The sequence below is a fragment of the Apium graveolens genome, chromosome 1 (assembly GCF_009905375.1).
Source record: "Apium graveolens cultivar Ventura chromosome 1, ASM990537v1, whole genome shotgun sequence".
NCBI classification, from domain to species: Eukaryota; Viridiplantae; Streptophyta; class Magnoliopsida; order Apiales; family Apiaceae; genus Apium; species Apium graveolens.
In genome coordinates, this window is record NC_133647.1 from 187,621,169 (window position 1) to 187,682,116 (window position 60,948).

Below are 60,948 nucleotides of genomic sequence, written 5' to 3' on the forward strand. Positions count from 1 at the left end.
TTTTCTTTTATTCCTTAATTCGAACCACATACTACAATCAAGCAAACAAATTCATAGATATTCACTTATACACCTTCATTCATCCTTTTGATCATCAAAACCAAGTTTTTGACTTTTAATCCCTATGGCCTATTCGGCCTTATCACACAAAATCAACCAAATACTTACTTTAGTTCACTTAAACACATAACTCATTCAAAAACCATTAAAGAATCATTCTCCTTTCTTTTAATCATAAAAATTCGAACCATAATCATATATATACAATCAAATTTCTCAAAATTACACCATGCATCTTTAATCTTAGTATAATCCAACATTTAGACTAACACCCTTTTCTTATCAACAACCATTCGAACCAAAACATACATACATGCTCACATGCAATTCAAATTCATCTCTTCGTTATATCAAACACACATTTTCATCGATTAAACCAACTAAATTTTTTAACACAAATCCAAGATTTCGAGTTTCACCTAAATCACAACATGCATGCATCATCTCAAGTTTATAAATCACAAATCAATTGTAATTATTCTATAGTTCCTATCAACAACTATCCACCAACAATTTCATTGTCAAAAATCAACTTGATCTCTTTTAAAAACAAAAATCCATTTGGCTTTATAGAAAACACCACATGCAAACACTAAAATTCGATTGTATATAGTCTAGAGTTCAGTTTACACATCATAACTCACCACCGGTTCACCGAAGTTCATCACCGGTGGCGGTGGCTTCACGGTGGTGCCCTCATTCGAGGGTGTCCAATCCCGAAACCCCTGATTTCCATCAATTACGCCAAATAACTAACATGCACATCTTATCTATCATTCATTTACAAAGAATCATGCTTAAACAAGATGATATCAACAACAACAACAACAACAAGAACCAAGTGGTTCTCGGGTGAACACACACACACCGAGCACACACAACACACTAACATCTACATGCACACTCTTCTTCCTACATATAAGTGTTTATCAAGAAGATTTAGGGATGATTGGTGAGATTAATCAAAGAAAAGAGAGGTATACCGAGTGAGATTGAAGAAAGCCGAGAGAGAGAGAGAGAGGGTTCGGGAGAGAAAGAGAGAAAAGAGAGAAGAGAGAAAGTGATTGCACGGGAGGAAGAAGAAAAAAAGAAAGGAAGTGGGTTTATATACCACTTAGAAACAAGGGCACATTGGTAATTTACTAACTCTCTTTTCATTCTTATTTGTCCCTTCTTTTTACTAAAATAAAAAAAGGATTGAATATAAAATGTATCTCTCTCGGGAAGTCGAGAATTATTGAAATTAACATTTTTAATTCACAGGCCTCGAAATTAGCTTTCCAACCATTACTCATAATGAATTTTTGAGCGAACGGTTGATTTTATATGAATTTCGCAAACTTGCTTTAATAATAACATTTTCCCCATAAAATCAATTTAAAAAATGCAAAGACCATCAAATAAATTCACTTATCATTTTTAAAAAGTCTCTAGGACCACTACGAAGATAACAGAACAAATCCCATGTTTTTATCTTACTCGGATGATTTTATAAAAATGCGCGAAGGTTAATTAAACCTTTATTTAAATCACATAATTCCTTTAAAATTCACAAAAATTGTCACATAACACATAGCCATGCACACAGACAATAATCTCACATATATAATCACATAACGACTCAGGTCTGATCATAGAATTCTTCCCTCTTTAATCTTTATCCTCTTTTACGTGTACCGGGTCACGTTCAGCCTGACGGCCCGACGCTCAGCGTTTCGATTACGCTTCTCATTCTCATTATCAATTGACACGTCACTTAGGAAGAAATAATTTATTTACACATTCAATCACACATAATTCACATTTTATATTCTTTAATTTCTTATTAGGACGGATTCCGTTCTACCTGACGGCCCGACACCACAGCTGAATTTCTAAGCTGACTCTTTAAATTGGAACGTTTATATCCACGCTCCTAAACCCTAATATACAGAAAAGACAATCACCACGTAGTCACATAATTATAATCACATAACATACCACATACTTTATTGACTTAATTACGTCGCAAAATTCTCAGTCGTCACTGTGTGGCATGCCACATGGGTAGCCACTTGTCAAGTGAGGGCCATTTGAGATACAATCACTAATTTCTACCAAGGAGCAATTCCGACCTGGGTATTTCCACCAAACTCATTGGTAGGAATTGACCCTTTTTTTATCGGATTTGGGCCATTTCTTACCAAAACACTGGTAGAAAATGACCATTTTTCTTGTAGTGAACCTTTTTATAATTTTATTTTTGCCTGTGGCCTTGCTTAATATGTATAGACTTAATAGTCATGTATCTACTTAATAGTTGCATGCTGGACTTAAAAACTTCGGTTGTAAAACAATGGTTTCATATGGTTAGATGAGAAGTGTAATGGAGAGAAAATAAATAAAGAAATTAACTAGCTGAAATTAATTTACACTAAATATTCAATATATTGAAATAGTTGTAGGGTGGGAATAAAAGTTAAATAAATTAAACACGTGAAAATGAGTCGACTGATATAAATAAACTATAAATTATAGAGTAAAAAAGAAAGAAAGAGATCTCAAAAGTATTATTACTTCTTCTGTGATTGTTCAAGTACAAATGACTAGGCAAAACTTCTATTTAAAGTAGAGCTTTATCAACTATACTAAGAAAATTTAATAGGTAAGTTTTCTTAGTCAGGTTAACAAAATCTTGATTTTCGTGACAAGCTTCCAAAATTAAATTAAGTCTTTCTTGATAAGTATTGCGAGTCTTCCTTAGTAAATAACCGACCCGCGGAATAGCTTTTGGGTTGGCATAATCTAAAGGCCATCGGTGCCACTGTAGCTGACAAAGACTGCTTTCTATCTAAGAGAACTTTATTCTTTGCACTGGATAATTTCAACTCTGTAAAGAATACAATAATATGTTAGTGAATGCGGGAGACAAGCGTTGGTCTTCCTTAGTAAGATTTGACAATCATTATTATAACATTCCCCCTTGATTGTCAAATGTGAGTATCTCAAAGATTGACTGCCTCGTTAAAACCTTGCAAGGAAAAACCCAGTGGGATAAAAACCTTGACGAAGGAAAAAGAGTACAGTCTCCCCCTGAATAAAATATCTCACATATTGACATCTTGATGTAATATGTTCTTTAATCTTCGCATTCCGATATTATTCCGTAGCTTTTCAAATGTTGATGTCGGTAGTGACTTTGTAAGTATATCCGCCAGATTATCACATGATCGAACTTGTTGTACCTCGATATCTCCATTCTCTTGTAATTCGTGAGTGTAGAAGAATTTTGGTAAGATGTGTTTTGTTCGATCTCCCTTGATATATCCTTCCTTTAATTGTTTAATGCAAGCTGAATTATCTTCAAACAAAATAGTAAGGTCGTCTGTGACATTTGATAATCCACATGAATACCGAATATATTGGATTATGGATCGTAGCCAGACACATTCCCTACTTGCTTCATGGATTGCTAGTAATTCTGCGTGATTTGATGAAGTTGCAGTCATGGTCTTTTTTGTAGATTTCCAAGAGATAGCAGTACCGTAATATGTGAATAAGTAACCTGTCTGTGATCGTCCAATATGAGGATCTGACAAGTATCCAGCATCTGCATATCCAACCAGCTGTGATTTCGAATTGTTTGGAAAGAATAATCCAAGATCAATTGTTCCGCAAAGATATCTCAATATATGCTTGATTTCATCCCAATGTCTTTTAGTTGGATTTGAATTGAATCTTGCTAATAGATTCACGGCAAAAGCAATAGCAGGTTGTGTATTGTTTGCGAGGTACATAAGAGTGCCAATTGCACTGAGATATGGAACTTCTGGTCCAAGCGGATCTTCATTTTCTTTTCTGGGATGAAATGGATCATTTTCAACTTCAAGTGACCAAACCACTATGGGTGTAGTCAGAGGATGAGATTTGTCTATGTAAAATCGATCAAGAACTTTTTCTGTGTAGGTTGATTGATGAACAAATATTCCCGAAGATAAGTGTTCCACCTGTAAACCTAAACAGAACTTTGTCTTTCCAAGATCTTTCATCTCCAACTCATTTTTCAAATAATTAGCAGCATTAGTAATATCTTCAGAAGTACCTACAATATTCAAATCAACCACATATATATCAGTATTAACGAAACCAGTTTGAGATCTTTTAATAAACATACATGGATATACTTTATCATTAACATACCCATCATTCAATAGGTATTTACTAAGCCTGTTATAACGACTCGTATATTTTTATATTGTTTAAATGCGTAATTATTAAATAATTTCATAAATAAAATAGGTCTGTGGGTTCTGTCAGCTGGATATTATTTTTGTTAATATTTTAATTAATTATGTGTGATCGTTGGTGTTCGTGTAATAATTGTGTAATTCATTGTGAAGCTGTGTTGTGTCACTTTTGTATTTAAAGGTGATTTTATTCAGGATTTATTTCCATAAATACTTGGGTTATCCCTAAAATCATTTTTATGGCTTCATAATTTTATTAATTATTTTTAGGAGTTTTTAATTTTGAGAAATCATTATTTCATCAATTATTTAGCCATATATGATTTTCTGATTGTAATTATTTGTTAAATCCGTATTTAAATTCCAAAATTCTTTAAAAATTATGAAAATTCATATTTTATTTAGTTTAGAATATTTCGAGAATTTTGTTATTCTATTAACTCCTAATTACTTCGGGATTTTTAAAATTATTTTCATGAGTTTTCGAATAGTTTTACCCGCTAAATGCTCGATTAATTCTTTAAATTACGGTGTCAGAAATTAGAGATATAGCGATAAAATCGGATAATTGCAATTGTTCTTATCTCCTGCACAAAAAGAGAATTAATTATTTTGTTCCCAAATCTCAGCCCTGCTATTTTTCTTTCTCTCAACTTCATCTCTTGGAAATCTCTCGGGTCAATCTCTCTCTCAGTCTTGCATCTCTCCGTCTCTCTCTCAATTCTCTTACACTCTCCCTCTCTGTAACTCTCTCTCTCTCTCTCTCTCTCTCTCTCTATTCCTCTTTCCTCTCTCTCTTTGTTCTTTCCCTCCTCGCCTTCTATTTCCGCGATTCCGGCCGCCGCCCCCTCCCTTTTTCCGCCAATACATATATGTATATGTATATTTCTGTGTATGTGTGTCTATGCATATGTGTGATTATGTGTGTATGACTATGTGTGTAGTGTACTGCGTATGTGCGTGTGTGCGGGTGGAGTGTGTGTTGGTGGCGCGTTTAGCGCATGTGGTCTTGGTGACTGTCTTGTTGTTGGTTCGATTATTGTTGCAATTCATTTCATTATTTTAATATTTTTGGCAGGTTGTGATTGATTAATATCTGTGATATAAAAAGAAATGGATTTTATGCGGAAAATATTTCGATTAATTGGCGAAGTTCGCGTTGGAAACCCGGGAAATTATTCGGGTACCCACGGAATTTTGTCGCCGTCCGCGATGAAGTTTTACGAGCGGACGGCGGACGGTGGACGGTGATGACGTTGTTCTCAGTCCTACGATTTTAAAAATACAAAATACGATATAAAACATAAAAACAAGACTAATAATTAATAATTGTATTTAATTGATAATTGAGAATTTTGGGACTGATATTGATGGCTGAAATCGGTGGTTGGGTTTAGGATTGCGATTGATTGTAGTTGTGTTTGTTTGGACGTCGGGATGTTCGACGGGTTAGCCGATAATCAAAGGAGGTGTTGCGCGATTTTCGGAAAATTTAATTACGGAAATACGAGGCTGTACCCAATGGCTATCGGAATGTCGATCGATTATATGTAACTATTTTGTACGAAATCTGATTATGTGTTGTGATGAAATACTTTACGAAAATCGATAACTTTAATTTCATAAAAGGATAAATATACCTATTTTCTGAAAACGAACACCGAACCGACTTTCAAAGACGTGAACCCTAATTGATACGTGTATTATTATATGAAGTATTACGAGTCGGGTTTTGTTAACGTTCAGGTAGATTGTTAGCGAAGATATGTCAAGCATAATCGATCTAAATTAGGGTATTTCGACTTTGTAGGTGCTAGTCGGAAAGCCCAAGAGTTGGCGTTGGATAGCCTAGTAGACAGTCGACGAGCTCAGTAAAGTTCCAATCGAAGGACCTGAGTGTTGAAGTCGAATCCAGGGTAATCTAGTGGTTAGACGTTAAAGCCTGAGCATCCGTGTCGGTTCAAGGTCAATAGATGATATTTGTAAAGCTCTGCAAGGCAAGTACCCCTGAACAAATCTTTTACGGTTCAGTATATATGAATAATTGTTGATTTAAATTTACGTACTAAAACAGAACGATTTAAGTTACATATCCCTTGGGTTTCAAATTATTTTGTTAACTTGTGTTTTAGGGGAAAAGTAACTTCGAAAAATGCCTATCTCTATATTTTAAATAAAATGGAAATGTTTTGGAAAGTGTGTTGTGATAAAATTGTTTTGACAAGAGATATGTAAGTGATTTGGAAAACTGGATAAAAATGATCAGATAATGGGATGAGTGTGCGCAGGAGGCCCGTAACGGCCTGGAAGTTAGCGTAAGAGGCGAAGTGGTTGTGCACCCTATTATAACCACCAGCCCAGCGTGACAGGGACCTAGCTAGTCTCTGAGTTCCGGAACAAGTTTTCATAGGATAGCCAAGATAGTGTTATCCTATGGAGATAGCCTGATCAGCTGTCTCACCAAGGATCATCCAATACTTTTATATCTGAGCAAGTGATTTTGAGGTTCCCGGAGAGGAACAAGTTTTATAGGTCCTGTGATGGGATAAGTTTTATGGTTCCCATAACGGAACAAATGATTTTGGGTCCCCGTAACGGGACAAATGGTTTTATGGGTCCTGCGATGGGACGGAAGATTTGAAAATGAAAGTAGCATGCTAAAATTGAACTTTGGTATTTATGCACAACACACAATGGTTGATTTGGTTTTACAGAGCATGCTAGTTTTGATATCCAGTTCACACATGTTTTACTTATTTTCTAGCAAGTTATGATTTCTGTTCCTATAACTGTTTATCATAAACTGTTTTTGATTATTATTCATATAGTGGTACTACTGAGCAATTGATTGCTCACCCTTGCAAAATATTTTATATATGTATTGCAGATGCCTAGGGGATTCTCCCGTGGTAGTCAGGGCAGAGTTCCAGTTCCTTCCGTGTCAGGCTCCTCTGAGGTAGTTGTGTTGGACCCAAGCGGGTCTGTTGAGTTGCTGAACAAATATAGTATTGTTTGGATTGTCTTTAGTAAGTTGGTTTTGTGATGGTTGTAACCTAAGTCATACTTAAACCTGGAAAAGATCTTGGAAAAAGGGGTTGTGTTTATATAATAATGTTGAGTTGGATTATATTAAGTTGTTATTATTGTTAGTGATGACGTCAACTCCCGACCCCGAGGTTGAGGCCGTCATAGTTGGTATCAGAGCTACAGGTTGGGTCCCTGATTTAGGTTAAGAAGAGAGTCAAAAGAGTGCAGGAAGGTTTATATATAGATGTGAGTCACCAACTCAGTCAGAGGAGCGAGTCTATGAGTTCAGTCAAGGTTTTCGGAGGCGTAACCCTGATGTATATTGATGATTGAATGGAACTGCCCTAGCTTGTAGTAAGTCTCCCTTGTAGATATGTATTACTGGCAATTTCCGGTAGAGGTTTCTAGTTTTCTTTCTCGAGCAAGCGAATCTGACCGTGAAAGTTCAGGTGGAAGGGTAATAGTCAACGGCTGCCATGACAGCCGAGTCTCATAGTGAATGTGGATCAGTACTGAGGTTTATACCTTGAACCCTTATAATTCTTTCCTCGGAGGTTCTATCGGTTGATTGGGGAAAACAATACATATGATGTGACTATTTGTTTGTGTGACAAAGGGTCTGGTGGGACGCCACCGAATTATGTGTTGTAAACTGTATGGTACTAAGACTGGCCATCTTACGTACTTGTATGGTTGCTCCCAGTCATATCCGCAATTTATTCACATTTCTTTTAGAATGAATTATCTTGACTTCAAAATTTTATTTGGTATTTTATGGCAATGAATTTCCTTCGGTAACCACTGTGGTCAGATCGTCCTAGCTATGGAAAGTAAACGAAGAATTGACCGTCAGGAGAAGTAAAAGTTCTATATCCAGTTGTTATTTTGGAATAACGAAAACAGAAGGGATTAGCGATCCATTGGAGAAGGTTTTTGTCTTAGAAAGGTTAATTCAGTGGTACGCGAGTTTATGGCAAATGATAGGAAACCACCTTTAGAAGAGTGGTGGGTTGAAAATTGGAATAGTAAGCCTAGTAAAGTTTGGAGTTCCTGAAGTTGACCTGGTCTGCGAGGTTGCTTGTTGGTAGTTATGGCTGAAATAGCCAACCCCATTTTATTATGTTGGTTAGTGATACATATGGTTACTAACATGTTATGTGTCACAGTATTGTGAACCATGGAGTTGAGTGGTGAAAGATGGTTAGAATACTTGTTCGTGGTTTGGTTGATGTTGATGGGTTGATATGGTTGTTGGTTGATTGTTGGTGTCGGCTTGAGTCCGACTGGTAGTTAATAACATAGAGGGAATGCTGCCCAAATTTTTGGAAAATACCCTACCTTTATGGATACAACTTATACTTTTGTGTGTTACTGATGTTTCTGTTGATACTCCAATTGATCAATTAAAAGAGAGAGTTGGTTAATTGTACCAACTAATGGTTAGTTAGATAGAAGTCGGTTCCAATTAGAGTAAGTTAATTTCTGACGTGATTTTCAGACCTGGAAACAAAAAATGTTCGATGTGTCACATGTGATCATAAGGGTCATTATGCGTCAGAGTGCAATCCAGAAAATCCAAGAGTTACTTGTTACAAATGTGGGAAGGTTGGGCGTATTGTAAGGAGTTGTGGAACGGTTACTCAAGGTACTACATCCTAAAGGTCAACATCCAGCATAGTTAGAGGCAGAACTACCAGAGTGACCAAAAGATCGAGTGTTTAGAATTCGGACGTAGTGCGGCTGATTTGACACCCTTTGAGCTAGAGGCGTTTGACATGATTTTAGTAACGAATTGGTTGTCCTTTCATAAGGCAAAGATTAATTCAGGAGAAGCGAATAGTAAAGTGTATGGAAGCCAGTAGTAGGGTGAGTTGCTAAAGGAAGGAGCAAGATAAGAAGCCCTTCCAATCGTGCAAAAAAAGAAGTTAATAAGCTAAGGAGATAAAGTAGATCCACTTTGTGTAAAGATACAAAGAAGAAAGTACTTAAGCTGAAGGAAGTTGAGTAATATATAATTGCCCTAGAGTTTCTTTGAAGGCCAGTGGGAAGAAATAATTAGTTCGATAATTGTAAAAGATATTAGTAAGGAAAGTGAGCATACCAGATATAGTCCTTTGGTTTACACCAGAAATATTGCTGAAAAGAAGGATGAAATTATGAGTGTATGTAATGATTATCAGGGGTTTAACAAAACAATGAATAGGAATAAGTAACCCTATTAAGAATTGATTATTTAGGTGACTTAATTCAAGGAGTGTGTTATTTCTCGGGGAATAACTTAAGATCCAGCCTGAGAACGTATCGAAAACTGCAGTTAAAACGAAATATGGGCATCACAATTTTTGGTAATGTTAATTGGATTAACAAGTGTATTAGTCAGTGAACATAGTGTATAAGTAGCACTCGTATAAGTGTAATTGTATTTATTGATAACCTCCTCAGCTATTCAAGGTTTAGAAAGTCTATATCGAATTTCCAAGGATTTCCCCTCTGAAGATTAGAAGGGAAGCAATGGCATATTAAGTTTTCAAGTATGAATTGTAGGTTGAGATTAACAAAAGATTATGATTATTCCATTAATAATCACCTAAGCAAAGTCAGTGTAGTAACAGATGCCCTGTATAGAAGGAAAGGATTGAATGTGATTAAAATCGCTAAGGAGTTAATAAAGGAATAGGGAAAAGGTGGAATGTGAAGTGCAAATATCTGAAGGTGAGAAGAGGTGAAGATATGAGATTACTTTCCAGTCTTAACTGATGGTGAGAAGCAAGAGGTGTTCGAATGTTTGTAAACTAAATTGAAAGTGAGCACCGCCTATCATTCGTAAATGAAGGGTCAAAGTGAAAGGACGATTCAGGCAATATCAGAGATGTTGAGAGTATATAGTTTGAATCTAAAAGGAAACTGTGGTAATCACCTACCATTGATTGAGTCCTCTATGTTAATGATTATCATGTTAGTAGGGAATGCTACTTTGCGAAGCCTGTGTGAGCATAAGTGTGAGTCCCCCTCTATTGAGAGAAAGTGGGAGTAGAAATGTTGTTAGATCCTGAGTAAATTCAGCGCACCAAAGACGTAGTGGTGTTGATTCAAAAAAGAGTTGACGCAGCTTGGGATGGACAAAGAAAGAAGACGGATTTGCATCGAAAGAGTATGGATATAAAAGTAGGATCGTGAGTATTGACAAAATTTCACCTTGAAAGAAATTGGTTAGGTTTAGTTAGAAGGGGCGAGTTGAGCCCTAAATATATGTAGCCGTTGGAGGTATCGAGGAAGATAGATTAAGTGATCATGAGTTAGCATTGTCATTACAGTTGCAGTAATTTATAGTGTGTCCTGCATGTCATTGTTAAAGCGATATGTTCTTGATTCGAATTAAATCGCTGCGTAGGAGCCGATGGGCTCTTGTCCAAATTGTTCTGCATGGAATGATCGACTCAGATCCTAGATCGCTATGAGCGAATCCTTAGGAATGAATTTATATCTTTAATGAGTATGCTTTGAATGAATCCTCGAGTAGAAGAATCTACTTGGGAGTTAGAGTCAGATATGCTTGACAAATATCCTCATTTATTTAATTAGATCAGATTCTGAGGACATAATCTTTTTAAGGGGGGAGATTATAACGACTCGTATATTTTTATATTGTTTAAATGTGTAATTATTAAATAATTTCATAAATAAAATAGGTCTGTGGGTTCTGTCAGCTGGATATTATTATTGTTAATATTTTAATTAATTATGTGTGATCGTTGGTGTTCGTGTATTAATTTTGTAATTCATTGTGAAGCTGTGTTGTGTCACTTTTGTATTTAAAGGTGATTTTATTCAGGATTTATTTCCATAAATACTTGGGTTATCCCTAAAATCATTTTTATGGCTTCATATTTTTATTAATTATTTTTAGGAGTTTTTAATTTTGAGAAATCAATATTTCATCAATTATTTAGCCATATATGATTTTCTGATTGTAACTATTTGTTAAATCTGTATTTAAATTCCAAAATTCTTTAAAAATTATGAAAATTCATATTTTATTTAGTTTGGAATATTTCGAGAATTTTAAAATTTGTTCGGAGATTTTTGGGATCTATTTTACTCGCGCGTGGTTTTGTTTAATTGTAAAGTGCGGGTCCGGTGTGCGCAGTGGAAATGATTTGAAAATTTCCAGAAATTTTATTCTATTAACTCCTAATTACTTTGGGATTTTTAAAATTATATTCATGAGTTTTCGAATAGTTTTACCCGCTAAATGCTCGATTAATTCTTTAAATTACGGTGTCAGAAATTAGAGATATAGCGATAAAATCGGATAATTGCAATTGTTCTTATCTCTTGCACAAAAAGAGAATCAATTCTTTTGTTCCCAAATCTCAGCCCTGCCATTTTTCTTTCTCTCAACTTCATCTCTCGGAAATCTCTCGGGTCAATCTCTCTCTCAGTCTTGCATCTCTCCGTCTCTCTCTCAATTCTCTTACACTCTCCATCTCTGTAACTCTCTCTCTATTCCTCTTTCCTCTCTCTCTTTGTTCTTTCCCTCCCCGCCTTATATTTTCGCGATTCCGGCCGCCGCCCCCTCCCTTTGTCCGGTATCTCGGCTTCCCTTTCGGTTTCGTTCCAATACATATATGTATATGTATATTTCCGTGTATGTTGCCTATGCATATGTGTGATTATGTGTGTATGACTTTGTGTAGTGTACTGAGTGTGTGTGTGTGTGTGGAGTGTGTGTTGGTGGCGCGTGTGGTGTTGGTGACTGTCTTGTTGTTGGTTCGATTACTGTTGCAATTCATTTCATTATTTTATTATTTTTGGCAGGTTGTGATTGATTAATATCTGTGATATAAAAAGAAATGGATTTTATGCGGAAAACATTTCGATTAATTGGCGAAGTTCACGTTGGAAACCCGGGAAATTACTCGGGTACCCACAGAATTTTGTCGTCGTCCGCGATGAAGTTTTACGAGCGGACGGTGGACGGTGATGACGTTGTTCTGAGTCCTGCGATTTTAAAAATACAAAATACGATATAAAGCATAAAAACACGACTAATAATTAATAATTATATTTAATTGATAATTGAGAATTTTGGGACTGATATTGATGGCTGAAATCGGTGGTTGGGTTTTGGATTGCGATTGATTGTAGTTGTGTTTGTTTGGACGTCGGGATGTTCGACGGGTTAGCCGATAATCAAAGGAGGTGTTGCCCGATTTCCGGAAAATTTAATTACGGAAATACGAGGCCGTACCCAATGGCTATCGGAACGTCAATCGATTATATATAACTATTTTGTATGAAATCTGATTATGTGTTGTGATGAAATACTTTACAAAAATCGATAACCCTAATTTCATAAAAGGATAAATATACCTATTTTCTGAAAACGAACACTGAACCGACTTTCGAAGACGTGAACCCTAATTGATACGTGTATTATTATACGAAGTATTACGAGTTGGGTTTTGTTAACGTTGGGGTAGATTGTTAGCGAGGATATGTCAAGCATAATCGAAGGTCTAAATTAGGGTATTTCGACTTTGTAGGTGCTAGTCGGAAAGCCCAAGAGTTGGCGTTGGATAGCCTAGTGGACAGTCGACGAGCTCAGTAAGGTTCCAATCGAAGGACCTGAGTGTTGAAGTCGAATCCAGGGTAATCTAGTGGTTAGACGTTAAAGCCTGAGCATCCGTGTCGGTTCAAGGTCAATCGATGATATTTGTAAAGCTCTGCAAGGCAAGTACCCATGAACAAATCTTTCACGGTTCAGTATATATGAATAATTGTTGATTTAAATTTACGCACTGGAACATAACCATTTAAGTTACGTATCCCCTGGGTTTCAAATTATTTTGTTAACTTGTGTTTTAGGGGAAAAGTAACTTCGGAAAATGCCTATCTCTATATTTTAAATAAAATGAAAATGTTTTGGAAAGTGTGCTGTGATATAATTATTTTGACAAGAGATATGTAAGTGATTTGGAAAACTGGATAAAAATGATTAGATAATTGGATGAGTGTGCGCAGGAGGCCCGTAACGGCCTGGAAGTTAGCGTAAGAGGCGAAGTGGTTGTGCACCCTATTATAACCACCAGCCCAGCGTGACAGGGACCTAGCTAGTCTCTGAGTTCCGGAACAATTTTTCATAGGATAGCCAAGATAGAGTTATCCTATGGAGATAGCCTGATCATCTATCTCACCAAGGATCATCCAATACTTTTATATCTGAGCAAGTGATTTTGAGGTTCCCGGAGAGGAACAAGTTTTATAGGTCCTGTGATGGGACAAGTTTTATGGTTCCCGTAACAGAGCAAATGATTTTGGGTCCCCGTAACGGGACAAATGATTTTATGGGTCCTGCGATGGGACGGAAGATTTGAAAATGAAAGTAGCATGCTAAAATTGAACTTTGGTATTTATGCACAGCACACAAACAATGGTTGATTTGATTTTACAGAGCATGCTAGTTTTGATATCCAGTTCACACATGTTTTACTTGTTTTCTAGCAAGTTATGATTTATGTTCCTATAACTGTTTATCATAAACTGTTTTTGATTATTATTCATATAATTGGTACTGCTGAGCAATTGATTGCTCACCCTTGCAAAATATTTTATATATGTATTGCAGATGCCTAGGGGATTCTCCCGTGGTAGTCAGGGCAGAGTTCCAGTTCCTTCCGTGTCAGGGTCCTCTGAGGTAGTTGTGTTGGACCTAAGTCGGTCTATTAAGTTGCTGAACAAAAGTAGTATTATTTGGATTGTCTTTAGTAAGTTGGTTTTGTGATGGTTGTAACCTAAGTCATACTTAAACCTGGAAAAGATCTTGGAAAAAGGGGTTGTGTTTATATAATAATGTTGAGTTGGATTATATTAAGTTGTTATTGTTGTTAGTGATGACGTCAACTCCTGACCCCGTGGTTGAGGCCGTCACACCTGTTGTACCATATACGACCAGATTGTTTCGGTCCATATATTTATCGTTATAATTTAATTGAGTATAAATGACAAGTCTTAGTCTCATCCAATTTTAATCCTTAAGGGATTTTCATATAGATATCACTATCAAGTGATGCATATAGGTAGGCTATCACAACGTCCATCAGACATGTTTTCAATTTTTCCATACAAGCCATACCCATAAGAAAACGAAAAGTAACTTCATCCATCACAAGAGAGTAAGTTTCCTGGTAATCAAATCCAGGCCTTTGAGAGAATCCTTGGGCTACGAGCCGGGATTTATATCTTACAATTTCATTTCTCTCATTTCATTTTCGTACAAATACCTATCTGTTCCCATCGGGGACCACACCAGCTGGTGTTCAGACTGCAGGTCCAAATACATTTCTCTTGCGTAAGGATTGCAATTCTTCCTCGATTGCAACTTTCCATTTTGGCCAATCATCTATTTGTCGACATTCTTCCACATTTTGTGGTTCTGGATCGGATTTCATAATAATATCACATGCCACGAAAAAAGCATATACATCATCAACTTCAATACTCCCACGATCTAATAATTTTCCATTATACATAACTCAATGAGATCTCATAACTTTCAAGTACCTTTGCTTTTACGGAAGTATGTGCACTTCAGGGGCAATATCCTCTTCTAGAGGCAATACCACTTATGGCGGTTTTTTCACTGCCACTTCAGGGGTTTTAACCTCTTCAGGAGGTGATACCACTTCTAGGATATTGTCTGGAACATTTGCCACTTCAGAGGCATGTCCAGTCGTTTTCCGTTTTCGTGGTACAACATCTTTTGCACCACTTGGTCTACCGCGCTTCTAACGTGGTTTTGAATTATTAATCAATTTTTCGGGAACTAATTTATGAATAGGTATTTCAACCCTTGTCGGGGCATTAATGGCAGGTATATGTGATTTAAAAATATGTCTAGAATCACTAAAAGCATCTGACATTTGATTAACAATATTTTGCATATGAATAATTCTTTGAACTTCAGATTCACATTGATTAGTTCGCAGATCTAAAGCATTTAATCCTGATGTATTCCATGTCAAGTCAGGGTTTATCGTATGCAATAATTTATCTCCCCCTAATGTCGGAAATATTGACTCATCAAAATGACACTTAGCATACAGAGCAGTAAAAACATCCCCAGTTAGTGGTTCAAGATATCTTATAATAATTGGTGAATCAAAACTGACATATATACCCATCCTCCTTTACGGTCCCATCTTTAACCTTTGAGGTGGGGCAATGGGAACATATACGGCACAACCAAAAATCCTAAAATAAGCGACATCAGGAATTTGACCAAGTGCTAGTTGATGGGGAGATTGTTTATGATAGGAGGATGGCCTAATCCTTATTAGGTTCGCAGCATGTAATATAGCATGACCCCAAACAGATGTAGGTAAGTGGGTTCTAAGAAGTAAGGGACGAGCGATAAGTTGAAGTCTTTTAATCAAAGATTCTGCCAAACCATTTTGGGTATGTACGTACGATACTGGATGTTCGACTGAGATTCCTACCGTCATACAATAATCATTAAAAGTTGAGGATGTAAATTCAACAGCATTATCTAAATAAATTGATTTAATAGGATGATCAGGGAATTGGGCTCGTAACTTTATTATTTGGGCAAGCAGTTTGGCAAAAGTTAAATTTCGGGTAGAAAGTAGACATACATGAAACCATCTGGTTGATGCATCAGTTAAAACCATGAAATATCTAAATGGGCCTGAAGATGGATGAATGGGACCACAAATGTCACCTTGGATCCATTTTAAGAACTTGGGGGATTCGATTTGAAGTTTAACAGGAGATGGTCGAACAATTAATTTTCCTAGAGAACAAGCTGAACAAGGAAGTTCATCTTGTGGTACGATCTTATGGTGTCTAAGAGGATGTTCCGTAGAATTTCCTATAATACGATGCATCATAGAGACTCCTGGATGACCAAGTCTATCATGCCACAGAATAAGGGATTTTGGATCAACGATTTTGGGAATAGTGACATTGTAGGACTCAGTGACCTTTATTTGTGTGGTATACAACCCAGAAGAGGCTGATGGTAATTTCTTCAAGATTTTCGTATAGCCTGAGGTAGTTGAAGTGATTAGGAGATATTCTTTTTCACCCTCACTAGTAGTTTCCATGTGAAAATCATTAAGACGAATATCCTTAAAACTTAAGAGTTTCCTAGTTGACTTGCTAGAGTATAGGGCATTTGGTATATGAACATGTGTCTCATTCGGTAGAGAAAAATTAGCCTTCCCAAAACCTTCGATTATAGTAAACGTACCCGAAATTGTCCATACTTGTGAGTTGGTTTTAGTTAACTGAGAAAAATACTTCTGGTTTTGTAGAATTGTATGAGTAGTTGCGCAGTCAACAACACATATGTCTCCCATATTTGTGATGTGTACATATATATAAGTGAAAAACGACTTTATTAAGATAAACAAAGTACATAAAACTAGAACATAGAAAAAGAGCATAAAACAAGTACATGTAAGTAGATGTCGAAACAAGTAGATGCGGCACATGACATAAAAGAAGTGCATATAAAAACTAGTCATCTAGGCCATAGTAGATATTAACACCATTTTCTAGTTCATTTGTGGTCTTAATCATCGGTTCATCATTATAGTTATCCAAGTTTGTTTCCATCCTTTGTCCATTCTGCTTTTTAGATGACTCGTAAAGTTCTACAAGATGTTTGGGTGTACGACAAGTACGAGTCCAATACCCATGAGCCCCACATCTAAAGCAGATATCTCTAGTATCCCCTTCTAGTGGTGCCTTTCTTTTATTTGGCATCTCATTCTGCCACTTATGGTGGCCAAAGTTGTTATTGTATCCATCACGCTGCCACTTCAGGTAACCATAGTTATACTGATTACGAAACCGACCACGAAAATTTTCGTGTCCACGATTTTGTCCGTAATCTCGTCCTCCTCTATGCCCTTTCCCACGTCCATTCTTTCAGAATGACGTGTTATGTACTTTAGGTAACTGGGCAGAGCCTGTGGGACGTATCTGATGATTTTTCAATAACAACTCGTTGTTCTTTTCAGCTATAAGAAGGAGAGATATCAGCTCACTATATTTTTGAAAATTGCGCTCCCGATATTGTTGCGCCAGAATTATAGTGTTGGGATGAAAGGTTGAGAGCGTATTTTCAATCATGTCAGCATCAGTAATATTCTCACCACACAAGGTCAGTTTTGAGCTTATTTTGAATAAGGCAGAATTATACTCAACAACATATTTGAAATCTTGTAACCTTCTGTTAAGCCAATCATACCGGGCATGAGGTAGATGAACAAGTTTTGGTGATCAAATCTATCTTTGAGATTATCCCAAAGGGTGGGTGGGTTTTTGACGGTTAAGTATTCAGATTTTAAATTTTCATGAATGTGATGCCTAAGAAAAATGATAGCCTTGGCATTTTGTTCAACTCTTGGGGATTTTCCCAATTCCATGTTGTCTTTTAACCCGTTAGCACTAAGGTGTAATTCATCATCGACTACCCAAGATAGAAAATTATCCCCATATACATCCAAGGCAACAAACTCTAATTTTGCAAGATTCGCCATTCTGAATAGATTTTAAACAAGATATAATATGTCACATAATATTTAAACAGCCAAGTTGAAATAATAACTTTATACAAAAGTTACGACGGCATAGCCGGCCAGAAAACTTTTGATTATTACTTGACGGCAGCGACATCTTTATAGTAGTATTACTTGATGGCAGAGCCATCTTTACAGTATTACTTGACGTCATACCCATCTTTATAGTTTTTAATTAGTAACATAAATAAATATATAACAATAATTAGAATAAAATTAGTAAAAGAAATCGTACCTCTTTTATGAAATAGTTTTAGTTGATAGAGACTCGTGAGTCAGAATAAGTCGTACCTCTTTCGAGAATCAAGCTTCAGTTGACAGAGACTCGTGTTGATAACGTGATATAAATAAACTATAAACTATAGAGTAAAAAAGAAAGAAAGAGATCTCAAAAGTATTATTACTTCTTCTGTGATTGTTCAAGTACAAATGACTAGGCAAAACTTCTATTTACTTTGTTAATAGTTTTATCAACTATACTAAGAAAACTTAATAGGTAAGTTTTCTTAGTTAGGTTAACAAAATATTGATTTTCGTGACAAGTTTCGAATATTAAATTAAGTCTTTCTTGATAAGTATCGCGGGTCTTCCTTAGTAAGTATTGCGAGTCTTTCTTAGTAAGATTTGACAGTAATTATTATAACATCGACTTTAATGATATTCACTTTTGTGGGCTGCCAAGTTACCATGCGAGAGTCGATTACAAATGATATGCCAGTAGGCGTATATTGTTGTTTGGGCCGCAAAATTATTCTTTAATTGGTGATTGCTTTTATCATTCAATTTTAATTACATACTGATTAGTTATCCGACAAATACCCGATTATATGTTTTTTTATTTTAATTAAATTATTATTTAAAATTTAACAAATATAAATTTTTAAAAATATATTAATGATGGTATATTATATATTTATAAAATAAAATTTACATAATTATATACTAAATTATATTATTTATGATTTGATATTAATAATCTATATGTCTTAATAGATATATTTAATGTTTTATTCAAATATGTTAAGCGAAGATTTACAATGATGAGTATGATTAAATAGTTTAAGTGGTTATGAGTTTATTATATATCGTTACAGGTCATGGGTTCAACTCTGGCTCATTTCAAGGATTTCTTAGAACAAATACTCACGTTGTAAGGTTGTAAGTTATATTAGTTAAAAATAATAATTTACAATGATAATGAAGGGAAAATGAGATAAAAAAGAAATTAAAGAGATATGATTCATATGAAAATGAATAAGAAAGATAATTAGCAGACGAAGAAAAGCTAATTAAGGAGGATTGAGATTTAGTGGAGAAATTTTTTCTAAAAGTAGTGGAGCTTGTCATGTAAGCCATGTAAGCACCAATTTTTAAGAAGAAAAACCTATATGTCCAATTTAATAATAGAGTGACACATGTCCAAGTTTACTCTTTTTAGGTCTCATTTGTTTACCACTTAATAGATCTTAATGAAACTGTTTTGAATGATTAAGATTATTCAGATCATTTGGTTTCCCCATTTAATTTTCTGAAGCATTCATAAATAGCTTATGCGCTGAGATAGAAAACCCAAACCTAATGATTCAGAACAGACATATAGGATGGGGTAAAAAACCAAAATACCCACCACTTGGGGGTTGGTGCCCAAAATACCATTTGGCGGGAGAGAGTGCCCATTTTACCCACTGAATACGCGTTATCATGAATACGCGTTATCATCATGCATTCCTTTTTTAAAAAAAATTGCAAAGAATACGCATGTATTCACTGCCACATTAAACAGTGAATACGCATGTCACATGCGTATTCTTTGCAAAAATTTTAAATAAATGAATACGCATATGTAGAATGCGCATCGGTATTTTGGGCAGTACTTCCGCATGTGGGTATTCTGGGCACTTGAAAATGGAAAGTGTTGTATTTTGGGCATTTAGTAGGCTATGTTATTACCTAATTTTGGGAGTAATAGATAGATAATTACATTGATTTATTAATGTAAAATTTCTTATTATTTTATTAATTTTATGTCAATCATATTTAATAGTTTTGTATTTTCATATTTGATATTTAACCAAATAACAAATAAATAAGGAAAATAATGACCATACTACGATAATTTATATATATGATTTAATAATTGAGATTTATTTTTAATTATTACGTGATATTATTCATATAAAACATATAAATATTGTAAAAGAAATCTTGTATCACAATTAAATTAAAATTTATGTCGTTCAGATAATTACAAATTTTATTTTCCCAAATAATATTTCATTAATCATTCAGATTTCTTATGCGCTCAAATTATTCAGTAATATTAATGAATCATATATAAATTATTCAGATTTGCCAAATGACCCTTTAGTATAGCCTAGATATGATATATCTAGTAACCTACCTCATTTTTCCGATTTTTCAAAATATTTATCGATTAGTAACACTTAAATTGTGATAAGCACCGGTGTATATGTTGTGAATTGGTGCGGTTTTGTCAATTTTTATCGTATTTATTGAATTCGTGACTAATTATTATAAGGAAGGGTGTGTACGTTGTGAATTGACGAGATTGTGAAATTTAAAACGTTTTAGCCTAAATCAGTTCACAAGATCATATACTTCTTCTTTCAGAACTTTAAAAATTTTGGAAACAGTAAATTAATATTAAAAATCCTACTTAAACAACACCAGATTACTTGAACAGGAAAAGAAGAGGCAACGCCTCCTAGCATACTGCAGTGGTGCATGCATTATCTAAGATAATTTATCTTTAACTGAAAGTGTGCAATGTACACATTGTATTCTACATTGTATCTGTGTATAAAAACTAAAAAACTTATGAGCTTAACACCATTATTTCTCTTTGAAAATTGAAGCAAACTACATTAGCTGCATCTTGACTTGTTCATCTGCAACAAAATACCTAGGCGAAAGAGTTATGATCAGTCGAGGTCGAGGTCGTCTTCTTCAACGGCCTTCACTCTCAACCCATATAGAACACCCTGTGAGTAGTGTGATTACTATTGTTGTTACTTGTTATGATCATTAATTTAAGTTTCTTTTTGTCATAGGGTATTGTATCATATGAATGAATTATGTTCTGCTATATATTTAAGTACAGTATTTGGAATTTGGACTATAGCTGCTAGTAATATGTACATGCATTTCTTGAGTTTCAGTAACGGAATTCATCAGTTTTATTTTACGAGGTCAGTCGAAATTTTACTCTATCCTGCTCTTCTTGTCATCCCCAGCATGGATTTGACATTGATTGGATACTTTTATTAATTCAGAGACTCGATTAGTTCAAGTTACCTGAACTATGAATAACACCATGTTGGTATAATGGTGTATTAATGTGTGTCAGTTATAATGTGTTCTATCTGTTGTTTATGAAATTTATTTCCCGCATTTATTTTGAACGATATACGTAAACCACAGCACATATTTCCAATTTTTGTATCGGATATGCAGGAATGTGGTGAGGTTCATCTAGATGCCAAGAATGACAAGTCTCAAATCCATAACTATGGGTCAGGAGGATCCGCAACAACTAAATTTAGTATATTGAGACCTGGAATGGTGCTTCTGAAGAATTTCATTTCCCACAGAGATCAGGTGGAACTTCATGTCTGTTTATTTTAATTTCTTATCTCCTTTTTTTTTCCTTAATAAAGTTGCTGTGTCAACATTTCTGATGTTTCATTTTTTTTGTTCACACATTTAAGTAATTTTTTTTATAGATTTTGAGTCGGATTCTTTGGAGAATCTTACGGTTGAGAGAACAGTGCGAATCAAATTGTTCTGCTTTTATCATCTGTGAGTGCAGAACCACTGGTTCTGCAAAACTATAGGTTCTATGCTATAATGATCGATGTGTCAGAACAAATATATAGATAGAAATTTGAATAGTTGTATGGGAATCCTTTGGAAATATTTTAGGAACAGATATTGAAATTTCAGTGAAACAAAATTGGATACATCGTAAATATCTGTTAGTATGTGTCTAGGTAAAAATTGTAGAAACCTGCCGAAAGCTTGGTGTAGGCAATGGAGGTTTTTTACCAGCCTGTTTTTAGCAATGGAGGTGAGGTACATTCGAAATTGATGTGCCTTGGTAAACATTGGGATTGCGAGACCAAGTTGTATGCAGAAAGAAGAGCAGTAGATGGTGCAGAACCTCCTCCAATTCCGATGGAGTTTCATCAGCTAGTTCAGATTGCAATACAAGATGCACATGCCTATCTATTGAAAGAAGTTAAGCAAATTCATGTTGCCTGCCCTTAATGACACCTGATATCTGCATTGTGAATTTTTACACGAGCACTGGAGGGCTTGGTTTACATCAGGTATTTTTCACTAGACTTGGCTTGTAATATTTTACATGGCACTGTGTGATTTAGATGCTTACCTCTTCTCAGATTTTACTTTTATTGTGCCATATGGTCAGAAAATTAACTGTGCTAGTACATTACAAATGGACAGTTAACATGTATAGAAAGGGGACCTTATATCAAGCCAAAATGTATAGAACATGGAAAGTTTGAACGTTTTGTTTTTGCGTTGCACTTGAGCTTTCGTCTTACTTCTTTGATACTTCTCATTTTTGTTAATCAGTTGAACTAGTTTCCGTGTTTCCTTTCCCAAATAAATTTGATGCCTGTTTTTTTTTGTGCAGGAAAGTCTGAATAGAGGACTACCCATAGTCTCCATCTCAGTCGGTGATTCTGCAGAATTTTTTTATGGTGATCAGATGGATGTCGATAAAGTTGAGAAGATCGTACTGGAATCAGGGGATGTTCTGATATTTGGTGGCAAGTCTAGACATGTATACCATGGTTTGGCTTCCATTCTCACTAGGACTGCTCCTCAGGCCCTGCTGCAAGAATCAGATCTCCTTCCAGGCCGTCTAAATCTGACTTTCAGACAGTACTAGCAATTCTCGGAAAATATATATTGCATCTTTTGCATGCTTTGCAAGTATGGATTTGGGAGAGTTTTTAATATATCAAGTGAAAGCCTTAAAATTCACTTGCCAAAATATATAGTATTAAAGATCAGTAGAACCTATGAACATTATCAGATCCACATTCTCATACATCAAGAAATTCTTACATAAATGTCTATTGCATGATATTTCATATTGTAGTTATGATTCAATTTGATATCTATCCAGTTAACTTAGCTAAATATGTTTCTCTGGTATAATTTGATTTTTGAGGTCATCTTTCCGAATAAACAGAGCATTAGCTAGAGATTTTAAGACGTCACATTACATTGCAGAGCTTGTCTAAATCTACAAAGGGCTGCGGTTCTTATCATGTTGTCTTTCTTTGACAAGTTGAGCTTATTTTGTCAATTTTTTGTCAATTTTCTATAATTTGATACTCTTAACTCTTTAAGTCGAAATATTTTAACAGCTATTTTGTCCCATAAAAAATCATGAAAGAACACCATCTTGTAAAATCTTTTGTTTACAAGACATCCTGGCCCCTGATCTTTTGATATGTCAAGACTCAAGACTCGAGTTGTCAAGAACGGTTTTTTACTGATATGCTAAACAATGTTTTTGCATAGCAAATTTGTATTTATCAAATAGTATGTATATTCAGAGGCTCGGCTTCTTAACACATAATTATTACAACATTTTTTATGGATAGTAAACAATCATGATTGGGTAAAAAAATGAAGATTTTCCCTTAAAACCCAATAAGGGTGAAGGGAACATATTTATAATACAGAAAAAACAAGTGTTACTTATTATTAGTTATTATCATTGTTAACAAACATGACATGAAATGTTAGAACATATATACACTGTAGAGTCATCTTTCTTCTTTCTTGTTTACAACTTTAGATATATTGTAATATATCATAATAACAAAGTTACATGAAAGAGTCTTGACCCCCTTTTTCTTTTAAAAGATAGAATATAGACCTACCTGAAAGTTAACTTAGAACAGTAAGAGCCAACCTCCAACTCCCAACCTTTTTGACCTATTTGAAGCATTTTCAAATCACTTGAGCAAGTGAAAATCTACAAACAACTAGATTGATCTTAAAGTACATGTCATATGCAACTTTTTGATAGTGCCTATGAATGCTTTTTTCTAGGCCCTATTTAGGAGAAATGCAACATCAAATTCAGAATAAAAAGTGCATCAAACAAAGATGTGTTGCATTATTAATCACTTTGATGCTTTAGAAAGTTCCCAGATCAAACTGAAAAGAAACATTGGTAAAACATTACACTTATTATTCAAGCAACCAAAGCTACAACTTTGGTGCCCCATATGAAATGATATGGAGTTTGTCTGGTACTAAAGCTCAAAAACTTGTATATAACATTGGAGAACATTACATCAGTTGTTTTCTTTAGCAAATGGCATCAGATCCTAACTGTGTGTGCCCTATCATTTATTTGATTAAAACCCTGTGCTTTTCGGTTAGGAATCAGTTGGTCCTCAGTGTTTCGTGCAAGCCTAGTGTATTGCAATAAAACTAAACAAACCATACCGAGTATATACCACTTAAAATTAGGACCTGTATGCAGACCCTTACCTCTATCATGCTTCTAAGTTCTGTACTAAAGAGCTTGTTTCTGTAAGCCTGCTGTGATGCAATAAAATTGGTCAAAACTAGAAAATTTATGAAAAACTTGTGCTATGGGGAATAAGCCATACACATACAGGTTTAACTTGAAGAAAGAAAATAACATGCCATAAACATGTTTAATACAAGTGTATAACATATCCATTTTCTCTTTGAGCTTTGAGGACTTCCTACTAGAAAATTTATGTTTTTAAACAAAAGTAAGGAGTCGCTTTATTCAGCGACTAGTTCATAGACAACTTTCAAGAAACGACGATGCATTCACGGAATTAATGAACCAGGAACTGTAAATTCTCCATGTCTATGTCATTACTGTTTTCTAATAAGCCTTGTTACATACAGACCTAACAGTAATGGAGGGCCTCGTGAAAGCAGCTAATACAGTAGATACCAAATCTTGCTCCCAAGTGAGAGAGCTTGCTTTCAGCAATTGACGTTTGTTGTTTTTAACAGAAAAGCCACAAGATAAGAGCACAAAAGATGATGATCAAAACAACTTAACAAGGTAAATTTCCAATAATCATATCAAATTTCCAATACCAAATGGAAGTGAACTTGATAAATTTAAAAATGGAAGCACATTCTTGGAACATGCAAAAGTAGGGCCGAATAAAAAAACAATCAAGGTCTATGGGCAGCAATGAGAATGCCCATTCTCTAACATCCTAAAATTTCCAAGCAAAATCTATGATAGAGCATCATAGATGAAAGTTTTTAGCACACTGCTCTGTTAAACTCTACCATCTTGTAAGAACCATTAACAAAACAGTAGTTAAGATTTTAGAGATGAAAAAACCAGGAACTTGTGCTTGTATCTGCTTTGATTTTAGTAGATGAACTGGTCGTTCTCATCCGCCACATCTGCTTCTGGAGCAGGGAGATTAAGATCAATCATATCATGAATTTCAGCAGCATCTTGCTTGAATATTGGAATATAATTGCTGAAATCTTCAGCACCATTAATAAAATGTGACCTCTTATGACCCCCTAAAGCTTGGCCAGACTTGAACATCCTAAAGCAAATCGGACACTCATGCCCTTTGCTTTTCTTTGTCCTAGTTTTCTTCGCAGCATTGCTAGCATATTGTTTCTTGTAACCGACACTTTCAAACTTTCTTGTGGGTGTGTAATAAGGAGGAATATCATCATCATCAAAATTGTTCTCACCACTGGCATACCTTGAACCAAACTTTGCATTGGGCTTTTTATGGCATGGCCTATGTCCCCCTAGTGCCTGGTGAGAATTGAAAGTTTTGTTACAGTTCAAACACTCGTACTTGCTTCTCTTATGAACATTCTTGCTCAGTTCTCCCTCTGAAGAATCCTCGTAAATCAATCTTCTTAGTGATTCCTTACGAAGCTCGGGACTTTCGGGACCATCTCTAGACCTCTTCAGATCATACTTTACTGACTTTGAACTTGACCCAAGTTCACTAAACCCCTTTTCTTTACCAAAACTCTTGCTTACTCCAGTTTCATAATACTTTCCCCTGTTAAAACCCATGCCCAGTTCAGCATTAGAAATATTCACTCCTGCCTCATGGCCCTTGAGAGGCTTCCTGTTTTCACCATATCGGAATAACTCGTCAACCGAAATATCTGAATCAACCTTTTTAACACCATTTCTAATGTACCCAGAATGAGAATTCTCCAATTGAACACTCTCAGCATCCAAAGCACTCAATTTAAACTTTACAGCTCCTCCCAATTTCTTCATTTCTAATGCCTCGCGACTTAAACACAACCCACCCTTTCTCCCAAGTTTCATGTCAATAGAGGAAGATTTAGTCTCTAAAATAACCGAATTATTATCAGATGATTCGACAACAGAATTAACCCCACCCCAATTCCCAGAATCCCTAGACAACATCATCAAACACATAGCAACCTCTTCCTGTTCTTGCTCATAAATCTCAGAAACAGGTGAAGAACTATTATTATTGACCAAATTGAAATGAGAAGACTTAACAACAATCCTCTTGTACCTTTTGCTTTTCGATCTTGTCTGCCGCCTCAGATCCTCAGCTTCCTCAGTGTCAGAATGACCATCCATCACTAACTTAGGATCCTCACTAGTCCAAGAATGATCATCTTTCAAAACCCTCTCTTTTTCAGAATGACAAGCCATATGACCACACAATGCTTTAAGTGATTGAAACCCTTTACCACATTGCTTACAAATCCTCTCTTGCTGCTGTACTGGAAAAGTAGCACCAACAACAGCCCTCCAAGTCTTTTTTGGGTTCTCTCTTAATCCATAACCACCGGAAGGTCCACCAAGCTCCCCATTCATCCCACCACCTGCAGCAGCAGCCACCGCGGCAATCGATGGTGCCTCACACTTCATCAAGCCTGTTTCAGCAATTAAAGTAGATAACTTTTCATCTGATTCAGCTGAATTTGCAGCAGCAATAACATGAGACCTCATGTGACCCCCTAGTGACTTTCCACATGGGTACTTCTTGTCACACCACTTGCACACAAATCTCAATTCTTGATCCTTTTCCATCACACACCCAATCAAAATTCTCAACTTTTCAACAAAAACCAAAATGACCCAAGTGAGAAAACAAGATCAATTCACCATTCTCACCCTCAAATCATGCAAAACTCCCACATTCATCTGCTGATCAACAAGCAAAAAGATATAGTATAAAGAAAGCCCAAATCAAGAAAAAAGGTGAAATCTTGAAAAAGGCACAAGTGAAATAAATCTGATTGGACAAAGATCACTCAAAGATGAAAGAAGTAACATGTGACAGTTTTGGGAAGTACAAGATCACACACACAAACACACACAAAACATGAGACTTTTAAAATCCCACATCAATTATGTGATTATATTTCACCCCCCTATAATAAATGCAAAAAATATCAAACAACTTTGTAACAATTAATTAGTTAGTCAGCTTATTCATAGCCATCAAGTAGGGGTGTCAAGATAAACAATCAAAACAGAAACCATCATACTCTCTCTCTCTCTCTGAAAATGTGATGTTAAGTTAAGTTCTGTTGTGCTGAGTAGGAGAATTTCATGCAAATACTAGTAGAACTAAAAAGGCTAAAATAGGGGAGACACGTGGATACAAGAGAGACAAGTTCTATGGACTCATCTAACGGCTGAGAATCAGTTGTGGATCCCAAGGACTGTGAGATTGACACGTAGGATGAAAAGGGCAAAAGCCACCTTAAACAAACATAACATAGGAATAGTTATAACTCATGGGGAGGTCCGAATCTTCAGCCGCTATTGTACTCTTAAAATTCCTCATCTGCCCTTTTGTACTTGTGTAAACACTTACTGACAATACAATACAAATACAATGAATACAAAATGAATACATGCTTGTAAGCAGCGGTTTGTGGAGTTGTATGTATGCATGTGGTGGAAAGTTGGCACATTCAAACTTGGAAAGGTTTAGTATATTGTTTTGACCAAAATTATTTATAATATTGTTAGGTGGTAACTATTATATTATATTAAAAAATAATGACTCTAAGGAATATTTTTAATACCAGTCATGCATTTCTATACTCTCGCACTTCAGTGTTTCTGAACATTAGACTAATCATAGTTTGCATGTGATATGGTCAATTGTGATTTTGCTATTTTCAGAGATACTGCTGCAATTTGAATCGCTTAGAATGTCTTTGATTTCGTTTTTAATTTCAAGAAATTTTTAAATTCTATATGTTAAACGATCAGAAAACAAATCATCTAATTATTTTTAGTATGTTATTTGTTTTATCACCTGGTTGTATTGACAGTTGGGGGTTGTCCCGACTATACCATATTCAATTTAATGAAAATTTTCTGCATTTCTCAAAAAAAAAATTTGTTTATAGGCGTGTCTGTGCAACGGTGGGTTCAGGTATACATAATAAGTAATTTTCGTAAGTTTTATTTATTTTTATTATTTTTATTATTAATAAAATTAGTTTTAGTAATAATGAACCTATGTATTTATAAGAATTTTACAGATAAAAATAAATCGAACTCACGAAAATTTAATACCTATTTTAAGAAGAAAATTTCAATATTTCTTTGTAACCTTTCCCAAAGAATTGCATGTCTAAAATAAAAGGATGGGTGCAGTAATTGTCTCGGAGTACTTGATGGTCTAAAATTTGTAAAAAAAGAAATTAAATGGTTATTTATGTAAAATAAGTAATAAATATATGCAATTATAGCAATTACAAATGAATGAATGCTTATTAATGAATTACCATTTTTATGAGTACAATCAATGGCTTTAATTCTTAGATGCTCCCACTTGGACTAGAACAGAATACATATAGCACATATTTGTAGCTAATTCAATTGTGTGCTGATTGTTGTTTTATACGTTTGGATTGAAATGATTGATGATGAGCCTAAGTTGGACATTATTACAGATTTGTTTGCTTTATTATGCAAGGATAATTACAATTAGAGGCCCTTCATTTTAGTAAGATGATAACGGCCAATGGATTAACTATTCGGACTTTTATAATCTTGATTCTGAATCTGATTCACTTTGATTTGTCACTAATCGGTCATTACTGTGAATTTATTAGGACACTCTTATCTGTCACTAATTAGTAATTACCTGAATTTATCGCAGGACACTCTGTACAGGCTATATTCGGGTTTCATTTGTTTCATCAATTACGTAATTACGTGGTTACATAGTAATTTTAACTTCTCTTAACTAAGTTATAATTACAAGTTTCGAGTTAATTAAAAAATCTGTGTTTTGTTTATTACTATGCAACTATAAGTTACGTAGTTAAATTTGATAAGTAATTAATGTTTTTGTATTGGATAGTTATTTTAATTTGTGGTGACCACGGTGAACTGTGGTAACTAAATTCCAATTCAAATTCAAAGACCCAATCGATATAACAATTATCTAACTGATATGGTAAATGGGACATTCTCTTATATAAATGGGGCATACCCTTTACGAATGAGACAGGCAATGAGACAGTCTCAATTAAGTGCAGAATATAAAATGCTGAAATATAAATATAGTAATATGGAAAATGAACAATGTAAAAACACCAGGAGTTTTCACTTGTTTCGGCTCATAATCCTAGTCTATATCCTACATCCAAGTCGCTATCCTTCGAAATCAAGTTTTGCCACAACCTGACACAAATTGATATAAATACACAATTACAAAGAATAAGTATATGAATTACAACTCAATCTAGATCTTGTTCGACTGGATATGTATTGAAAGAATGATGAACTTGAGTTTGTATATCAGATGAAAAATAGGCGTGTAAGCATTAGTGTTTAATCTGAATACAAGAGTTGTATTTATAGACAATGTCTATCAGATGAGAATTTAAAACAAGAGATAAGATAGACATGATTAAAACGAGTTTGTTTGAATGTATTTGAATAAGTCTTTAAAAGATAATCTGTTAGATTGTTTTGAAATAGATAAACTTAGTAAAAGATAAGAGTTTGATTATTTCAAATTAAGTTTATCAGATAGGGTTTGTTTGAGATAAAATAAAAAGATATATCAAGTCAAACATGTTTTACATAAACTTGTTAGATATATTTGTGATGTCATGTCTAATGATGATTTGTGTTTAGTTTTCAGATCTTACTTAACAGGACAAATCAGTACTTAACTGAAAATCAGTATTTATATTGAGGTCGGGACTTAAGATATCAGAACTTAAGTTATCAGGAGATAATATCAGGACTTAAGGAGACTTTCAGATAAGGAAGGCGGTTGATTGAAAGGAAAGAAGATCAAGACAAACGCAAGAAGAGATATGCATGAAGAAGGAATTCTATGAAGAATAGAATACTTGAAAAAAAAGATAACTGATTGATATATTTTAGGAAGCAGAATTATATTCGATATCAATTAGAAGATTATCTTGTAACTGTGTAGTATATAAACACAGACGTAGGGTTTACACTATATGTGTTATCTTAATCGAGATTATTATTCTTTGTAACCCTAACAGCTCTCGTGATAATTTGTTCATCACTGAGAGATGACAGTTCCATATTGTAACAGAGTTTATTGTGTTGAATAAAATCTGTGTTCAGTTACTTGTGTTCTTAATTCGATTTGATTGTAGTAAACACTGTATTCAACCCCCTTCTACAGTGTGTGTGACCTAACAAGTGGTATCAGAGCTATCTGTTAACACACAAATAGTTTAAAATCCAAAATCAATCATGTCTGAAGAAACACGAACTCCAACCAAGCCCACCAAAACTGAAGAACCTCCAAAGACTCAAATCCATAATCGATATGAGACTATTAGGGTTCCCATACGGAAACCGTCTGAATATCCCATATGGAAGGTGAGGATGTCTATGTTTCTGGAAGCTACAGATCCAGAATACCTTGACAGAATCAATGAAGGACCACATAAGTCAACCAAGCTCTCTGTTGTAGTTGCAGATCAGCCAGCACAGACAGTACCAAAGGAGAAAAGTGAATATACAGCTGAAGATATCTCATCTATTGCTAAGGATGCAAAGGTACGACATTTGCTGCATAGTGCCATTGATAATGTCATGTCAAACAGGGTAATCAACTGCAAGACTGCAAAGGAGATATGGGATGCCTTGGAAACAAGATGTCAGGGAACTAATTCAGTTAAGAAGAACAGTAGGACTATACTCACTCAAGAGTATGAGCATTTTGACTCAAAACCTGATGAGTCATTAATTGCATTATATGACAGATTTGTCAAACTCTTGAATGATCTGTCACTAGTGGACAAGGAATATGAACTTGAAGATTCAAATCTTAAATTCCTGTTAGCACTTCCTGAAAGTTGGGATTTGAAGGCCACCACTATAAGAGACAACTATGTTCTTGATGAAACAACTCTTGATGAAATTTATGGGATGCTCAAGACTCATGAACTTGAGATGGAATAAAGAAGCAAGAGGAATGGAAGAAAGTCAAGAACAGTTGCTCTTAAGGATGAGGAGGATGTCCCCAAAGTAGCTGCCTCAAGAAAAGGCAAGGGAAAAGCTCTCATCACAAAGTCTGATACTGAGTAATCAAGTTATGATAGTGATGATGACTCAGAAACTGAAAGCTTACCTGAGATGGATCCTGATGAAGAGATGATGAAGCTGTGTGCTCTTATGGTGAAAGGAATCACAAGGATTACATACAGGAAATTCAGAAAGGGAAAGAAATTTTCCAGGAAATGTGCAAGTTCTGATAAGAAGGATTTCAGAAAATCTGAAGCAAAGGAGGAAAGTCTAACATAGGAGATTACTCAAATGTCAAATGCTACAATTGTGGTGAGAAAGGCCATATATCTCCTGATTGCAAGAAAGTGAAGAGTGACAAAGGCAAGGCACTTGTCACAAAGAAGAAAAGATGGACAGACACTTCAGATTTTGAAAGTGAGGTGAACTATGCCTTAATGGCAAATACTGATAGCAGTTCTGATGCTGCTGAGTTAAAGGTACCTCAAACTACTTATGCCTTTCATACTGATGATATTACTGAGTTGAGAAGATATCTTAAAACCATGTTCATTAGTTATAGAGATCAAACTTTAATATGTGAAAGATTAACTTCTGAAAATCTTGCTTATAAAAAGAGGAATGATTATTTAGAAAAAGAGTTATTCATGTTCCATCAAACTCAGAAAGATAGAGATGATGCCTTTTATGTGAGGGATGAAGTACTTAAAATGAATGAATCTCTAAAAATCGAGTTAGAAAAGGAAAGAGAGATTATCAGGACTTGGACTAACTCTGGAAGAACAACTCAGAATTTGTTAAGTAATGGAAACTAGAAAGAGGGTTTAGGTTATGGAGATGATAAGAATGATAAAGGAACTGTGGAAATTGAGCCTATAGTTATTAAACAAAAGCCAAAGGTAAATCCTGTTAAGTTTGTAGCTGTAAAGTCTGATATTGATAAATCAGAAGTTAAAGAGAAATTAAGTTCTGACAAACTAAAACAGGATAAGCCAACTGAAGTTAACATAGGCTTAATGACTAAGAAGCAGCTTAAGCATAAGCTGAAAGATGTTAAGAATGTAAACAAGGTAAAGCCACCTAGGAAAAATAGGAATGGAAAGAAAGGTGTGAATAAAAGCAATGATTATAATCCTGTTCCTAATGCTCCAAGAAAAAAATATTATAACTGTGGAAATTCTAACCATCTGGCTTCTTTTTGCACGAAGAATAAGAACATAAACTCCTTACCTTCAAAGTCAGGAGTTAAGAGTCAGTCTGTTAGATATAGGCCACAAAATCCTTGTTTTCATTGTGGTAGTTCATGGCATTCCATTTATACTTGTAAGGAATATCATAGTTTGTATTATGATTATTATCAAATAAAACCTTCTTTAAAGAAAGTTAGCATTATTTCTTTTAGTGTAAGTTCTGATACAAAGTCTGATATTGTAAATTCTGATAAGAAAACTGTTAACATAAACTCTTATGCTAAATTTGCTACAAATGTTAACAAAATTAATAAGGCCAAAGGATATAAGCAAGTCTGGGTCCTTAAAACTAATCATTAGTGATCTTTGTGATTGCAAATGTAGGGTAACAGGAAAAACATCCTAGTTCTGGACAGTGGATATTCAGGACATATGACTGGAAATAAAGCCCTGTTATCAGACTTTGTGGAGAAAGCTGGCCCAGGTGTTTCTTATGGAGATGGCAACATTGGAAAAACTCTGGGATATGACAATATCAATTTTGGGAATGTCATCATTAAAAAAGTAGCTCTTATCTCAGGACTTAGACACAATTTGCTGAGTGTTAGTCAAATCTGTGACATAGGTTATCATGTGGATTTCTTTGAAGAACACTGTGAAATTGTAAGCAAATCTACAGGCAAAGTTGTTCCGAAAGGATACAGGCATGGTAACATTTATGAAGCCAAGCTTTCAACAAGTTCTGATGGTTCTGCAATCTGTCTGTTAAGTAGAGCATCAATTGAAGAAAGCTGAAATTGGCACAAGAAACTCTCTCATTTAAATTTCAATAATATAAATGAACTAGTCAAGAAAGATCTTGTGAGAGGACTGCCAAAATCAGTATTTGCTCCTGATGGCCTTTGTGATTCATGTCAGAAGGCAAAACAAAGAAAATCTTCATTCAAGAGCAAGACTGAATCAATTCTTGAGCCTTATCACCTACTACATGTTGATCTATTTGGTCCAATGAATGTCATGTCTATTGCAAAGAAGAAATATGTTATGGTCATAGTAGATGAGTTTACCAGATACACATGGGTGTATTTCTTGCACACAAAAAGTGAAACTGCATCTATCTTGATTGATCATGTCAAACAACTGGATAAATTGGTCAAAGACTCTGTGAAAATCATAAGAAGTGATAATGGCACTGAGTTCAAGAATTTGATTATGGAAGAGTTCTGCAAAGACCATGGAATAAAGCAGGAATTCTCTGCTTCTGGAACTCCACAGAAAAATGGAGTTGTTGAAAGAAAGAATAGAACTCTTATTGAAGCTACACGAACTATGCTTGATGAAGCAAAGTTACCAACCTATTTTTGGGATGAAGCTGTGCAGACTGCTTGTTTTACTCAGAATGCAACACTTACAACAAGCATGGAAAGACACCATATGAAATGGTGAAGAAAAAGAAGCCAAATCTGAAGTATTTTCATGTATTTGGATGCAAGTGTTTTGTTCTTAAGACTCATTATGAACAGCTATCCAAATTTGATCTAAAAGTTGATGAATGGATTTTTGTTGGATATTCACTTTCCACAAAAGCCTTCAGAGTCTACAATTTAAGAACAAGGGTTGTCATGGAATCTATCAATGTCTCTTTTGATGATAAGAAGATTACTGGACTTGAAGATTTCAATGATCATGATCAGCTGAGATTTGAAAATGAAGTTTTAAAGTCTGATTCTGTAAATCCTGACAGTCTAAATCCTGATACTGCAAACTCTGATGGATTAAATTCTGATGTTATTGAAACTGTGGTGACTACGCCAAAGCAAGATGCACATGTCCAGGGGGGAGCATATTGAAGATCCAACCACATCTCAAGAAGCATCAGAATCTACAACAGGCCCTTCAAGTTCGGATTCGTCAAGTTCTGATAATTCTGGAAACTCATGTTCTGATATTTCTGGAAACTCAAATTCTGAAGGATCCAACTCAGAGAGCATAATTTCAGGGGGAGCATCAGAAAATGTTGATGGAGACAGCATGGATCATGGGGGAGCATCCAGTTCTAGAGATAACCTTCCATCTGCAAGAAAGTGGACTAAAGTACACACCTGACTTAATTATTGGAAATCCTGATGCAGGTATCAGAATTAGAACAGCTACATCAAATGAATGTCTCTATCGTTCTTTTCTTTCTTAGACTGAACCAAAGAAAGTGGAAGAAGCTCTTCAAGATGCTGATTGGGTGCAAGCAATGCAGGAAGAGTTAAATGAATTTGAAAGAAATAAAGTCTGGACCCTAGTGCCAAGACCAAAGAACAGATCTGTTGTTGGTACAAAGTGGATGTTCAGAAACAAAACTGATAGTGATGGCATAATTACAAGGAATAAAGCAAGGTTGGTTGCAAAAGGATACCCTCAACAGGAGGGAATTGATTATGATGAAATATTTGCACCAGTTGTTAGATTGGAGGCCATAAGGATATTTTTGGCTTATGCTGCTCACAAGAAGTTTAAAACCTTTCAAATGGATGTGAAAAGTGCTTTTCTTAATGGAGAATTGGAAGAGGAAGTATATGTTGAATAACCTCCAGGTATTGTAGATCTCAAATTTCCCAATCATGTCTACAGGCTTGATAAAGCACTTTATGGCCTTAAGCAAGCTCCAAGAGTATGGTATGAGACATTAGCTCAGTTTCTTCTGGAAAGTGGATTTAACAGAGGGACAATTGACAAAACCTTATTCTATCTCAACCATGGAAATGACTTACTTTTGGTGCAGATATATGTTGATGATATCATTTTTGGTTCTACAAATGACAGACTTTGGAAAAGGTTTGCCAAACTGATTCAATCAAGATATCAAATGAGTATGATGGGAGAACTTAGCTATTTTCTGGACCTTCAAGTCAAGCAGAATGAAGAAGGAACTTTTATTTGTCAATCTAAGTACACCAGAAATTTGTTGAAGAAGATTGGAATGCAAGATTGTTCAAGTGCATCCACTCCTATGGCCACTGCAACAAAATTGGATAAGGATACTGGTATATCAGTAGATATCACTGATTACAGAGGTATGATTGGCTCATTACTCTATCTAACTGCAAGTAGACCTGATATCATGTATGCTACCTGTCTTTGTGCAAGATTTCAAGCAGATCCAAGAGAACCTCACTTAACAGCTATGAAAAGAATTTTCAAGTACCTTAAGGGTACAGCTGATCTGGGATTGTGGTATCCTAGAGAATCAGACTTTAAGCTAATAGGTTACTCAGATGCAGATTTTGCAGGATGCAAAATTGACAGGAAAAGCACAAGTGGAAGCTGCCAATTTCTTAGAGGCGGATTGGTTTCTTGGTTTAGTAAGAAACAAAAGTCAATTTCCATATCAACTGCAGAAGCAGAATACATTGTTGCAGGAAGCTGTTGTGCACAGATTCTTTGGATGAAGAATCAGTTACTGGATTATGGGTTAACATATTCTAAAATCCCTATTTACTGTGATAATCAAAGTGTTATTGCTATGACAGGTAATCCAGTTCAACACTCAATGACAAAGCACATCAGCATTAGGTACCACTTCATAAGGGAGCATGTGATGGAAGGTACAGTGGAATTGCATTTTGTTCCAACAGATCAACAAATAGCAGATATCTTCACAAAACCACTGTGTGAAGCTACTTTTACAAGATTGGTAAATGAACTTGGAATGGTTTCAGGTTCTTTCTCTAAATCTGGCTAGTTTATGTTCTTATACATCAGACTTTATGATCAGTGTTAACAGATATTACTATCTTTGTGCTTAAATTGAAATTTGCTTAAGTGCTAATTATTGTCTGATGTGAATTTCTAAACTCTGATAGTGATATAAATGTTTTTGTGACTATTCAATCCAATGAGGATAACTGTGCTAGATGCTGACCTAGTAGTCTTTAACATACTGATGATCCCATGTTTGAAGTAATTGTTTATGTGGAAATCTTTTTACACAAGCAATTTCTGATACTGAGCTTAGTTGAAGTTTATTTTGTGTATCTTATTACTAAGTCACAAACTAGAATAGTGCTTCTTATCTGTTAAGTTCTGATGTTAGTAAATCTGGTGGATGTACTAAGTGCTGATAAACCTCAGTTAATAAAAGAAAAAGAAAAAGAAAAGAAATAAAAATCAGGTACTCCTTTGAGATCTAGAGTAAAAATGTGGAAGGGAAGACCCAAGTGCATTGCTGGTATTAAGTAATATGCATTAGAAAAGCATAATAAAATTTTCTTGGTGACTTTTCACATTCTCTGATTACTGGATAAATATTCTGATAACAGCATAAATTCAGATAAGCAGTCGTGACTCACTTACACTGAGAAGCCACTGTAAAATGAAATTTCAAAAGATGCATAAAATGAGCACAAAACAGTTGAGGTGGACTCATGCATGAACTCATTCTATAGTAGACTTCAAAATAATGACAGATTTTGAGTAAAGTTCTTAGTTATGCCTTATTTCTAAGATGTACTGAAGTGAATCAGACTTTACTCTTTATCTAATATTTAGCTTAATGCATACACTTACACTCCATATGAATGATGAAAATTACTGTGGTGATAAATGTTGTTTTAGATGAACAGTCTAAGTGTCAGTTGCATAAATTCTTAGGACAAGTTCTGATGGAAGTTCTGATGATTAAGTTCTGATGTACCCATATCAGTATTTGTGTGAAGAATTACAGAAATAAACATTCACTTTTCGAGTTAAGAAGTCATATTTTGATGACTTTTAAATTCTGATAATAATCAAGTTTTTTTGGTCATTACTTCAACGGTCATATTTTTTTCAGAATATTGGTTTATGTGAGATAAAGCAGTAATGATCATTTTATTGTGCTGATGAACCCCAACCTACCACTGATTTAATTCCATCCTTTAAGCTTGCAAAAAGGGCTTTTAATGATTTGTTAAATGCTGACAATAAGAAACAAGTGGCTAGACCCTTACAGATACCTCAGTCTGTAAAACAAGTCTTGGTAAATGCTGATCCACATACATACTCATCTGTCTATCCTGATGTCCAACCCACCAACTCATCACAACCAACCCCTACCACAACTACACCAACATCTCAAACTTCTCAACCTCAACCATCTCAACCCTCCATCAGGACATTTTTCCAACCAACATAGTCAACTCAACCTCAACCTTCAGCACCTACAGTGAAGCCTTCATCTTCCAAACCAAAGAGGACAAAGACTGTGCCTCAGTCTCAACAGAAGAAAATGAGAATTTTTCTGAGAGATGAATCAGATATTAAGGAACAGGTTCCCATATCAGAACCTATTATTGTAGAAGCTGAGAAGGTCTCTTCTCAGAAAGATACTGTAACTGGGAGTTCTAGGCCTCTCAAAAGGCTTAGAAAGCTAAATTCTGATGATAAAGCTCCTACAGTGTCTCCACCCTTGAAGAAAATGAAAAAGCAAAGAGCTCACAGGGACACAGTTGAGTCAGATTCAGAAGATGAGAAAGCAGCTAAGGAAGGGGGTCAGGAATCTCTGATCCCAACAGAACCAATTATTATTGAATCACTTCCTTCTGCACAATCAGAAACTGCTCAAGACAGAGTGCCTACACCTCCTGTGTCACCTATAATTGAACAAGTACACACTAAAGATCCAGGTACAAGTGATGAAATTGACATTCACAACTTGAATGTGCCTGAGATTTTATACTTGGAAGCTCCACCAACTCAACTCACTCCACCAACAACACCAATTTTGGATGCTGATTTCAATGTCAATATTCCATCAACACCAATTCTGGATCTAGATGCCGAAGATCAGATTTTAGGTGAGCGTCAAAATGTGGATGTTGATCAGAACTTAGTTGCAGATCAGAATTTAGAGGATGATGTTGAAGCCTCTATAGCCTCACATACTGTTATTTTATCAGAGGATCCTGATACTGCATGATCTACAAGTTCGGATGCTGCCAATGAGGATATTACTGGTGAAGCTGCTGCCAATTTAGATGCTGATGCAGTTGGTCCATCAGGACATGCACCTCAATAAACAGTTAATAAAGCTGATCTAATCAAGAAGTTTGTTAGAGAGGAAGCACCAGTACCTTGAAGTGAAACTCCTAGAGGAAAGGAGTGGACTAAGGAATGGAACACAGTTAGTTTTGTTCCTACTAAAAAGATTCTTGCTGAGCATCTGGCAAAAGCTAATGAAATGCTGATAAATGATGATTTCAAGGCACAGTTGAGAGTTACTGCATTGAGTACTAGGCACCTTCAAGGTCAACACTCAACAACTCATGCCAAGGTGAATAAAATTAAAGAAACTTTGATCCAGCAAGATAAGAATGTGAAACTTGAAAAGAACAGATTTTTTAAGCCTGCCTTTGACAGAGTTGCCTACATTGAGAAAACTCGGGAGAAGCAACAAACTCAGATTGCTGAAATTCTAAAGAATCAAGCTTCTCAGCAAACTCAACTCAATGAGATCCAATCCACAGTGGAATTGCTTGTCTCTCTTCTTTTACCTGCTGATGCCAAAAAGGGGGAGAAAGTGATTAAGTCCAAATGCAAATCTATTCAGAAACTGAAGGGAAAGGATGATGGAAATGATGACCAGGGAAACTCTGATAAGGGTAGAGGTCAAGGTCAAGGCAAAGGATTTTCATCAAGTAAAGCTAGAATTACAAGTCAAGGAACAAGTTCTGATACTAGGAGAAGAATAAGTTCTGATACTGGTAAAAGGATAAGTTCTGGTGAATATCTAGAACTTGATGAAGAAATTTCATACAAATTATTTCTTAAAGAAAATCCAGGAATGGACTTTGAGAGTCTAAAGGAAGAAGAAGCTAGACTTAAAGCAGAAAGTGTCAAGACAGAATCTAAAGCTTCTGTTGCTGAAAAAAAACTTCCAAAGCTTAAGGGTATTGTGATAAAGGAAAGAACAAATTCTGAGGCAACCAAAATTAAATCATAAGTGGAAATAGATCCAAGGTCCAAGGGCAAAGAAAAAGTTGATGAACCTGTAAGGGTTATATGCCAGTCATGGATGAAGAAATAACTGATGAAGAAGATGTTAGTCTTACTCTGATGAAAAAGAAGATTTCTCAAACAACCTCTGACATGGCTCATGTTGTTCAGAGTCAAGATGTAGTAAGTTTTGATATGACAGTGAAGCAAGCAACCTCTGACATAGCTCAAGTTGACTTGATATCAGAAGTTAAGGAAAATGAAACCTCTGACATTGCTCATGTTAAACCTTCAAAGATACTCCTACCAGGATTCACCAAATCTAAACAGACTCAACCTTTGAAGACTGCAACAAGTGATTTTGAAGCAAGAGTTGTTACAGGAAAGGAAGCAAGAGATAAATCTGGATTGGGTAGTTCTGATGAAAGAAGAGTACACAACACTACCAATTATCCAACTTCCTTAAGTGAACCAGGAGTAGGAGCAACTCTTGAAAGATTGGATCAACTTGAATCTGTACAAATGGTTTACCATTATGTTTTGAAAGAACACATCATGTTATATTTTATGACAGATGGTAGGGTATTCCAGATCAGAAAGAATGTTATTCCACTGAAGTATTTTGAAGAACTGGAACATGTTCTATTTTTACTTCAAGTGAAAAATAGATCTACAAATGGTGTTGCAGATTATTTAAAATCAAATATTCAAAGACAGAAGAAGCTTTACTCTGTAAAGTCTGACAGCCCATATTTTCCCAAGTACAGAGATCACAAAGGTGATATTGTTGAAATGAAGTCTAACACTGCTAAGATCATAACTACTTTTCTGGGTTATAAGGCTGTGAAATTCAATCTAAAGTCTGACAAGACATATTTGATCAGACTAGATCAGGACATAAGGAAAGCTAAAATAAATGATCTCAGGGCTGCTATTTTTCAAACCGGTGAAGATACAGCTGAATTGAAAAATGTTAAAAGGAGGATGGTTAATGAACTTGAATATGCTGAGAGATGTCTTTTGAAGAATTATATCAGAACAACTCCTGAAACCATAGAGATCAGACATTGAAGCCAAGTCGAAGATCTACAACTGCTTAAATTCTGAAGTGTACACAGACTGAAGCAGATATCAGACTTTAAGGATGGTAAAGCTGCAAGGGCTGTAAGTTGTAGTTATCTAGTCAAATTATCATGCATTTGTACTTAATATTTTTGACATCATCAAATATATGTTGAACTTGTATTTTATGCTAATTTATAAGTTGGGGGAGATTGTTAGATATATTTGTGATGTCATGTCTCATGATGATTTGTGTTTAGTTTTCAGATCTTACTTAACAGGACAAATTAGTACTTAACTGGAAATCAGTACTTATACTGAAGTCAGGACTTAAGTTATCATAACTTAAGTTATCATGAGATATTTATCAGGAGATAATATCAGGACTTAAGGAGACTTTCAGATTAGGAAGGCGGCTGATTAAAAGGAAAGAAGATCAAGACAAACGCAAGAAGAGATATGCATGAAGAAGGAATTATATGAAGAATAGAATACTTGAAATAAAAGATAACTGATTGATATATTTTAGGAAGCAGAATTATATTCGATATCAATTAAAAGATTATCTTGTAACTGTGTAGTATATAAACACAGACGTAGGGTTTACACCATATGTGTTATCTTAATCGAGATTATTATTCTTTGTAACCCTAGAAGCTCTCGTGATAATTTGTTCATCACTGAGAGAGGACAGTTCCATATTGTAACAGAGTTTATTGTGTTGAATAAAATCTATGTTCAGTTACTTGTGTTCTTAATTCGATTTGATTGTAGTAAACATTGTATTCAACCCTCTTCTACAGTGTGTGTGACCTAACAAAATCCTAACAAATCTAAACTGCATTCCTGGAAAGTCTGAACCATCTTCATTATTTTGGACTCTTTTATTCTGTTGCGTTGTATTCTGTATATCACGAATATATCATCATAAATTCTTGTATTCCAACACCAATATTTTTTGGTAACTACAAAAATCTTGGAATTTGGAGTTCGCTTGTCTAATCAAAAATACAACAAACCAAATACCTTAACTATTTTTTGGTTCCAAGGAATTTCAAGGGGGTAATGGGCTAAAACATAATCAAATTGACCCAAAACTTGCAACTGGGTTACTAAACTCAAAAAGTTTGCACTCGACTAAGTGAACTAATATAAATTTGCAATTAACTGAACTGTTAAAAAATTGCAATTAAATTATTGAACTGATGGTCAACTTGCATTTCGGTAATCAAAGTCAAAAAATTGTAAAATAACACATATTTTCATTTATATACATTTATTTACTCAATTAAAATAATAATTTAGTTTTTAATATTAACAATAACAATTAAAATCAAATTTGTATTTATCGAAAATCATAAAAATGAAAATCGTGTTTTAAATATTATATTATAGTATTCACGGTTAGATTTAGGCCATTTTGGAAGTTAGCTTTTTGAGATAAAATTAGCTTATTCTATTAAATTAGATGTTTGGCCAAATGAAAAGGATAATATTGGTGCTTGGTAGTTAGCTCATTGAAATGGTTTTTTGGTCCCAATAAGCTAATTTTGAAAAAGGTCCTTAGAGGAGTTTTTCAGTTACATGATTGATATGTGTGTAATTAAAGTACAAACAGCTAATTCAAACATCTATCCACCAAACACTTTCTTCAAAACAGCTAAATTGAATCAACTATTCAAAATAACTTGTCGAATCAGCTAGTCAAAACAGCTACTTCAAAGTTACAGCTAACAACTAATTCACAAACATGGCATTAGAGAGATTGGGAGAGAAGAAAGGTGGAGAGAGGACAGAGTTTGAGAAATTTTGCAAGTATTTTTATTTAGTTCCCAAGTTTATTTTTATTGAAAAACCCTAGTTACAAAATTTTATTAATCTAGTAATGTAAATACAAGTTGGGGTTGAGTTCAGTTTTGTAAGTTGTAAGTTCAATTTTTATTATGTTAGTGATGTTAACGGTAGTTACCTAAATGCAAGTTTTAATTTCTTGAGTTATGTAAATGCAAGTTTTTTGAGTTGAGTAACCCAATTTCAATTTTTAGGTCACTTCGATTATGTTTTAGCTTATTACCCCGAATTTCAAGTTACATAGTTGGTTACATCGAAACAAACGATACCTAGGTGTAGGGAACTTAAATGCGGGAATATTCGGAATTTTCAAAATTTGTAAAATTAAATTAAATATTACTATCTTTGCTAAATTTTAAAAATTAATTCTGAATTTGATTTGTCACAAGATTATTAATTATTTATCTTATAAACAAAATAAACCCCTTATACACATATATAAGTTCCACCAATAAAATCTTGACATATTGATCAATTTTTTTAAGAGAGTCTGTCATTTTAGATACGTAGTATTACTGATTTTTTAATTTATATAAGTTAGTTTCATTTTTTGTAAATATTTTAAAAATATTTTTAATTCATATTTAATTATTTTAAACTTTCTATGATTAAAATTTATGCTTACTATTTTTATTTAAAACTTAAAAATTAAAATACGATAATTTAACATTTTTTTAAAACATTTTGTGCGACATAGTTTAAACTGTCGGTAACTGTTTATTTTTGCACTGACATCGGTGATGAAGAAAAACAATCTGCCTAATCAATTTTACCGACAGTTTAAACTTTGTATTGTTAATCATAAAAAGTTAGGAGTCAAATCAGTAATTAAGATTTGGTTGTTGGATGGCTAAAGATAAGGGGGGATAAAAGGTTAATAATTAGTTGAACATTGACAAATTGAACTATACAATTCAGTGATCCACATTCAATGGCGATCTCATGATGCTACTCCAGAAAAGTTCTACTAACATCATTTTTTGTTTTAATCTATACAATCTTTTTTACCATATATATGAAATTAGTAGAAATCAGAGTATATTTGGAAAGTTTCAGATATAATCACACGACTAAATGAAAATGGTGGGACTTAAACTGGAAACAAATAACAGTATGATACTTCTTTCGACAGACCAACAATTCGATATTTTATAAAGAAACTGATTCAGCTACAAGGGAAATACTTCATTTGAATAAGGATATAAAACACTGCAAAAATGGCTTCCCAGTCTGTGCTATAGTTCCTTATGTTACATAGGGAACGTAACTAGTGTTCTGTTCTCTAATCAAAGGGTTGGCTTACACTTAATAATCCACTAGATTCAGAAGCACATTGAATATACATCTAAGGAAAATCTGACCATCATTTTTAAGCAACTCAAAACAGTCTTCGCTATTGCTGCAGTAAAAATGAAAGCAAGAAAGGATGCAAGTTTACACGTGTCAAATAATTTATGACAGCCACTAGCTAACGCTTTTGTCGTTGCTGGACTTGTTCCAATTGCATGGTCCAAATATTTCTTCCATCATGTTGCATGTGGGTAGCAGATCAAAAGATGTCATGAGACCAACTGGATATGTTACATCCCAAACCTTGGATTCACAAGACTCCAACGCATACTGAGAGCCAAACTTATCAGTAGACCTGTCACCGTTCTCATCTAAAAATTTCTCACGAGCACCATTAACCTTGGTTCCTTGGAAAGATGCCCTCTCATTGATAGGATGATGGGAGCCAGTCACACAAGGTTGAATCTTAAAAGATCCAAACGAGTTCTCTTGGACATCTGGTAACCCCCTAAAGCTTCCAAGAGATTTAGCCAAGTCATGAGGCACATGATTAAACCTTTGATCATCCGGAGAATGTTCACGGCTCCCCTTTGAGGAGTGATATTTTCCCTCCATATTATCTGTGACGTCCACCTCACTAACTTGCATTTCGCCATCATGTTCATCGCCATCATCATTATCATCACCATTGCCATCGCTGCTGCTGTCATCATCATATTCATCTTGGGAATCATCTCCATGGTCAACCCGGACATTTTGATTAATAAAAGATATAGCTGCTGATTGATCATCTTCTCTTTCCATCCTAAAGGGTCCTCCAATTCCCCTACACTCGTCATCGTCACTGTCAATGTCCAACCAGCTAGATCTGTTCTGAGCAGCCCGCCTTCGCAGCATAAAGACATTAAAATAATAACTGACAATTTCTTTCTTACTTCGAGAAGGAAACACAAATGCTAGATGCGTCCAGAAATTTCTTCCATGCGACACTGGATTAGAGTAAACAACCTTATTAAACATTCGTTCTTCCTCTTCAGTCCATCTATTTGCTACCTCCTCTCCCATCTCAAGGAACCCCAAATCCACAAATTTCTCAAGCCCAATTGTATCTTTAAACTTTTCTCGCACTTCCTTGACATGCTGCTGCACACATCTAACAGAGCCAGCATCTAAACAGTTGCAGTACAGTTTGCTACCTGTCTTACCAACATCTGGAAATTCCAACTCAGGCATAGGAATTACACAAGATCCTATAATTGACTCTCTGGTGTAATCAGTACTATCGTCTGTAAAACCAATGGAATATTTTTTAAAGAGCGTTGGATCCCATGCTGGGACATCAGCTTGATGATCTGGTCCAATAGGAACTTCTTTTCTGGGAGAAGAATTCAACAAAGATGAGTATGTATCCTCAAATTGAATAACATTGCGCCTTGGGAAGCTGAATTCAAATAATTCTGGGAAAACAGATGATGAGTACAACACTGTCCGGGATCCCATATCTTCCTCCATAGTACTACCGGTTCCCCATGAACCAGGAGCACTCGTCTTAAACTCCTTTTCGTTAAATTCCAAGTCAGCATTACTAACATCATCTCTGGACTGAGAATCAGAAAAGTTTCCCACAACATCACCTATGCCATACAAAAAAACTTCTTAACAACAATAAAAAAATTATCAACTCAACTAAGATTAAAAAATCATCAACTCAACTAAGAGACATGTCCTCAATGTATCGCTTGCACCACAGCAAAAGCAGACTACATATCTTCTGTTTGAAAAATGGACCAAAGAAATCTATTTTTGACCCAATATTACTGAACAAAATTTACCTGGACTATCAGTTTTTTGGGAAGCACCATTGGAAGGATCAATTTCCGGAAGTGAGGTTGCATGCTCAGTGCAGTCATGTTGTTTAGGGTGCTTAAAGGACAATTCCTGTAAACCCTCCTCATCATAAGAGCGTTTCTGTCCCATTCTGGCCTGCAGGTTAATTACAAAAATTTCTTCAGTAGAGAACTTAGAAATCATGGTACTAAGCATCCGGAATATAACAAGACTTTCTAGTTTAATCTATTAGTGCAACCAAACTTTTAAATGTCCAAGAGTAGATGCAGAGTCAACAAACATTTTTGTAAGACACCACCGTTACAAAACAATTAAAAAAAACTACTCATAATTGCTTGTAATCTGATTCTATTAATGCTACTACAGACTTGTACTGCCAACTCTCGTATTTGAATAAGAAAGAAGTTCAGTCAAAATCATGGGCCTCTGAACTACAGCTCAAAGCAAGCATTTGCACATACTCTGTTTTAACAAAATGTAGTAATGATCGACCACCGTGAACATATAATGACATTATGTACTTAGTTAGCAAGAACAAACAATCAAAGAAAGATATCTATGACTATCGCTAACTTCCAACGGTATTAATAAAGTGAAGCTATCACCGAAGCAAACTGTTTTTCGAAAAACGACAGTTTTACTTGCATTACATCATTAAATAAGTAGTAATGATCAACCACTGTAAACATATAATGACATTTCTACTTATTTAGCAAGAAAAAACAATAAAAAGAAATCCATGACTATCGCCAACTTCCAACAGTATTAATAAAGTGAAGCCATCACCCAAACAAACTGTTTTACGAAAAATGACAGTTTAATATGTATTCCATCATCAAATAAGTTTGTCAAAAATTCACTTAAAGCGAGCGTTAGGCATATTAAATAACACAGTACAATTCACTAAGCTACACTAATGAATCAAACAAAAACAGTCAACTACATCATGCACTTATAAATAAATTCAATAAAAGGCACTAAGCCAGAGTGAGTGTGAAAACACAGCTGAAAAAAATTACGTAAATTAATTGGATAAATTACAGCTGGAAATAGCCCAAACCCAATTTATATATTCATAAACAAACACATATAAATACAAAAACCAAAAATCCCCAAATTTCAAACAAAACCCTAACCCTAGCTTCTAAAATTTGGGGAAATCAACAGAATTTCATATTTAAATAATGGAAAATCAAAATTAAAGAGGAAACATACCGAACCCCTCAATCAATTAACGATTTGAATAGCTTCACAGCACCTTCACAAACCCTAAAATTTTCGAAAGTCAAAGATGAAATTTTTATTTAAATTAACCCAATAGAATACAAATTAATCATATAATCATCAAAGAAACGTAATCGATCGAAAGATTTGAACAAAAGAAAGTTGTAAATCGAGAGAAAACAAACCCTAACCCTAGAATTGTGAATAATTTACGACGCGAAACAAAAGAGGGGTCAATAGATAGAGAATTGAACGAATCGAAAGAATATATACATCGATTGAAGATTGATGTAATGAATAAGAAGAGATCTGGGTTTGATTGAGAGAGTTTTGAAGATAAGCGATGATTGTAGATCGATTGAGTTACGGGTTGGGTGTTTATGTAATCAACGGAGGATCCGAATAAGAAACGGGTTGTCCACGTGACAATAATTCGAGTAAAAGCCGGCCCGATGGCACGTTTTATTTTTTATTTTTTTCATCATAAAAATTGGAAATTGAGTTGACAAGTGCTGTCTGTGAATGTCAGTTTTGGATTTGTCAGATTTTGTGGGCCACCATGTTCATTCCTTAAATAAGTTGATAAATAAGACGATTATTATTGACATCTTGAAATATTTTTTTAACTAATCACATAACTCGAATTCTTGACCCGCAAATCACTACACCAACAGCCTTAAGATTTTTATGTCAAATGACAAGTATGTTACAAATTTATTATATACAGTGGTACTCGCTTACTCTTTTTATGTCACTCCTTTTTATTAATTAAATTTAAAAATTGAGCTCAAATTTGTTGTCTATTGTGTTGAATTGTACATCTTACTTTTTAATGGGAATATAAATTTATTATTATCAGAGCCGTGTGTGCATGGTGCCACGGCACAGACCCTCAAAATATGAGGAGCGCATTTTCTTCTATATACATATGTATACAGTATATATGTTTACTAAAATAGAAAAAAGAATATTTAGTAAAAAAAATATAATTTTTTTAATGTTAAAAAATTGTAAATGAAAAATAATTAAAAAAATATTATACATTTAAATATATTAAATTATTATCTTGAATCAGTCATATTAATTCTAAAAATACTTAAATAAAAATTATTTAAAAACGAAAGTTATATCGTAAATCACCATTAATGCTCTAATTTGACTAGGAAAACTACTATTTTTAATGAAAAATCTATAGTTAACTAATATATTTATATATAGTTATTTTTTATTGGTAACAATATATATATTATTATGCATTCAAATTTTAGGTATATTATTCATCTTAAAATATCCAATTTTAATGTATATATTTTATGAAACAAGTCAATTTAATATAAAATAAATTAAATAATGGGTTGAAGAGATCTAAAATATAAGTTTATGTATAAATTAATTTTATTTGAATATTTTTTATTTATCAATATTATATCTTACTTTTTTTATACAATAATATATCATAAGTCACATGTATAACTTATCTATTATACATAAATATTTAATTTCTAAAATATAGTATTACATATTAAAATTTACATGTATAACTGTTTTTTATTTAATTTTGATTATGCAATAAAATTACTTTTTGTATTTTAATTATTATATTTTGTTTATAAACTTCAGATTTTATTATTCCATGTAATTTTAAAAAAAAAATAATAGAGCACTTTTTTAGATTTTGAACAGAGCACTTAAAATCTCAGGCACGGCTCTCATTATTATTTCCTAATCGTCATTGAATTGTGTTATCTCTGAATTATTTCTTACTTCAAATTGATTTGTGCTTATATTCTCTTAAAAATATATACTGTTTTGTTTGTTTACAAATCTCTGCTAGCATAGCTTTTGTTATCAAGTATCACACACAAATCCAAGAAAAATAGTTGTAGCAATGTCGGGAACTTCAGATTATCCTGATTATCCAACCTTTTTCCCACCTCCTGCTTTTGCCCCACCTCCTACTGATCCCTTGGCAACTCCCAGCTTACAAGAACATCACAAGTCTATTGCAAATTTAAGGGTGGCACTTGTGGTTTTTGCTGTACTTGTTGCAGCTATTCTTTCTGTGTGGTTTAGTAGGTCACGTAACAAGCAAGTTATCGATGATGATTTGATGGTAAAACAAAGCCAGGATGATGTTAAGAAAACTTGTGCTTCTCGATTTGAGGTAGTCCAGTTAGCTAAGCCTAAGAATGCCAAGGAAAGTTTGAAGAAAAGTAGGGTTCATGAAAAAGACATAGAACATGGAGACCTCGAATCTGGAGTTGACGAGGGATTTACAAGTGCAGTAGATGAGGATATTCGTAATGAAAAATTTGAGAAAGAGAGGTTTGCTGCTAGAGATGTCGAGAAAAGTAATGTTTTAAAATCAGAACCGGAATCTGATTCTGATGAGAGATGTTCGAGTTCAGATGAAGATGAATATTATGATGCTGAAGAATTCACGAAAAGTAATGCTTGTGAAGAAGACCTGGAATCTGGATTATATTACAAGAGATTTTCAAAATCAAAAAGGAAAGGCAATCATAAACGGAAACATTAGAAAGTGTGAGGGCTATTAGAGGTGGTGAAAGGAAGTAAGTGCTTGATTTTAGTTTAGATTTAGTGAGGAAATCTCTATTGTAAGTTTTTGTGCATTCTATTGTTAGGCTTGTCAAATTTTATTTTGATATATATATTCTTTTAATTAGCGTGATTACTTTTTTAAATTGTGGAATATAATGGAATTATTTTGATATACAATATATTGGTGCATGATTTACGACTAGTTATTGTACATCGATCTTTAATCATAAATCACACAGTAAGATAGTTGTTTTAATGAAATTATTTCGACATCACAATATAAGATAGTTGTTGTACATTGATTTGCAATCATGAATCACACTATAAGATAGTTCATAGCAAAAACCATGTTTTATCTTAATCTGTTGGTATAATTGAAAAACCTTGCTGTTTGCATTTGTTCGGGTATCTCCACCTGAAGTCTTTAAGTCGACGCCAAGAAGTTTTTGAACCAATGAACTGAGTCCTTAGGATACCTCTTGAGCTTGTCTTTATAATCAACAAAGTACAGACCAAACCTTGAGGTGTATCCAGATTCCCATTCCCAGTTATCTAACAGTGACCATACAAAGTATCCCTTCACATTGCAACCATCCTCTCTGCACAGATGCATAAATTCAGCCATACATTTGTATACACCGACATAATAGTTGGAAATGTTTTTAATCTCTTACTTGATAGAGGCTAGTAAATTTGTCAAATAGTCGTTGTGGTATTTGATCCTTTTCTCATCCTTCAGCGCAATCTTAATGGGCGTAAAAGGGCTATTTGGATCGTCCATCCCTGGTAGAACCATGGCACATTAAACTCGGATTTAAGGGCTTATGATACCATCTATATGTGGAAGTGTATGCAGTAATAGGAGTTTGTATTCATGTTTTTTAGGAGACTTACCATTTTCAGTGATTATGACAGGAGGGTTTCCATATCTTGTCTTAATGTAATTCATTAGGCTTCTGATGCCACGAGGTACTATGTACAACCATTTAGAATTTGCCTGCAGTTTAATGTTTTGGAAAGCATAATCAAGCTTGATAATATTCTAGGGAAAAAAGCTACATGTATACAAAAAAAATAAGGAGAATCCTATCACTGTGATAATATATCTACAGGAGTACATACCCGAACACCTATAGGTTTCCCGTTTCTGAATGCTGAAAAATAAAAATAGAACATCTCAAGAATAAAATTTAAAGTATTGCTCGCTGGGGACCAAAATACAATTAAATAATTTAAGATACTAATGTAAAAAGATTATGAACTAGAATAAAACAGAGGAAATTCGGAAACATACGAAGGGTAACAGCACCACTATCTGACATTGTATCCCTAAGCAAAGAGCCAGTGATGTTTGTTGAATTGTTCTTGGCATACCAAGTTGTATAGTGATTTATGCCAACAAAATCTAGGCTTCCCTTAAGAAGAATGGACTCAGCTTTGGAGAATCTAGGTAATCTGCATCCTACCCTAGTTCTCATTGATGTTGGATAATCTCCAAACACCAAAGGGTCAACAAACCTGCAGTTTGTGTAACAGTAAGTATCTATGGCAACTTCCTACTGTTCAGAAGGAGAATATTTGAAACATAAGAAAGTTCTTCCTATTTTCCTTTGATTTACAGAGATCTTACCAGCCCAAGAAAAACTCTAATGCTCGTTGTGCAGCATGTATGTCTTCTGTCAAGTTTGTTGCAGGTTCATACCAGAAACTATCAACTGATATCCCTACTGATCCCTGTTGCTTTCCCTATATACAAAAAAGATATAATGTAGTAAAAATTTCTGTTATACAAATACATAAAGCATGTATGAGTCAGATGGCTAAAACCGTTGTAATTGATCCACAACTGATTGCAGTAATTGCAGTAATTTATTGTCTACCTTGTAGTTTTTTATGTATATATCCATGGCAGTTGCATGTGCAAGAAGAACATTGTGACCTGCTATATAAAGTCCAACATCATACTCCTGTACAAAAGAGTGCGGCTCATTGAACGTCATCCATTGCTTCACTCTGTCACCAAACTTCTGGAAGCAGGTCTCAGCATATGTGGCGAAGTCATCTCTACAAATTATCAATGATACATTTTGCTTGAATCAGGCAATATATGTAGATTTGTTCATAGAAGTTGCACAGTATGAGACTATGAGTTATATAAGTATATAACTACAGCAGGTGAAGATTGTTTACATTATCTGGGAGCTGAGCCATCCTTGGTATTTGTCTTCTAGTGCTTGCGGTAAATCCCAATGGTATAGGGTGACATAAGGTTCAATACCTGTAAATTGTATTTTGTTAATTTAGTCTCTTCGGTTTATGAACCATTAAACGTTAACTTCTGATCTTTTATTTCTACATGATATGCCGTTCTCATTCAAGAGTACCATTGGCTAGCAATGCATTAATCAAGTTATTGTAATGATCGACTCCAGCCTGATTAAGATGTCCACTTCCATCTGACAAAATAAACACAAAAAATTTCTTGTGTTACCACCGCAGTGATTCACATCACTGATTAGCAGTCTATGGTTATAAGCCAAAAAAAAGGAGAATATCGTCAGGCCCTTTACATTCTCAAAAAGCTAGAAACATCAATTTGCAAGGGAAATTTAATTACAGCAGAAATGTGATGAATGAACAATGAAAGAAACTAACCCGGGAAAATTCTAGACCAAGCAATTGAAAACCGGTAAGCATCCATACCCATATCTTTCATAAGTTTAATATCATCCTGCTTAAAGAATCAGCTTTATTGGTACTATATATTCAGTGCTGCTCAAATTAGTAGGATGGGAAGACTTACATCAAAGCGATGATACTGATCCACAGCAACATCAGCATTACTAGAATCAACAACTGTTCCTGTAATTTCACTTGCTCTTTTATGTGAGCCCTTAAAAATTTAATTTTTAATATAAAAATGACAATAAGGATGTTTGTATCAGGACTTTCTCCATAAGCTGTTTATGAGACCCTGCTAACGTCAGCTTATAACGGTTCTTATTCTTAAGGTCACCATTACCAAATAGGAGCTTAAGCTATATAAGTTTTCATTGGACTTTCGCGTGGCAGTTATATGAAACATTATTTAAAGTATATGCAACTCTTATAATAGATATTTATATCACTGGTTTTCTACAGTTAATATGAAAACCAAGTTTACCAGATGAATGTGCAAATTTGTCCCAGATGGTTTGTCCCCTTCCATCCTCCTTCACTGCTCCTTCATACTGTAATTAAATGGGTCAAAACAGTAAGAGAAAATGTATTTTTAGAGTTGGACAGATACATTAATGGTACCCATTATAAAAGAAAGGTGTGCACAGGCAGGTGTTGGCCCTTTACTACTGCAATATCAGAAGAAAGCTTGTCCAAAATATTACATTTGAAAATTCGGCCCAAGGTACCACGAATAACAGGTGAAAACTAGTCTTTTACGCATTGTATGATGCACACTTAAAGTTTTAGCATGCTAAATGTACAGGAATGTGCGGTTGAAGTTTCAGAATTACACATTTGCGCAGACAAAAAGATGATGACAGCCATCACACGTTCGTGAATGCTGCATATATTCAGCAGAATGTGTGGCTCATTCATTTCGTCTGAAACATTCGTATTAGTAGTTGGTACTTGATCCTTTCCAATTTCTGGTGTTTTGACACACACTTTAAATAAAAAAATCAATCTGTTGGTTTCTCACAGGATGTCAAGCTCCAAAGAACATAAATCACATCAAACAACAAAAAAGACTAAGTAGTGCAAGACTGCAATTCTAGCAAATGTCTAAGAATGCTCTGAAAGCTATACATTATGATTGCTGAAGTGAAGAGCAAAACTCGAAAGAAAGTGTAAAATGCAGGATAAAAATTTTATTAGAAAAAGAATGGCAAAATTGCAGAAGCAGACCTGATAAGCAGAAGATGCAGTCCCAAACACAAAACCCTTTGGAAAACTTGATCTTTTCAAAGCAATACAATCATTAGTAGCTGCTAAACAATTTTCCCAGAAAATTAGTACCCCAGTAAGTAAAACCAGAGACATGCATCTTCTTAACCTCAACATTGTTATCAATGTGCCTGTTTGTTATCAAATCTGTATTTGTGAATGTGTATAATATACAAGTGTGAGTTTTTATTTATTAACACCATGTCCTTCTAGGAATTTCATTTGAACACGCAAATCCTTGAAAAATGTGCTTTCCTATCCTTTAATTTGTTACTATTTAATATTTGTACAACTGACAGATTTAAACGTCACAAAAGTACATAATTTTTTTAAGAATTCAGGTGTTAATTTATACAAATTGCCTATTATCAGTAACTCTTTCTATAATCTGTACACAAAAGCACAGAGACTACATTGGAGCCTCATAATCAACCATGCGAGTAAAAGAAATTCGAACAACATAATATATTTGATTGCAGCAGACTGCAGACCATATTTTTACAATTATTTTTGAGGAAGCAAAGTTACAAATACATTTTTTAAATAATTGAAATAATAAATTGTGAAAACACACCCTCCACATACTTATTGTTGTGTCAATTGGTTGGCATTGGTAACATGTGAACAGGTTGGCTCCTACTATAATTTTATTTTGTGCTAAAAATGACATAGGGTTGAACAAATTGTGAATTGTGGTGTTCTAGTCTAAATAGAAAACCACTCATACTTTACATCAGCTTGCCCAAAGTAGATAAGCTTGCTGGTAACTTTTGTTGTAGGCTTGTAATTCATTTGAAGTGGTATCCAACATAAAATTTGTAGAGACTGTTGTGTCATGGTATTGATGTTTCTAAAGATCCAATGCATGTTTGGCTTATGGTAGTAGGTCTATTATTAGGCTCCTCGTTTTAGAACTGTTTGAGTTCATACTGATTTCCCTGGAGTTCACAAGCCAAATGTATATCGATTTCGTTCTGCAGTCATTTTAATTAATTTGTCGAAAGGCACCTTTCGACACATTTTAAATAATGGCAGAGAAGTGCACTAAAGTTTTTTCTAAAAATATTATATGTAGTTAGTTGATGTGGATTAATGGATCCACCTAATGAAAAAATGACAGGAAAGTTCAAAGAAATAATGACATTCAGATGATTATACTGAGTATCTCCTATGTGTATCTTCACCAGCAGTCTTTAATTCGAAGCCAAGAAGTTCTTGAACCATTGAACTGAGTGCTTGGGGTACCTCTTGAGTTTGTCTTTATAATCAACATAATAGAGACCAAACCTTGAGGTATATCCAGCTGCCCACTCCCAGTTATCTAATAGAGACCATACAAAGTATCCCTTCACATTGCAACCGTCCTCCCTGCAAATATATACAGATCCAGCGATAGATATGTTGCACAGTTTCTTCAGATGTACATGTATTTATGCTTAAATAGAAAAATTTATACATATAGCTAGTTAAGGTAATGCTTATAATGACTTACTTGATAGAGGCTAGTAAATTCGTCAGATAGTCGTTGTGGTATTGGATTCTTTTATCATCCTTAAGTGCATCCTTAATGGATGTAAAAGGGCTATTTGAATCATCCATTCCTAGTAGGAACATGAAACATAAACAAAATTTTTTAAGGCCTTATGCTACATCCATTCCAATTTGTTTCCGTTATCTACTTACTGATATGAATTGTACAGAGTAGTAAAAAGTTTAAGAGAAAATCGCATCTCAGCACTAGATACTTGAGAGATTTACCATTTTCGGTGATTATGACTGGAGGATTCCCATATCTCGTCTTCACATAATTCATAAGGCTTCGGATGCCTTGAGGTACTATGTATAACCATATAGCATTTGCCTGCAGTTCAAGTTTCTTCAAGCTTAAATTTTCTAGTAATAAAAAAATACATGTATTAGATGATCTACAGAATTACATACCCGACGATTGCTGATGGGCTTCAAATTTCTGAATGCTGAAAAAAAAGAACATCTCAAGGATTAAGCTTGACGTAGTGGCACTAGGATATAAATATGTTATGATGTGCATTATATATTTTATGAATCAGAATGAAATTTAGGAAATTCAGAAACATACGGAGAGTAACAGCACCACTATCTGACAGTGTATCATTAAGCAAAATTCCAATTATCTTAGTTGAATTGTTCTTGGCATACCAAGTTGTATAGTGATTTATGCCAACAAAATCTAGGCTACCCTTGAGAAGACTGGCCTGATCTTTGGTAAATGTAGGTAATCTGCTTCCTACTCTTGTTCTCATTGAGCTTGGATAATCTCCAAATACCAGAGGGTCAACAAACCTGCACTATGGATAGAAGTTTCAGAATAAGCAGTCTACAGAAGCAAGTCCCCCAATAATTTCACATCAGAGAAGATCTAACCAGCCCAAGTGAAACTCTATTGCTCGTTGTGTAGCTTGTATGTCTTCTGGCGAATTTGTTGCAGGTTCATACCAAAAACTATCAAATGCTATCCCTACTGATCCATGTTGGTTTCCCTATCAACAAAGAATATATATTATAACGTTTACATATGTCTACTATACAACTTCATAATATATCACTTAGTGTCAGATAATTAACTATAGTGAACATGAACCACAACGGATACAGTTCCTTCAGCATGTATTGTCTACCTTGTATTTTTTTCTGTAAATATCCATGGCAATTGCATGAGCAAGAAGAACATTGTGACCAACTATATAAGGTTCTGTCGCAGAGTTTCCTGCCCTGCAGAATAGGTGAAGAAGAATTGAGCATCGTCCTGGAGCCTGAAGACCAACATCATACCCTTGTGTTGCAAAAGTGTGTGGCTCATTAAATGTAATCCAGTGTTTTACTCTGTCGCCAAATTTTTGGAAGCAGGTCTCGGCGTATGCAGCAAATTCATTTCTACAAGAAAATCAAAGATACATTCAGCTTAAATCTGGTATTAAATGTTGATAAATATATAATGAGTTGCACAATATGAGACTGATTAATATAGCAATTTCTGGTGTAGTGGTGTTCAATATTTACATTATCTGGGAGCTGAGCCATCCTTGGTATTTGTCTTCTAGTGCTTGAGGTAAATCCCAATGGTAGAGGGTGACATATGGCTCAATTCCTGTACAATGTACATTGTATTTCATGAATTAGTCCCATTGATTTCTGCATTATTAAAGAGCAGACTATATACTTAAACAGGACCATCAAAACTTAATTGATGATCTTGTATTTACATTATGACGCAGTTATCATCCAAAAGTACCATTGGCTAGCAATGCATTAATCAGATTATTGTAATGATCAACTCCAGCTTGATTGAGTTTTCCACTTCCATCTGTAAAACATGAACGCAATAGATTTTTTAAGTTATTTGCTTCATTAATTCATATCACCGATCAGCACTGTAAAGCGACAGACCATTAAATGTATGTACGTAAGCTTACAAGGGATAGATGTACTACAAAGAATGACGAAAGACACTCACCCGGGAAAATCCTAGACCAAGCAATTGAAAACCGATAAGCATCCATACCCATATCTTTCATAAGTTTGATATCATCCTGTTCGTAGAACCAGGTTTGTTAGTTCTATGGTCAATGCTAGTCAATGTAAAAGTATTATGAGTAAGGCTTACATTGAAGAGATGATACTGATCCACAGCAACATCAGCATTACTAAAATCAATCACCTTTCCTGCAAAGTATCTCTTCAGTCATAATTCAATACACAATCTAAGTACTATATCGGAGATGGCTATAAACTATTCATTATTTTTATGCTTCAATGCATATTATAGTTTATAAAGCAAATTGTCTGTTGATCTAATTATTGAGATATTAGAAGATTGTGCTTCACACGATAGGCAAGTGTCTACTTGTTATTTGCTAGTTCACGGGTTTGAATGCTTTTAAACAATATTTTCTTTTAAAATTTGATGAAAGGTCACCTATGCAGTATATATGTTTATGCAGAAGCCAAGAACCTGAGTATCAGTAACTTTTTGTTTAGCAAAAAAAGTACTCTGTATGTGTAAATTACTAAATTTGTTTATACAAAATAAATATTTGTTGATATAAAAATGAAGGATTTACCAAATGAATGTGCAAATTTGTCCCAGATGGTTTGTCCCCTTCCATCCTCCTTCACTGCTCCTTCATACTGTAAGGTTGTGCACAAACCACAAGGGTCAGAACAGTAAGAGCAAATGTTGAATCCTAAAGTCAGACAAAAGACACAATAGGTGCAGATTATATAAAAATAAGTGTGTGCAGCTATTGGTTGGTCTTTTTATTAATTAATATACTTGCAATATCAAAAGAAAATTTCTAAAATCCCACACTAAAAAATGGCTAAATATACCATGAATAGTCAAATATGATAATTAATTTGGGACGGAACTAGTATTCCATTTATGGTGTTTGTGCTGAAAAAACACTTTATAAAATTAAAAATATACAGAACCAAATAATGCAGACTGCAAGTCTCCATTCACATCAACCTACTAAATATGTCCAAAACATTCCTTTCTGGGTAAAATTAAAAATTGCTCAACTCCAATTCTCCATATATGACAGGTGAACAAAAGAGCAAAATGTCAACAAATGGCAGGTGCAGTGATTAATTTTTATCTCTCGAAGTTAAAAGGTTGACTCCCGGTATGTGCGGGCGTAATTAATTAGTAAAAAAAAAATGGAGCAAAACTGTACAAAAATGCAGATAAAAGTTATATAATAAGTAGGGCCGGTCTTAAAAGTTTGAGCGTTGGATGTCCTAGGCGCTTATGAACAAGAAACAAGAAAAAGAAATAAAGAAAGACAAGAAGGAAGAAGTAGCAGACCTGAAAAGCAGAAGATGCCGTGCCAAAAACAAAACCCTTTGGAAAGCTTGATCTATTTATAATAGCACTGCCATTATCAGCTGCTAAACAATTTTTCACAACTCCAATAAGTAAAACCAGGAACATGCATCTTCTCAGCCTCACCATCTTCTGTATAGTTTTTGTATGTCTGTTGTATGTAGTATTGAATGTCTAGTAAGTTTAAGGTTGTGTGTAGTTATCAATAATGTGTGCAGAGAAGCTAAGTAATATTGGAGGATGAGTGGAGAGATGGACAGCCCCCACTAATGAACTGTAAAGCAATATATAAACAAGAGAATATATTGAAATTATGAAATATTTATTTGACAATGAATGTGTGAAATGAGATAATGAAATAATGCATGAATATTAATGGGATGGGATTAAGTCAGTAGTGGCGTTGGTGGTTAGATTTATCGTTAGGTGAATAGGAGGAGGATCATGGGTGTGATAACTGATTTTTAGACGGTTCCTCACACGCATTCAGATTCATACTTTTCTTTATTTCATTTGAATTAAAACTCGTTATTATTGTTATTCCACATTTTGGAAAATTGAAACTATTATGTCAACATACAAATTTATAATTTATTGGTTAATATTCTATTACTCGGATAATTTATTTGATAATTAATCTGGACCGGGCCAAAGCCCGATCTTTTCAAAAATAACGGGGTTTTATCAGATCAGGCCGAATTTTATTAAAAACTATAAAATCTTATAAGGGTCATGAACTTGGGCTTAATTATGCCAGGCTTTGACTTGACCGGGAGTTGATCGAATCGGGGAGATTAGATAGGCCAAAATTTTTTGTGAATCTTTAGCTGAGAATAAAATTGACAAGGAGCGTTGGAGAAAATGGTGAATGTGAACTAATCCCGATTCCTGAGTTATTGCGGTCGTCCGGTATCATTGGATTAGGTTGCCCGTGACCTGAAATTGCAGTTTATTAGAGGTTACACCGACAGAATTTGTACACACTGTTGTGATGTTTGTTCAATGCATAGATGTGTTATGTTACCCCATTTTCGTATTATCCTTGTGTTACCTTGTGTTACCGTATTTTCTAAAAATAATGAGATTGTATTCCGTCAAGTTACCCAAATTTTTAAAACAAACGAGAGTGGATTATTATGTGCACGTAATTATTTACACAAATTTTGGCCTCTAAGTATATGATACTCCCTCCGTCCCAAATTATCTGTTTCGTTTGACTTTTTATAGTCAAATTGACTCAACTTTGACGTAAAAAAAAAAATCATTATTTCATTATTTTAAAAACCTGAAAATTGCATATTAAAGCATATTAAATGTATTTTATAGTGATATAATTTTTATACATTATTTCAATTATATACTATATGAAATTTTCAGTCAAAATTCAATCAGTTTAACCGTAAAAAGTCAAATAAGATAGATAAATTGGGACGGAGGGAATATTATGTTTTTATTATTAGTAAAAAGTAAATTACAAAATGGTGGGGGAATTTTATCGGAAACTAAGAAATTTTGGCATCAATTAATACCTTTTGAGCATGTTTTTTTTCTTTTCTAATTAATTAGGCATATTATAGTTAGAGTCAAATTTTTGATCTCTCTAAATTATCTTTATAATCAACATAATATACAGAGCAAAACGTCAACATAATGGTTTGGTCTGTATCCGGCAGCCCATGGCCATTCCCAGTTGTCCAGTAGAAACCACACAAGTACTCTTTCACATTGCAGACAAAGACTGTTCGAGGCTTCTAGCTAAACATTTTTTAACAAATTCGTATGAAACATATGTTTGCAGTATTTATGTGCTATTTGCATCCAGATTTACCTAGGTTATTATTATTGTTAGAGTTAATTAGATAATGTTGGCCGTAATTTATACGGATTTTTAAAATAATGACCTAATTTTTAAATTTTCAAAATAGTGACCAATTTTTTATTTTATTTTTCAAAAAAATGGCCGTCGTCAACTAGCGTTAAGTATCTGCCATTAATTAATATATTTAAAGTGTAAATTATATAATGATGGTTGTACTTTATATTTATTTTCAAAGTAGTGGTTACATTTTTGAATTTTCGAAATAATGATATATTGTAATCGTGGAAGATTTTCAAAGAGTTTCTTATATTTTTTTTGTCACGAAAGAGTTTTCAAGATTGATTGCTAATACTAGGCGTCGATTAACAAATCTCTCGATATCACGGTGGTCATAAGTAAGTTTTTCTAAAATAGGTGGATGCACTTCTATATATTTTTGTTGAAGTTTTGATTCGTGGTCTTGTGTGAGATGATTCAAAAAAAAGTGCAAACAGGACACTTAATTGAATTAGGAAAAATGAAAAAAAAATATGATTCTTGTGTGTGTTTTTTTATTTTTTTAGTGACATCATATATTTTTTGTGGAAATAAAAATATGTCAAACAGGGTAATTAATTGTAAAACTGCAAAGGAGATATGGGATGCTTTGGAGACAAGATGTCAGGGAACTGATGCAATCAAGAAGAATAGAAGGACTATACTCACTCAAGAGTATGAGCAGTTTGACTCAAAAGCTGATGAGTCATTAACTAAATTATATGACAGGTTTGTCAAACTCTTGAATGATCTGTCACTGGTGGACAAGGAATATGATCTTGAAGATTCAAATCT

The 60,948-nt window shown here is 34.4% G+C and overlaps 4 protein-coding genes and 1 pseudogene across 6 annotated transcripts; 1 reads left to right on the forward strand and 4 right to left on the reverse strand.

Annotated features, from left to right (window-relative positions):
- The first annotated feature begins 21,388 nt into the window (after positions 1-21,388).
- On the forward strand, positions 21,389-23,017 carry LOC141713473 (DNA N(6)-methyladenine demethylase ALKBH1C-like; annotated as a pseudogene).
- Positions 23,018-24,780: 1,763 nt separating this feature from the next.
- On the reverse strand, positions 24,781-27,744 carry LOC141673480 (uncharacterized). Its single transcript, XM_074480231.1, has one exon. It carries the CDS (start codon positions 27,039-27,041, stop codon positions 25,359-25,361), a length of 1,683 nt encoding a protein of 560 aa, XP_074336332.1. The 5' UTR covers positions 27,042-27,744; the 3' UTR covers positions 24,781-25,358.
- A 15,952-nt stretch (positions 27,745-43,696) lies between these two features.
- On the reverse strand, positions 43,697-47,344 carry LOC141673485 (uncharacterized). Of its 2 annotated transcripts, XM_074480239.1 has the most exons (4): positions 47,119-47,344; positions 46,919-46,972; positions 45,688-45,838; positions 43,697-45,489 (listed from the first exon to the last, which is right to left on the reverse strand). In XM_074480239.1, the coding sequence occupies exons 3-4, from the start codon at positions 45,830-45,832 to the stop codon at positions 44,030-44,032; spliced, it is 1,605 nt and encodes a 534-aa protein (XP_074336340.1). In that variant the 5' UTR covers positions 45,833-45,838; positions 46,919-46,972; positions 47,119-47,344; the 3' UTR covers positions 43,697-44,029. The 2 variants fall into 2 exon arrangements, with proteins under 2 accessions (XP_074336340.1, XP_074336337.1); XM_074480236.1 differs by having other exon boundaries at positions 46,919-47,344.
- Positions 47,345-49,716: 2,372 nt separating this feature from the next.
- Positions 49,717-53,777, reverse strand: LOC141673501 (beta-glucosidase 40-like). 2 transcript variants are annotated; one of them, XM_074480254.1, is made up of 13 exons: positions 53,396-53,777; positions 52,653-52,719; positions 52,293-52,351; positions 52,145-52,220; positions 51,874-51,945; positions 51,680-51,767; positions 51,370-51,553; positions 51,120-51,235; positions 50,784-51,007; positions 50,612-50,643; positions 50,384-50,486; positions 50,164-50,272; positions 49,717-50,088 (listed from the first exon to the last, which is right to left on the reverse strand). In XM_074480254.1, exons 1-13 carry the CDS (start codon positions 53,549-53,551, stop codon positions 49,914-49,916), a joined length of 1,461 nt encoding a protein of 486 aa, XP_074336355.1. In that variant the 5' UTR covers positions 53,552-53,777; the 3' UTR covers positions 49,717-49,913. The 2 variants fall into 2 exon arrangements, with proteins under 2 accessions (XP_074336355.1, XP_074336354.1); XM_074480253.1 differs by having other exon boundaries at positions 52,145-52,223.
- A 697-nt stretch (positions 53,778-54,474) lies between these two features.
- Positions 54,475-58,658, reverse strand: LOC141673493 (beta-glucosidase 6-like). Its single transcript, XM_074480245.1, has 13 exons — positions 58,281-58,658; positions 57,535-57,601; positions 57,078-57,136; positions 56,928-57,003; positions 56,706-56,777; positions 56,474-56,561; positions 56,092-56,347; positions 55,838-55,953; positions 55,533-55,756; positions 55,376-55,410; positions 55,193-55,295; positions 54,927-55,035; positions 54,475-54,802 (listed from the first exon to the last, which is right to left on the reverse strand). The coding sequence occupies exons 1-13, from the start codon at positions 58,425-58,427 to the stop codon at positions 54,628-54,630; spliced, it is 1,527 nt and encodes a 508-aa protein (XP_074336346.1). The 5' UTR covers positions 58,428-58,658; the 3' UTR covers positions 54,475-54,627.
- Between the last annotated feature and the right edge of the window lie 2,290 nt (positions 58,659-60,948).

Bases quoted from the DNA above. Each gene is read 5' to 3' on its own strand.
- LOC141673480 (XM_074480231.1), bottom strand. From the start codon at position 27,041: ATGGAAAAGGATCAAGAATTGAGATTTGTGTGCAAGTGGTGTGACAAG.
- LOC141673485 (XM_074480239.1), bottom strand. From the start codon at position 45,832: ATGGGACAGAAACGCTCTTATGATGAGGAGGGTTTACAGGAATTGTCC. The intron at 45,490-45,687 runs GTAAATTTTGTT...TGTATGGCATAG, and splicing joins CCAAAAAACTGATAGTCCAG to GTGATGTTGTGGGAAACTTT.
- LOC141673501 (XM_074480253.1), bottom strand. From the start codon at position 53,551: ATGTTGAGGTTAAGAAGATGCATGTCTCTGGTTTTACTTACTGGGGTA. The intron at 50,487-50,611 runs GTATGTACTCCT...ATTAAACTGCAG, and splicing joins GGAAACCTATAGGTGTTCGG to GCAAATTCTAAATGGTTGTA. The intron at 50,089-50,163 runs GTAAGAGATTAA...GCATCTGTGCAG, and splicing joins AATTTACTAGCCTCTATCAA to AGAGGATGGTTGCAATGTGA.
- LOC141673493 (XM_074480245.1), bottom strand. From the start codon at position 58,427: ATGGTGAGGCTGAGAAGATGCATGTTCCTGGTTTTACTTATTGGAGTT. The intron at 56,778-56,927 runs GTGAGTGTCTTT...CATGTTTTACAG, and splicing joins TTGGTCTAGGATTTTCCCGG to ATGGAAGTGGAAAACTCAAT. The intron at 55,296-55,375 runs GTATGTAATTCT...CTTGAACTGCAG, and splicing joins AGCCCATCAGCAATCGTCGG to GCAAATGCTATATGGTTATA.